At 39.5% G+C, this 72,089-nt stretch overlaps 3 protein-coding genes across 3 annotated transcripts in view; all 3 read left to right on the top strand.

Moving 5' to 3' along the window:
* LOC106084234 (acetylcholine receptor subunit alpha-like) overlaps positions 1-3,383 on the top strand; it is a 245,542-nt gene extending 242,159 nt beyond the window's left edge. The window contains exon 10 of the mRNA XM_059361670.1: positions 2,924-3,383. Coding sequence (XP_059217653.1) covers positions 2,924-3,121 — 198 coding nt within the window. The 3' untranslated portion in view covers positions 3,122-3,383. The remainder of the gene's footprint in view (positions 1-2,923) is intronic.
* A 17,279-nt stretch (positions 3,384-20,662) lies between these two features.
* LOC106084239 (catenin alpha) lies at positions 20,663-50,161 on the top strand. Its single transcript, XM_013247800.2, has 12 exons — positions 20,663-21,077; positions 29,283-29,659; positions 29,738-30,055; positions 30,115-30,318; positions 31,297-31,981; positions 32,043-32,194; positions 33,956-34,028; positions 37,118-37,185; positions 37,243-37,424; positions 37,501-37,741; positions 46,544-46,660; positions 49,877-50,161. Exons 1-12 carry the CDS (start codon positions 20,924-20,926, stop codon positions 50,039-50,041), a joined length of 2,736 nt encoding a protein of 911 aa, XP_013103254.1. The 5' UTR covers positions 20,663-20,923; the 3' UTR covers positions 50,042-50,161.
* A 17,508-nt stretch (positions 50,162-67,669) lies between these two features.
* Positions 67,670-69,616, top strand: LOC131995197 (uncharacterized). Its single transcript, XM_059363430.1, has 3 exons — positions 67,670-67,696; positions 67,755-67,865; positions 68,972-69,616. The coding sequence occupies exons 1-3, from the start codon at positions 67,673-67,675 to the stop codon at positions 69,164-69,166; spliced, it is 330 nt and encodes a 109-aa protein (XP_059219413.1). The 5' UTR covers positions 67,670-67,672; the 3' UTR covers positions 69,167-69,616.
* Positions 69,617-72,089: the final 2,473 nt, after the last annotated feature.

Here is a 72,089-nt window from a genome sequence, read left to right as displayed (position 1 = left end):
TTATGCGCCACCAAGCGTCTACAGACCTATAAGCCTTACGTCCTATCTACTCAAAACTGTAGAACGTATTGTAGATACCATGATAAAGAAGAGGACATCCAGCGAAATGCTCACGAGGATGTGCATAAAATAGAAGAATCTTTCGATGCCAAGACTAACACAATGGCTGTATGCATTGACATCGAGGGGGCTTTAAACAATGTGCGGGCCGACACACTGATCCAAACCTTAGGCCAGTACCAGGTGGACCGGGTGCTTAGAGACTGGATAAACCATAAGCTAAGGAGCGGGTGGATAAATTATGTGTCCCATGACATAAATATAATGGAGAAAGTGGCACAGGGCACGCCACAGGGGAGCGTTTTATCGCCACTACTATGGGTGACCATCATAAATATCCTGTTACGGATGTTGACTGAGAAGGGATATGAACCCGAAGTTAAAAAGGGTGATTTTTTTAGCTATTATCTTTTTGGCAACACTGGTTTAAACAGCTCACGCACGTTTCGCGTTTTCTTTCGCTGTCAAACATCTTCAGTTTGGTCTATAATTTAACCGTGAATCGTCTTACAAACGAACAACAAATTATTCAATTTTGCGCGCTCTGTTAAAAGAGCGCACTTCTCCCATTTTACGACGAAGAATTGTCAATTTTGGAATGAAGATCAGCCAGAAGCATTGCAAGAGCTACCAATGCATCCAGAAAAAGTCACTGTTTGGTACGGTTTATGGACTGGTGGAATCATTGGACCGTACTTCTTCAAAGATGATGCGAAGCGTTACGTAGCTGTGAATGATGAGCGCTATCGTGAGATAATATCTTCTTTTTTTTTTTGCCCAAAATGAAAGAGCTTGATTCGCATGACATGTGGCTTCAACAAATCGGTGCCACAAGCCACACAGCACGCGTAACAATGGACCTATTGAGAGGCGAGTTCGGTGGACATTTTATTTCACGTTCAGGACCGGTCAGGATTGGCCGTCTAGATAGTGCGATTTAACGCCTTTAGACAATTTCTTGTGGGGCTATGTTAAAGCGCATGTCTATACAGACTAACCCGCTTTAATTGACGCATTGGAAGATAACATTGAAACATTTATTCGTGAGATACCGGCCGAAATGTTGTAAAGAGTATGCCAAAATTGGACTTATCGGATAGACCATTTGTGGCGCAGTCACGGTTAACATTTGCATTAAATAATCTTAAAACATTAAATTATATGGACCATACTATCGATTCAAAGAAAAATTTTATGAATTTTTTGAATTTAATGCGATTTTTTTTAAAAACTTTCCTATAGCTCTTAAAAAATTACCCTTTAATACTTCTTAGGGGTAAGGTTCCGAGCCAACTATGCTCTCAGATGTTGAGCTCTATATGGTCCGTCTATATAGCAGGCTCGCTATGGGGCCTGAGTCCGAGGGTAGTCCACTGGCGTGATTTGACCAATACTTACTTACGCCTCAGTATTTTTGTGGACTGCCATGGAGATAAAGCGCAACGTAAGGACAATACAAAAGGTTCAGAGACCATGTTGTCTGGGTATAGTCGGAGGGGTGAGGACTACGCCCCCTAGGGCACTGTAGACTATTCTAGATATCCGACCCATTGGCATACAGATTAAGCATGAGGCAGCCACTGGATTGAGGAATGGATTGATGATGGGAGCAGCTCATACCATCGCGGTATAATCGAGGTGGCTATGAGACTTAAGGCGTTGGGAGAATGGATTGAGGATGGGAGCAGCTCATACCATCGCGGTATAATCGAGGTGGCTATGGGACTTAAGGCGTTGGGAGAATGGATTGGGTATGGGAGCAGCTCATACCATCGCGGTATAATCGAGGCAACGATTATAGAATGCGTGAGGTTGCTAACGCGAGGACGTCGAGTGTGAATATCTTCACGGGCGGTAAAATGGCCATAAGAGCAATAACAACCAGAACGGTATGTCACAAACAGTCTTGCAGTGTAAGGGATTAACACCTTCTCCAGAAGATGGCAAAATCCACATCGTTTGGGTGCCGGGCTATAACGGAGTAAGGGCGAATGAAAGGGCAGACGATTTGGCAGTGAAGGCCAGAGGACTGTCGTCAATAAACTTGGTTGACCCGAAGCTTTTCGGGTCGACGCAGTCCGAGTAAGGGGCGTGGACGCAAACGAAAAAGTCGGTAGGACGATGGTGGTGCGGATCATGAAAGGACGAGGCTATTACAGAAAAGAAGTAAGAAGGAGGTCAGTATAGCTTTCAATTTCATAACGGGACACATAGGACTACGAGCTCACTTATGCAAAACCGGTGCGGCATGTGTAGGGCATGATGAGACGTTGGAGCATTTCCTATATCATTTCCCGGCATTCGCGGCTTAAAGACACATGTACTTAGGCGGCAAAATACCAGACATGAACCAACTTATGGGAGTGGTCATGACATAACTACCAGGTAGTGTACCTGAAACAGCTGAGTATAATTTTTTTCGCGAAGTGCACTATCCGTCAAAGAGTCTTGGTTATGTGTGTAGTATAGGTAAGAACTATACACACGCAAACAACGAAGAATGGCGCGAACTAGTACCATACACAAAATCAGGGTTGCTCTAATCACAGATTTTGACAGATAGTGCACTCAATATTTTGTTGTTGGCCAACTGACACTACCTGTAAATGAATATATCTTGGAAGTGGTAAGGAAAACAATTGAGGATTTTGTTAGTAGCACGGAATTCCTAAAAAACTTAAACTTTAATTTTTTTCGAGGTTATTTTTTTGTTTTTAGAGCGCACAACTAGCCGATTACTAGCTTAGGTGTATGTCCATAATGGCATGGGGCGGATTAATATCCGCACCCGCTTTTCAACCTAACCTAACTTAATAATTTTGATCACATAAACTTAACACCATATTTTTGTGTGTCTTTGTAGGTCAAAGAGGATTGGAAATACGTCGCTATGGTCCTTGATCGACTATTTTTATGGATTTTCACACTGGCTGTATTAGCAGGAACAGCAGGAATTATACTTCAAGCTCCAACCCTTTATGATGATCGCATTCCCATAATTGAACAAAAGGATATTGACTTCTCCGGAAATTCTGCAGGTCGATGTCGGCCTCCACAATAGCATTTTATTAATTCAAATACGCCATCATTCAAAATTTAAATACACGAATTAGATTAAAATTGAACAACACAGTTATAGCGAAATGTTATTTTCTGTATTTGTCGCATTTATAAGTTGTTTTTATAAAATTTTATTAATCTTTCAGTTTTTTATAGGATATGTATAGAACTTGTTTACAGCAAATAAATGTATGGAGTGTTTCTTGATATATTTTATGTACTAAGCTATTGTTCATCAATACATGAATAGAATGATTTTTAAATGGATATTGTTTTCTTAAGGGGGTCTCCAAAAGTGAACAAATAAAAACGTTTTTATCAAGATTAATCGTTATTATGTACAAATTAATCCATTGCTTTACTGTAATTGGCTATGACACAACAGCCCCTAGATCATCTGTGCAGCTTCTTCTGTGACACAACATTGCCATATTACCCGAACTCAAAATATATTTCCAAGCACCTAGATCATCAGTGCTCCTTTTTCAATCTCTGACACCTAGTTTCAAGATGTCTTCCACCACATGATTTTTCCGTCGGAATTTGGTCATCCATGCCTCGGAACCAAATAACTACACGGATAGCATCAATGTCTTGTATAGTGTAATTTCCGTATGTCATAGGTGACCTTGTTTCTAAACTGCATGCTTAATGCAAAGTACCATATATTTCCAAGATTATTCTTTGCCTCATTTCAAAACTGGTGTCATTCGTTTCGGTTATGGCGGTGCTAAGGTAGATGAAAATATTGGACATCTCAAAGTTATAGTTTCCAACTTTCGTTGCTCTTATCTTCATTTAACGCCAGACAAACTTCTATTGCGTCTCTTTTGATCTTCTCAAAGGCTGCAGTTACTGCTTCTGGGGTTCGACCCATAATATCGACATCGTCGGCGTATGTGAGTAGCATGTTGTCTCTTGTGAGGAGTGCGCCATGATATTAAAAAGATAACACCATAAATTTTATCCCTGTCTGTAACCTCATTTGGTGTTGAACAGTTCGGAGAGGTTATTTCCTATTCCTACTGAGGAACGTGTATCAGCAAGGCTTGAAACACCTTTGAATGTATATAGCTGTCGAAAGCTTCTGTGTGGTCAACGAATAAATGATAAGTAATGACCCGTCCTTCTCGGGTCTTTTCCATTTGTGAATATCTGGTCTATGATGGACTTAACAGGGGCCGAATCACCGATTAAGTGAACGAGTAAAATTATTCGAAAATTTTTGTTTTAGCATTACTATGGGCCAAGAACAAGTGATGCCAAATCGCCTATTGTTTTTTTTTTAATAATAGATTTTAAAGCAAAACAACTTGCTGACTTCATTCAGTAGGACATTCCCCCATTACTTATGGTCAAATTTGAATAAAATTTTTATTATTTTATCATTGTTATATATGTAGTGTTTTAATTGTTTTTTTTTTAATAATAGATTTTAAAGCAAAACAACTTGCTGACTTCATTCAGTAGGACATTCCCCCATTACTTATGGTCAAATTTGAATAAAATTTTTATTATTTTATCATTGTTATATATGTAGTGTTTTAAAAAAGTTATCGCGAAAAAATGGGGTTTCGACGGTGAAAAACGAACATTTGCCATTTGGTGGTACAACAGAAGACATGAGCCCTTTAAGTTTAAAGTACGTTTACATTGGCCACTGAATCCGGATTTATTTCCTTTTCGGGATTTAAGTCCTATTTATTATTTTTTTTTTTTTTCAGTTTTTACCATACAAGAAAAAAACTAATTTTTGCAGGAAATAACCCCACATAATATGCAACTGTTGTCAAGAATTGTTTATGGATGTGTGTGATATGCACATTCATCTACAAGGATGTACGCTTGTGTTACTGAAAAAATAATTTAAATTTAACGTAAATGAAGCAAGGCTAATTTGTTATTCTTCTTTAATTGGCTATGACAGAATATTTGTTCCACTAACCGAACGTAGAATAGCGTTCCAAGCGCCTCGATCTTCTGCGCTCATTCTAAAATCTCTGACACCAAGTTTCGAGGTGTCTCCCACAACTTGATCTTGATCCACCCTGTAAATGTAAAATAGGCGTTATCAAAATATGGATGCTACATCTAGTCTTGATACCATTTTGATGATACAACTTTGGCATAGGTGTTAACATTGGTAATTAAACATTCTATACCAAATTTTGTAAAAAATCCGTGGAAGTTAATAATATATTCAGCTCTATAAATGCAAATCGATCAATGCGTACAGGCTTTACTTTAATTGGCTGTGACAGAACAATTGTCCCCTTAGCCGAACGTAGAATAGCGTTCCAAACGCCTCGATCTTCTACACCTATTTTACAATCTCTGACATCACGTTTCGAGCTGTCTCCCACCACCTGATTTTTTTTATCGGGCTTTTGGTCTTCCCGGTTTGCGTGTACCACCGTGTTTGCCATCAAAAGACTTCTTTGCTGGAGCTTCTTCATCCATTCTGATAACATGACCTAGCCAACGCAGCCGTTGTATTTTGATGCGTGTAACTATGCTATCGTCGTCATACAGCTCGTGGTTCATACGTCGCCTATCTCTCTCCAAATACTCTTTCTCTCAAATACTCCAAGCAATGCCTCATCTGCTTTCACAAGTACCCATGCTTCAGAATCATAAAACAGCACGGGTAGTATCAGTGTCTTGTATAGTGTAATCTTCGTTTGTCGAGAGGTGGCCTTGTTTCTAAACTACTTACTTAGTCCAAAGTAGCATCTGTTTGCCAGTATTATTCTTCGCTTAATCTCATAACTGGTGTCATTCGTTTCGGTTACGGCGGTGCCGAGGTAGATAAAGTTACTGACTGTCTCAAAGTTGTAGTTCCCAACTTTCTCCATTTTCATTATCTGCTCGGTTGTACAAGGCTTTTTGGGAGTTGAAACCATCCATTTCGTCTTATCTCCATTTACTGCCAGACCCATTTTCACTGACTCTCTTTCGATTCTTCCAAAGGCTGCAGTTACTACTTCCAGTGACCGACCTATGATATCGATGTCGTCAGCATAGGTGAGTAGCATGTGTTCTTCTCCAGTAGGATATTAAAGAGATCACACGATAGGCAGTCTCCTTGTCTAAAACCTCATTTGGTATTAAATGGTTCGGAGAGATTCTTTCCTATTCTTATTGAGGAACGCTGAGTCATCCTGCAGAGTCTTATTTATTTTGCAGGGATACCAAACTCAGACATGGCTTGGAATACCTTTGAACGTAAAGGAGTATCGAAGGCGGCTTTGTAGTCAACAAAGATGTGGTAGGTGTTGATTTGTCCTTCTCGGGTCTTTTCCAGGATTTGGCGCAGAGTGAATATCTGGTCTAGGGTGGATTTACCAGGGCCCATTATCTCATTGACTTTAGGTTTTAATCTTTCACACAGTTCGCTCGAGAGTATCTTGTATGCGATGGGGAGGAGACTTATTCCTCTGTAGTTGGCACATTCCGTCTTGTCTCCTTTCTTTTGTACGGGACATAGTATGCTGAGGTTCCAATCATCGGGTATGCGTTCTTCCAGCCAGATTGCAGATAAGCTGATGATGCTGCCTTGTTGTTCTTTAGTCGGGTCACTGCTACTTGGACCTCATTCTGACTAGGAGGTAAACATTCTATACCATCATCAGGGATTGGTTCTGCGGTATCCTCTTCGCCGCCAACATCGGACACTAGCAGTTGGGTAAAATGTTCTTTCCATATCCTCAGCATGTTATCTGTGTCAGTGACCAGATTTCCTTCTTTGTCTCTGCAGGAGGATGTGCCTGCACCAAAGCCATCGGTTTGATGTTTAATTCTTTGGTAGAATTTCCGGACTTCATTCTGACTCCTGTACATTTTTTTTCTTCCTGCGGAATAGACGTTTCTCCTCTCTCCTTTTCTCCCGCTACCTCTCCTTCATCTGGCGCGTTACTACTGATTGCAGGGTTGCTCTATATGCCGCATTCTTGGCTTCAGTAGCATCTCGACACTCTTGGTTGTACCATGGGTTTCTTGGAGGACGCTTCGAAAGCTAAGACAACGGACTGGCTTTCGCCGCTGCTCCGTGGTGGCAGGTTCGAATCCCGGCCGGGCTCTGCCGAATTTTAATTTTTCAAGTTTTTTTGCCTGTTAGGGCGAGATCATTAAATTTTACAATTTTTAAACCCTCCACCATAAGATGGGGGGTATACTAATTTCGTCATTTTGTTTGTAACTTCTCAAAATATTCGTCTAAGACCCCATAAAGTATGTATATTATTGATCGTCGCGACATTTTATGTCGATCTAGCCATGTCCGTCCGACCATCCGTCTGTCTGCCGAAAGCACGCTAACTTCTGAAGGAGTAAAGCTAGCCGCTTGAAATTTTGCACAAATACTTCTTATTAGTGTAGGTCGTAGCTGCTATATAAACCGTTGTTGTGTGTTGACTTCTTGAGCCTCTAGAGTGTGCATTTCTTATCCGATTGGAATGAAATTTTGCACGACGTGTTTTGTTATGATATCCAACAACTGTGCCAAGTATGGTTCAAATCGGTCCATAACCTGATATAGCTGTTATATAAACCGATCTTGGGTCTTGACTTCTTGAGCCTCTAGAGTGCGCAATTCTTATCCGATTTGAATGCATTTTCGCACGAAGTGTTTTGTTATGATATCCAACATCTGTGCCTAGTGTGGTTCAAATCGGTTCATAACCGGATATAGCTGTCATATAAACAGATCTGGGAACTTGACTTATTGAGCTTCTAGAGGGCGCAATTCCTATCCGATTAGGCTGAAAATTTTCATGAAATATTTTATTCTTACTTTCAACAACTGTGTCAAATAAGGTTCAAATCGGTTCATAACCTGATATAGCTTTTATTATCCGATTTGCCTGAAATTTTGTACTACGGATCCTCTCATGACCATCAACATACGTGTTTATTATGATCTGAATCGGTCTATAGCCCGATACAGAGCCCATATAAATCAATCTCTCTATTTTACTTCTTAAGCCCCCAAAGGGCGCAATTCTTATTCGAATTGGCTGACATTTTACACAGGTCTCCAACATGTAATTTAATTGTGGTCCAAACCGGACCATATCTTGATATCGCTCTAATAGCAGAGCAAATCTTTTGTTATATCTTTTTATGCCCTCCACCATAAGATGGGGGGTATACTAATTTCGTCATTCTGTTTGTAACTACTCGAAATATTCGTCTGAGACCGCATAAAGTATATATATTCTTGATCGTCGTGACATTTTATGTCGATCTAGCCATGTCCGTCCATCTGTCCGTCCGTCCGTCTGTCTGTCGAAAGCACGCTAACTTCCGAAGGAGTAAAGCTAGCCGCTTGAAATTTTGCACAAATACTTCTTATTAATGTAGGTCGGTTGGTATTGTAAATGGGCCATATCGGTCCATGTTTTGATATAGCTGCCATATAAACCGATCTTGGGTCTTGACTTCTTGAGCCTCTACAGTGCGCAATTCTTATCTGATTGGAATGAAACTTTGCACGACGTGTTTTGTTATGATATCCAACAACTGCGCCAAGTATGGTTCAAATCGGTTCATAACCTGATATAGCTGCCATATAAACCGATCTTGGGTCTTGACTTCTTGAGCCTCTAGAGTGCGCAATTCTTACCCGATTGAAATGAAATTTTGCACGACGTGTTTTGTTATGATACCCAACAACTGTGCCAAGTACGGTTTAAATCGGTCCATAACCTGATATAGCTGCCATATAAACCGATCTTGGGTCTTGACTTCTTGAGCCTCTAGATGGCGCAATTCTTATCCGAATGGAATGGAATTTCGCACAACGTGTTTTGTTATGATACCCAACAACTGTGCCAAGTATGGTTCAAATCGGCCCATAACCTGATATAGCTGCCATATAAACCGATCTTGGGTCTTGACTTCTTGAGCCTCTAGATGGCGCAATTCTTATCCGAATGGAATGGAATTTCGCACGACGTGTTTTGTTATGATATCCAACAACTGCGCCAAGTATGGTTCAAATCGGTTCATAACCTGATATAGCTGCCATATAAACCGATCTTGGGTCTTGACTTCTTGAGCCTCTAGCGTGCGCAATTCTTACCCGATTGAAATGAAATTTTGCACGACGTGTTTTGTTATGATACCCAACAACTGTGTCAAATAAGGTTCAAATCGGTTCATAACCTGATATAGCTGCCATATAAACCGATCTGGGATCTTGACTTCTTGACCCCTAAAGGTCGCAATTATTATCCGATTTGCCTGAAATTTTGTACGACGGATCCTCTCATGACCATCAACAAACGTGTTTATTATGGTCTGAATCGGTCTATAGCCCGATACAGATCCCATATAAATCGTTCTCTCTATTTTACTTCGTGAGCCCCAATGGGCCCAATTCTTATACGAATTGGCTGAAATTTTACACAGGTCTCCAACATATAATTTAATTGTGATCCGAACCGGACCATATCTTGATATCGTTTTAATAGTAGAGCAACTCTTTTCTTATATCCTTTTTTGCCTAGAAGAGATGCCGGGAAAAGAACTCGACAAATGCGATCCATGGTGGAGGGTATATAAGATTCGGCCCGGCCGAACTTAGCACGCTTTTGCTTGTTTTGCCTAAGAAGATATGCCGGGAAAAGAACTCGACAAATGCGATCCATGGTGGAGGGTATGTAAGATTCGTCCCGGCCGAACTTAGCACGGTTTTACTTGTTGTTTGTTTCTCTTTCGAGACGAGCTGAATGATCGAAGATGCAAAGGAAAAGGAAAGCCAAAGGTAGCAACACACACCAACCACTATGGGACGCGTTTCGTCTTTGGTTAGAAGACTTTTCAACCATATTAAACGCATCTATGATACAATTTTTTATCATGGGCCAGAACGATTTTAATATCATGGGCGGGGCAGCGGTCATATTCTCTCTCTAGGCGTTCTCTCCTTGGTCTGCTCGTCTTTGTCTTCCGTCGGGGCATGGGCACAAATAAGGCTGATGTTGAAGAATTTGGCTTTTATGCGAATTGTGGCCAGTCTCTCATCCACCGGAGTAAAGCTGGAGACAAGGTGTTTCAGTCTCCGACTAACCACAAATCCACAGCAAAATTTATGCCTCGTGTTATGGCAGCGATAGTATAGTTCGTCACCGTTTGGTGTTGTAGTGACGCCATTCCCAGTCCATCGCACTTCCTGTAAGGCGGTTATGTCTGCCTTGTACTTCTCTAATACATCCGCCAGCGCGTATACTGCACCTTCTCTATAAAGAGTGCGGACATCCCAGGTGCAGATCCGCAAATCATGGTCCTTTTTTCGTTTGCGTGGGTCGTCAACGTTAGGGGGTCCGTTTTTACTATTCCTTTGTTTCTCATAGTAGTTCTCAGTTTTCCAGGGGCGGGTTACTGGCCCAGCGCCCCAACCGCATGGGTTTTGTGGGATTGCACACGTATCCGACGCTCGCCGCCCCTAACCTGGCCATTGGTTATTTGAAGGCGCCAATAACTCGCCTTGTCATCTCGAGCATCATTGGCACTCAGTATTTAATTAGGAGCCAGTGCCACTTGACTCCTCACTGAGACTCTCCTCTCGAAAATCGCTGACTGCCCGCGGCCGCATTTGCAGCTACTACGCATAAAAACGGAGCTTTCCATCATCCACAACCTGTGGTCGCGCTTGGTAGCTTTCAGCACCACACAAGTCGGAGCTCAAAGTTCCAGCCTGTGTGGTGCTCATAGTCATCCCGTATCTGCCGGGCTAATTTGTTATTAACCTAATAATATTTACACCTCTGAAAATGTTCTCTTTCTACTAAAAGTAAAATCCAAACTTGCTAACCTATAGTTAAGTTACTCATCTTTTACCTTCCTAAGAGCGTGGCTGTGTCTTAAAATTAAATTAACTGAAATCACTTGAGAAAAACTAAGCTAAGCTAAACCATAAAAATACGGCACAATCCGCTGACGCAACCTCATCGTGCATTGCACGCACTGACCCGGAAAATCTAATATGATTATCTGTTCAACGGCATTGGCATTGATGAATCCGATGATATATTAACTTGTGTTTGCAATTGTTTTGTCTTGGAGTCGTTACCTAACCTCAATCCATCAGGTCATCACCATGCGAGTTTAGGTCAACAGGAATCAGCTTCGTAGCAGCCACTTCAGCCTTCTAACCCATCTATGTTTCCTCACGAATCAGCTTTTCATTTTGATTCTTGGAGCCGAATAACGATTCCGGAAATAACACCGCGCCAAGCAATAAGTCGAAAAAACAGCTTCAATTACAACAATTGGAAGAAGAGATGCTTCTTCATTAAGAATTTTTCGGCATAAATATGAGCTTTTGTATGCAAATGATGAATGTAACGAAAATCTGGAAAATGAAGGAGTGCAAATTGTACTCCGAGGTAGACAACAATTCTGGTCAAATTTCAAATCCATCGTGTGTGAAAAATTGCCAACAAAAACAATATCAAAATTATCAACTGCATACTGTAAATAACATTTCTCTTGACAGGGATTTAGCAGCAGTATGCAGGAATGAATAAACACCGCATCCACGACATCCCCCCATTCACCTCTCATCAGATGCTAGCAGAATGATGAGCACAGATGTGCTGCCGAATTTAGCAGATACACCAACCATTGTCAACATTCAAACACCTCAACGTCAAAGCACTCATATTCACCACACTAACAATGAGTTGAACATATCCAGTAGAATAAATCAAAACAAAGAACACAATGATATACTGGACAAAGAGCGTAAGAAAGAACAAGAGCTGGCGTACGCATATTCACCATACTAACAATGAGTTGAACATACCCAGTAGAATAAATCAAAACAAAGAACACAATGATATACTGGGCAAAGAGCGTAAGAAAAAACAAGAGTTGGCGTTAGAGCGTAATACGGGATGACGAGTGACAAATTTTAAATACACAACATATTTGAATTGCTTACGATATTTCGTTTTTCCTTTATTCCAACTTTCGGTTGCAAAGAAACAAAGCAAAATACGAAAAAATGTTCGAAGGAATGCCCGAATCAAAACAGAATAACCAGAATATGGAGCAACCCTCAATGCGAATCCAATTGGAATGCAATAAAAATGTTGTGTCTTTAACGCGAGTTAAAGACAAATTAAATGTTTATATGGATGAAATTAAATTGGATTGCAACAGGATTTAATAATTCTTCCAGGCCAGTACCATGCAACGGGGTTAATTGTGTATCATTACCATCGCGCCCTTGATCACTCTAGCCATGAGAGGGTTATAAATGAAATCCGTCAGAAATACTTTATACTAAGGTTGCGAGTGATTTACAAGATTATACGCAGAAACTGTCAGCAGTGTAAAATGATTCGACCATGAATTCACCCCAAATGGCAGCTCTCCCATCAGCTCGTCTGGGAGCCTTTCAACGGCCGTTTACCTTTGTTGGAGTGCATTATTTTGGGCCTATTCTTATTACATTTGGTAGAAAATCATTAAAAAGTTGAGGAGTCATATTTACTTGCTTGACGATTAGAGCAGTTCATATTGAAATTTCCTACACGCTAAATACAGACTCCTTCCTAATGGCCCTTCGGAATTTCATAGCTAGACGTGGATATCCCGCAGAAATTTACAGCGACAATGGGACAAATTTTCGTGGTGCAGATCGTTTTTTGAGGGAGGAGTTAAAAAATATTGAAGTATCTAATGTCAGTACAGAAATGGCAAGTAAGGGTATTACATGGAAGCTTAATCCGCCTGCTGCTCCCCACATGGGGGGAGCATGGGAGAGGTTAGTCAGATCAATCAAGTCGATTCTATATACAATTTGCCCCTCCCAGATATTTAATGATGAGAGTTTAAAAAGTGCATTAATGGAAGTGGAAATGATAATTAATTCACGACCTCTTACATCCGTTTCGCTTGATTCAGAAGATCAAGAAGCCATCACCCCAAACCATTTTATTCTGGGCAGCTCAGTGGTTTTTGTAATCCTGACAACCTTGACCATAGGATGTGCCTCAAACAAAGCGAGTTGTTAGCAAATTAACGGTTTGTGAAGGAGATGTTACCAAAATTACGCGTCGCAGTAAGTGGTTTCGAATCACTAAGCCCATTGATGTAGGTGATATTGTGGTGGTCGTGGATGAAAATTCTGAAAGAAACGTGTGGCTCAAAGGAAAAGTAATCGAAGTTGTGAAGGCTAAGGATGGACAAGTACGTCGTGCTAAAGTTAAAACTAAACATGGAATCTGCAGTAAAGTTAAAAATAATTTGAATTTAACGTAAATGAAGCAATGCTAATTTGTTTTTAACCTAATAATATTTTCAACTCTGAAAATGTTCTCTTTGTACTAAAAGTAAAATCCAAACTTGCTCACCTATAGTTAAGTTACTCATATTTTACCTTCCTAAGAGCGTGGCTGTGTCTTAAGATTAAATTGACTGAATTTACTTGAGAAACCCTAATGTACATTGATAAACCCTAAAAAATTATTGAATTATTAAATTGTTCGCTTTCAGAATTTTAAAGTTTGCTCTTAAAACTTCGTTTTACATTCAACAGCTTGTGTATGTCACTTAAATCCCCAAAAACGCAGTGTAAACGGACAGGATTCTATTTTGCGTTTAGTTAAACCCAGATCATAAAAATTTCTATGTAAACTTGCTATTAGCTCAAATTAACTCAAATCAGTCGAAGTAAATGCAATTTATTATTATTGGGAATGGGCCAACATACCGGCAGATTACATTCGTGCTGCTTGCAGTTCATTTCTTTAACGACTCAGAACAAAAGTTAAGGCAAAATGTGGTCATATTGCGCAAAAGTGAAAATGTGGTCGTTTGAATTGGAAACACTACCTGTCAGTTACGCGGTAAATCTAAATAACATGCATTTGTTCTTAATAATATAAATGTGTTTATTTAGATTATTTATGTACGCATTAATCGGCAATCGCTCCACGGATAGATGTACGATCGATCCGTAGAGCGAATACAGATTCGGATCATTACCTTGTTACAGCAAAGGTTCGCACCCGTTTGAACATGACGAGGAAAGTACGATCTGACACTGCACGAAAGCTGGACATTGAAAAGCTGCAAACACAACAAATGGCAGTGGCATACTCCACTCGACTGACCAACTGCTTCATGAAAGCACTCCTTGTTCGCAGTGTCAAACTATTACCCACTCCATGGAAAATGCCGCGAAATCCGTACTTGGGTACCGGTAGCCTCCTCCAAAAAACCCATGGTATGACCAAGAGTATCGAGATGCTACTGAAGCCAAGAATGCGGCATATAGAGCAACCCTGCAATCAGTAGCAACGCGCCAAATGAAGGAGAGGTATCTGGAGAAAAGAAGAGAGGAGAAACGTCTATTCCGCAGAAAGAAAAAGGAAATGGAAAGACGTGAGTGCGAGCGAATTGAGATGTGCAGAAGTCAGTATGAAGTCCGGAAATTCTACTAAAGAATTAAACACCAAACCGATGGCTTTGGTGCAGGCACATCCTCCTGCAGGGACAAAGAAGGAAATCTGGTAACTGACACAGACAACATGCTGAGGATATGGAAAGAACATTTTACCCAACTGCTAGTGTCCGATGTTGGCGGCGAAGAGGATACCGCAGAACCAATCCCTGATGATGGTATAGAATGTTTACCTCCTAGTCAGAATGAGGTCCAAGTAGCAGTAACCCGACTAAAGAACAACAAGGCAGCAGGAGCCGACGGGTTACCCGCTGAACTATTTAAGACCGGAGGCGACACGCTGATAAGGGTTATGCATCAGCTTATCTACGCAATCTGGCTAGAAGAACTCATACCCGATGATTGGAACCTCAGCATACTATGTCCCGTACACAAGGACAGGAATGTACACAAGACGGAATGTGCCAACTACAGAGGAATAAGTCTCCTCCCCATCGCATACAAGATACTCTCGAGCGTACTATGTGAATGATTAAAACCTAAAGTCAATGAGATAATTGGGCCCTATCAATGCGGCTTTAGACCAGGTAAATCCACCCTAGACCAGATGTTCACACTGCGCCAAATCCTGGAAAAGACCCGAGAAGGACAAATTAACACCTACCATCTCTTTGTCGACTACAAAGCCGCCTTCGATACTCCTTTACGTTCAAAGGTATTTCAAGCCATGTCTGACGTTGGTATCCCTGCAAAATTAATAAGACTGCAGGATGACACTTGCTGATACGCGTTCGTCAGTAAGAATATAAAAGAATCTCTCCGAACCATTTAATATCAATATTAAATACGAGATAATACGAGATGCAGATGTGAATAGATATGGCACACTAATCACAAGAGAGCACATGCTACTCGCCTATGCCGACAATATCGATATCATAGGTCGGTCACCGGAAGTAGTAACTGCAGCCTTTGAAAGAATCGAAAGAGAGTCAGTGAAACTGGGTCTGGCAGTAAATGGAGATAAGACGAAATGGATGGTTTCAACTCCCAAAAAGCCTTGCACAACCGAGCAGATAAAGAACATGGAGAAAGTTGGGAACCACAACTTTGAGATAGTCAGTAACTTTATCTACCTCAGCACCGCCGTAACCGAAACGAATGACACCAGTTTTGAGATAAAGCGAAGAATAATACTGGCAAACAGATGCTACTTTGGACTAAGTAAGCAGTTTAGAAACAAGGCCACCTCTCGACAGACGAAGACTACACTATATCTGAAGCATGGATACTTGTGAAAGCAGATGAGGCAGTACATGGAGTATTTGAGAGAAATATTCTTCGTAAAATATATGGACCAGTTTGCGTTAACGGAGAATATAGGCGACGTATGAACCACGAGCTGTATGACGACGATAGCATAGTTGCACGTATCAAAATACAACGGCTGCGTTGGGTAGGTCATGTTGTCAGAATGGATGAAGAAGCTTCAGCAAAGAAGCCTTTTTAAGGCAAACACGGTGGTACACGCAAACCGGGAAGACCAAAAGCCCGATGGAAAGATCAAGTTGTGGGAGACACCTCGAAACTTGGTGTCAGAGATCTTAGAATGAGCGCAGAAGATCAAGGCGCTTGGAACGCTATTCTACGTTCGGCTAGTGGAACAAATATTCTGTCATAGCCAATTAAAAAAAATCGGCAATTACTTTGGATGCCCTTTTCGGGATCTGAGGACGACAAGCACAACAAAAGGAATGTAGCCAAGCTTTTTTTGTACATAAATTAACGTTTATTTCCAAAAATTTCAATAAATTAAAATTTTTTCAAAAGCCAGGTAGATGCTACTTGTCATTTGTTTAGTTTTGCAACAAACATATGTTCAAATCAACTCTGATTTTCAAAAATTATCGGTAACCAATTTAAAAAATTCGATACGATATCTTTGTAGCACGGTAATATATCCATTTGATACGTGACGTAATCTCATTCGATACAAAAGCGTACTCGATCACGTATCACGGCAATTCGGCCCCAGATCTAAAGCCGCATTGATAGAGCCCAATTATCTCATTGATTTTAGATTTTAATCTTTCACGCAGTACGCTCCAGAGTATCTTGTATGCGATGGGGAAGACTTAATCCTCTGTAATTGCCACATTCTATCTTGTATCCTCCCTTGTGTACGGGACATGGTAGGGTGAACAATCGATTAATCGTAATTCGAATAATCATAGTCGTTGAAATAGTCGAACAATTAAAAATGAAATATTTTCAAATAAATTTAGAACGGCGAATAGATTAACCATTTTGATAATAAGAAGCTTGAATTGTGTCATATGTTTGAATTTTTTTATTTTTCATTTGGTAAGATTCCATGGGCAAAGAAACATTCGATTAGGATGAGAATTTGTTTGCTTCCTCAAGAGAAAGATCAAATAAACTGGATCCATTTGTTTTATTAACAATTCATACCGCCATATATGAAAACTATTTCAAGGATAAAATCTCAGAAATATCCCGTTTTGTTTCTTAGAAATAGCAATCCAATCGCCAACCTTTTTCGATCACGTTGTATATAACGTTGAACATAAATTTTTCAAACAAACGATTAACCGAATAATCCAAAAATACAAATAAATGTATACCAAGCTATATTTATTTACAGGTAGTGGCAGTTTCCCAACAACAAAATATTGAGAACACTATCTGTCAAAATCGGTAATTAGTGCAACTCTGATTTTGAGTATGTAACTAGTTTGCGCCATTTTTCATTGTTTGTGTATGATATGGTTCTTAACTATAAAACACAACCAATACTCGTTGACAGATAGTGTACTTCGCGAGAAAAAATTGTACTCAGCTGTTTACGGTACACTACCTGGTAATTACGTCATGATGTACACTCTAGTGATAGAATTCTGAGGTTCCAATCATAAAACAATTTTCTACATCGCCTATGCATGTGTCGATACCTTACTTTCTTTTTTTACCAAACTGTAATTACAGATCAGCAATCTATTGTAATGTAAAGAAATATGTTGGTGAATAAAGAAATTATTATTATTATATTATATATACATCGCCTATGCATGTGTCGATGGCGTCACACTCGAATGTGCGAAGAGGAATGGAAGCAAATCGGCCTGCGACACAGACAATTGGCCAAAGTGGCTATTGAGTGTCAAATTTTGGGTCTCATACAGTTCTCTGATGAATACTAGTCCAAACAAAGGTGAGACAATTGTTGAGTATTACGATAACATGTTTGCTATTGGTCGCCGTGGTGCTCCAGACGGTAAAGTGATAATTAAATATATTATTAACTGTTTACATGATGAGGGTTTATGGAGAACCCTATCCGCAATGTCATTCGTTACGTGTTTAGAATTATTGAAATCACTAAAAGAGATAATGTCAATGCAAGAGTTAATACATACGCTCAAAATACGCACAAGTGCGACAGAATATACCGGAAAAGAAAGACTTTGAACGTAAAACAAAAAAGCACACAAGTGACAATGAATCGAAAAACGACCATAGTTATTCGGTGTGTTATAATTTGCCCCGAGAAAAGACACACATCTCGAAATTGTTCTAAGCCACCGAAGAAGACAAAAGAATCGGATAATGAATACCAAAAACGTTAAATTAAATTATTTGAGTTTCATTGCAATGATCGATTTGGGAAGTGCGGTTTCATTGCCAAAAAAATTGAATTGTGAATTTATGCCATGTTGTAAATCACTCCAAGGTTTCGCGGGAGGCGAATATCGTTGTGCGCGTGAGACAGCAAGCATTAAATTAATAATAGACGGACAATGCTATGATTGTGAACTTTTTTGTTGTCGATGATAAAGAAATGAACCGTGAAGTTTTAATTGGATTGGACATTATGGTGAATGGTAATGGAAAATGGGAAGTGTCAGAAAAACATATCATGGCAATCCTGAAAACAGATGTTCAACATAAAGATTGATATTCTATTGTGCTTTCGGAATAGTCGCGGAAATCTTTAATTGATTCGCCAGCGGAATTTGACAGTTATGTTTTGATTTTCATACCAAAGGACGTTTCTGACGTGCACTTGTGGTTTTATTATTATTTTTCGCAAATAAATAAAATAATAAAAAGAAAAAACGAACCATTGAAACCAATAAAACAAAAATGATGCCGACAATGATGTCAAGCGTTGCCACTAAAATTTCTTTTTGCCATTTTCCTCACTATGAACAGAGGACTACTTTTTTATCCCATTTTTCTCCAGCGTTTCGCCGACGTTTTCTTTATATTGAGTTTGACAGCATTCCGCCCGAAAAGCTGAACGGAATACTCAGCTGAAGTCTGAACGGGTAATTTATCCAGAACGTCGTTATTCTAGATAGATGCCATTTTTATACAAATGCACTTTATAGTACTAAAATAAAATACAGCTATTCCAATTCCTACGATTCCAAAATCAAATAAGAACAAATATTGACAATAGGGTTGTTTTAATTACCCATAAGGCAGATTTTCTCGTTTAGTTTGTATCATGGCGAAACAATTAAAGGTGGTCTCACACAACAAACACAATATGGTGCAATCCGCCATCTTCTCAACAAGCTGATCGATGTTTTGCCAACACGCGCAAAGAATTTCGTGTTCGTGTGTGTATACATGTGCGTACATGAGCCGAGAAAGAAGATAACAACAAAGAGAGTGCTAAAAAATCTAACATCTTGATACTGTCAAACCTGACCGGCTGTTAACAGCTTCTCGCGTGAGACCACCTTATTAAATCCGCCTTGAGCTTGTATGGAGAAAAATTCTATCCCCGATTAGATAAGTGGCTAATCTTATCGCTATTAATTTAAACATATGCTGTTATCATTCAATTTGAATGACAAAAATAAAAATATTTTTTCTTCTGGAATGCCAAAATTGCTTAAGGCTCCATTACACGACATGTAGTTGTCTTATGACATGTCAAATTTAGCATATGTTGAGTTGTACATGTCGTGTGATACAAACGAAACTTACATACGAAAATCACTTTTCAGATCAGCACATGTAATTAGATTTCGATTAGAATGTGCACTATTCCTTCTGACAAAAACATACAGAAATCAGCTGTTTTTGTTGTCAGTCGAATGAAAGCAACCCCAAATTAAATTATTTTCACGAATTTATGATTTAACTAGCTTTCTCGCAACTTTTACAATTATTACGCATAAAAAAATAACATACAGGTGTGACAAACATTTTCAATTACATTTGAATACAAAAAGTGACATGTTATAACACCTTTACATGCCGTGTCATAGCGCCTAAAGGATTTTAATAAAATCACATCAGGATAAATTCATTTACAGGTAGTGTACCGCAAGCAACTGAGTACAATTTTTTCGATCTAGTAACATATTCAAATTCAGAGTTGCACCACACACTGATTTTGACAGATAGAGTCCTCGGTGTTTTGTCGTTGGCCAACTGCTCATACCTGTAATTGAATTTAACTTGAAATCACAATTATGAACTACGAGAAACATTTATTTAAAGATAAAATGATTTATTTTGTTTGTTTTATTGATATATGTTTATTTCGGATGTGTGTTAGTGCTGCCAACACTAAAGTACAAAGCATTAAGCGGGAAGAGCGTTTAATTCGCAGAAAACCCGGGGAACCAACCTATGCATCGCAAGAGTTGCTTACGATTTGTATTCGCAAGCTTCCGTGAAATGACTCGTACTATGTTCGTTTTTCACCGCTTAAGACCCATGTTTTCCTCGATTACTTTTATCAAAAACTACGCAAATAACAATGATAAAATTAAAATTTTACCATAAGTAATTAGGGAATATCTTACTGCATGAAATCAGAAAGTTTTTCTGCTTTAAAATCTGTTATCTAAAAAAAAATAATCAGCGGAAAATATTGCGAAAATCGAATATAGCACCAGCCTAATATCGGAACAGGGTTGAATGTGTTGTGACAATTGTTCGGGCGAAAAGACGAACTCAGTACTAGCCTTAAACCAATACTTTTTTTGACAACCGTTGATGCCTACCTGAACTTTTTAAGTATGTTCTTTGTCACCAGCACCAAGTACTATTCGTACCTTGTAATTATTGTTGGCACCTAGTTACTTAGGACTTTTACATCGCTATTGTGTATTCTTTGAATTAGCGATTGAAACAAATCTTTGTCAGAAAAGACATAATAAATTGCAGGAAACTTTGTTCGGAGAGATTATCTCGAATATCAATTCGACAGTGAAAACCAATTTTTGGCTGGTTTTACAAATTCCACTGGAAACAACCCTTCAATAAGTGTTTAAATTTATCACCATTATTTATCTGAATTAGGCGTCAGCCAACCTTTCATATCTTATAACAAAGATTCTTGTAATGGGCACTCTGTCAGACTTTGGCCAAATAGCAATGAAATGGGATCCAAAAAATCTCGAAATACGCACGATGTCGGTTGAGAAAACACTGGAGCCGCTTGTTTTACAAGTTACCACTCTGGTCAACACAAAAGGACCTAGTAAAAAAAAGAAAGGTATGTTATTACCCCCATGAGTATGTATGTACATATTTAAACAAAGAAAAAGTTAATTGTTTGGTGCAGTTGCCAGACCTTTTACCTCAAAAATAATTGAGTTTAAAATTCCCTGGCGATTATTTTGCTTTCGTAAGCATTGAATGAAAGTTATAAAAACATTTTTGCATCACAGTATCAAAGCACATCACATCACACAGGTACTATGTTCGTTTTCGCTGTTGAAATCCCGTGTTTTTCCCTATTACTTTTTTTAAACATTGCAAAAATCTCAATGATAAAAAAACCATTTTATTAAAATTATACCGCAAGCAATGAGAGAATGCCCTACTGAATAAAATCAGCAATATTTTGCTTTAAAATCTATTATCTATAAAAAGTAATCGCCGAAGAATACCGCAAAAAACGAATATAGTTCCAGCCTTAATGTCGTCCTCGAAATATGATAGCGTCGGACAAATAAAGGTTTCTAAAAATTTTGCATGTATATATGTATGTATATTACTGATGTAGGTCATTAGTGATTGCAAATGGGCCAAATCGTTTCCAATATAAAGTTATCCTACGATTTGACTTCATGAGTTTCCTAGAAGCATTGCATTATGACAGACTTCATTAACCCATAGGGGTCAATAAAAATATATTGTAGAATTGTGCTCTACTTTCCCTGCTTGATTCTGTTTAGTATCCAGATCCAAGCACTCTGCAACTAAGATTGGGTGCGTCCAGAGGGATCTGGGTCCGAGGTGAGTGGGTCTGGCTAGGCGGTTATTAGAGGACTTGTGTCTTGTGGTGGCAGGTCACAATCGGGACACACATCCTGCACGTTGGCATCAATCCTTGCTCTTTAGGAGGTGAGGAGGCATCCACCGGATCGTAATTGAGCCAGAACCACTATGTTTGCCGGGGGAGGACAATTTCTTTTAGGTGCAATGGGAGGCGGTCGTTCTCCAAGGACCACATTCACCCGGTAGATATTCACCGCATCTGCTGTCGTGTCTGCATGAATGTTGTCTAGACCCGATTGATATGCCGCTTGATCTAGAGGTTCTCTAGATAATGTAGATCCACCTTAAGGATACTGGGCGGTGGATACCTATCCACAAGATGAAGATTTGGAAGAAGGTATTGCTTAGACAGCACGTAGTTATGTCTTCGCACGTGAGAATTGATGAGACAGGCCGTCGCATTGTGACATATCTGAATATTATTCCACTGCATGTCACAGAGCTGACCAGACCACACTGGCGCTGCATAACTTACCACTGAACGGCCAATTGCTTTGTACGGGTTGGTTTGAACAAGGTTTCTTTGTTAGCACGCAAAGTGCTGCCGGCATGTGACTTGAGGACCTTGTTTATTCAGATTTATTGCAGCGAAATAAGAGGAAAGTTCGTTGAGTTAGACGTTCAATCCATCGCAGATGTCATCAATGGGGGGGCCTGATGACATGATCGTGCAATCGTCCTTATATGATACGATCTCTATGCCGTCTGTAGGGGGTGGAATGGAGGATATGTAGAGGTTAAACACCGCTGGAGATATCACCCCGCCTTGAGGAATTTCCTGTTTCACTCTACGGTGCTTCGACTTCTTATCCCTAAGTTCCACAAATGACTGACGACCACACAGATAAATCGCGACCCAGCGTTTCAGTCCTGGCTGGAGGGACTTATTGGCGATGTCCTCAAATAGTTTGGCGTGGCTTACCATGCTTTCCGTCACATCACACGGCCTGGGCGGGTTGAAGCCACGGCAAATGTGTGCGGTGATGGCATGCAAGCAGTTTATGTGCCATGAAGTCTTCGAAATCCATGCTGCAGCTCGGCGAATGGAAATTCTTCAAGGAGGCTCGGGAGGAGTAGTTCCTCAAGCGTTGCCGTTGTAGCCACATTTTCATGTTGGGGTGGTGATCCTCGTCAAGCTCTTGTAGGTGAGCACTCTCGTTCCGGTCCAAAGGACCGATCGCGGCAGGATCATTGTAGCCATTGGTTATTTAAAGGCGCCAATAACCCGCCTTGTCATATCGAGCATCATAGACACTCGGTATTTGTGCAAGAGTTGGTGCCGCCCGGTCTCTCACTGAGACTCTTCACTCGATACAGCTGATTGTCCGCGACTGCCGTTGCAGCAGCTCCATAAGGATCATTCCACTATCCGATTCTTTTTTGAACCGTTGAGTGAAGCGGACGTGTTGTTATTTCACTCCGCAAGAGTTTTCCTGTAACTCGTAATATGTCATTATGTTTGGAAGAAAAATTTAAGTCACTCAAGGATGGCTGCGATAGCTGTATCCATTAGGCGGTTGATTATCAGCCTCTGTTTCCAGTGGAGCGGCAGATCTAGAGCTTGCGAGTAGGCTTAGAATGGACTCAAAAGACCCAACAGCTGCGGTGAAGGTATCAGGCCGTAGCAAGTTGTCTGCTACTGAAACCTCCACAGCTTGCCTGATCATCGTTAGAATAGTTTCAGCCTTGGAGAAAATTCTGCAGAAGTGTCCTTCGGCTAAACAGAAGAAAGGCGGATTTGGCACAAAATCCGCACATCTATCCCATCAAGACCAGAAAAGGAAGTGGAAACTGCGGAGAATTTTGACAAAATAGTCGTGCGGATTACAAAGGTCCTGAATGCCTCGCTTGTGTCAGCATGTCCTAGTGCCAAGAAAAAGGGGAAACAGCGACTGCCATGGTAGTCTAAGAAAGGACTGAAGAAAACTCTTCAACAGAGCAAAAGCCACAAGAGCACCCCACGATTGGGACATCTATGAGGCTGAACTAAGAAAATAAAAGGGCGAACTGAGAAAGGCTCAAAACAAATCCTGGGTAGTTTCTGCATCTCCGTGGAGGATACATCTGAGGCCTCTAGACTAAGGAAGATTCTGTCTTGAGACCTATTACGGTGGGGTATATTCAGAAGTCAGAGAATGTATGGTGAGGAAACACTAGAACTAATCGTTGATACACATTTCCCGGCAAATTCTGCAACGGACAACGAGGCGCCAGAAGAGGTTGTCACTGGTATGTATTCGTCGGATGTTATTAGGGAAATTGTGTCTGAGCCGAAAATCCTTTGGCCGATATTCAGTTTAAACTCCTTTAAGTCCCGAGGCTCTGATGATGTATCACATGTTAAATTACAAGCTGTGTCTGATAGACTAGTTCCCTGGCTTAGGGAGATATACTCTACGTGTATCAGAATATCATAAAACCATGTGGGATAGAGGGACACGAAGGTCATTTGGTCATACCACACGAAGAAGAAAGATTTTCGTCCTATTAGTCTGCCATCGTTTATGCTGAAGACTCTTAATAGGTTGATTGAAACATATTTTAGGGCAAATATCCCTAGAGATCACCTGTCGCGGCAGCAGCATGCATATAGTAAAGGCAAATCCACTGAAACAGCCCTTCACGACCTAGTCGGCTACATAGAGGGTTTCTCGCTGTAAAGGAATATATAATGGTAGCATTTATTGACATTGAAGGTGCTTTCAATAATGTAAAACCGGCGTCAATCATGAAGGAGTTGGAGTTTTAGGCATCAACTCTACCGTAAGAAAGTTTATTATTAATTTACTTACTAAAAGATGCACTATGGCAGGGATCTGTGGATCTAAAAAGATGGGTCAGCAGACGAACACCTCAAGAAGATGCACTGTCTCCTCTACTTTGGAATATAGCCGTTAACAATATTTTATTGTCTCTGGAAGAAAAAGTTGTAAAAGTAGTCGCGTATGATGATGAAGTGGCAATTGCGGTTAGAGGAAGTTTCCCAGCACTCTAAGAGATATACTTCAGGAAGCTCTACGTGCTACAGCAAAGGGGGCTACCGAAAGTGGTCTAGTTATAAATCCGTGCAATACAGAAGTAGTTCTTTTCAGCAGGAGATACAAGTTGCCTACAGTGGAACCTGTCTCCTTGGGAGAAGGGAGTATTCCTTTTACAGAAAGCGCAAAATACCTGTGTGTTTGGCTGAAATTTAACTTCAAATCCAACATTTTGGAAAGGGAATGAAGGACAACTCTTGGCATATACACCTGCAAGAGACAATCCCATGGCACCCGGTTGTACGCACCGGATTGACCCGATGGAATCTTCATCGGCAAGGGCTGCCGCCTCAGTGTACGTGTTCGTCTTTTTTCGTCATGGGAGAGGCACATCCCGGAGTGCCTTCTCCGTATGCTTCTGGTCCGTGCCGGGATTGAAAAGAACCCCGGACCCTGGTTCTGTTCCGTTTGCCAGAACCGCCTTCATCATCGGTCAGTGTCGGTGAGGTGTAACCGGTGCTTGGAGTGGGTACATTTCCGTTCTTGCTCTGGCCTAACTTCGCTACGGGAGTATAGTCATACTGGCTATGTCGCTAGGTGCTGTGCGAACATAGCCAGCAGTGGGTCACAAGCGTCGCCGTCGACGCCTTCGGCGTCCTCGTCATCGGACTATGTGACCCCCCCGACCTCTCCCGTACGGCAATTTATGCAACGACAGCACCCTAGCCCTACTATTGACAGGCCAGTGCCGGGAAGTGTATCGTTCTTGCAGTTAAACTGCAATGGACTGCGAGGCAAGATTGATGAGATTGTAGATTTTAAGAGTCGGAAGAGCATATCGGTCGCAGCGATCCAGGAGACAAAGCTGACTAACACCTGCAGCTTGCACAGTTGTCACGGCCACAATGTGCTACGTAAGGATCGCTCAAGGAATGGAAGTGGGGGATTGGCCTTCGTTATACACCATTCCGTGCAGTATAGACCTATCTCGTCTGCGCTTGACGCTAGTGACCCATACATGGAAATTATGGGGGTAGCAGTCAGGTCTGGTACTGCCGAGATAGAGATATAAAACGTGTATATACCGCCGGTTGGTAGCTGTGTCCCGATTAATGGCCAGGCCTACAGCCCCGACATAAGTGGGTTGCTATCTGGCCATAGTCGTCTGGTTCTGGGGGATTTTAATGCACATCACTCGTCATGGCATTCTCCCCTAGGTAACGACCAGCGTGGCATAGCTTTGGCAGAGCAGATAGATAGCTCCACGTTTTGCACGGTGAATGAGGATGACCCCACTAGGATTACGAGGAGGTGCAGCAGCTCGCCAGACATCTCAATCGCATCCCCTGATCTCCTGAGTGACGTATCCTGGCAAGCCGTCATCTCTTTGGGGTCAGAACACCTCCCCATAATCCTCACCATCGACCGACCACCCGACTTCATAACCTCTGAGCGCCGGACGTTCATCAATTACAAAAAGGCCAATTGGACTGGCTTCAGAGAGTATACCAATCGCCGCTTCAATGAACTGCCACCCCCCTGTGATGTGCTTGTGGCCGAGAGGAAATTCCGAGACATCATCAACGCAGCAGCCGCTCGCTTTATACCAGCCGGTCGAATACCGCAAGTGCGACCCAATTTCCCGGCGCAAGCAGTGGTACTCGTATTCGTGCTTTGGACCCCGCTAACCCCAGAATCAGCGAGCTGAATCTGGAAATAAACAGGGTAGTCAACGAACATTAGCGGAATTTGTGGGTGGAACACTTGGAGCAATGTAACTTAGGCACCGGTGCAGGCAAACTGTGGGCCACTGTTAAGTCTCTCTCGAACCCCGGTAGACGGGACGAGATAACCGTGACTGATCCGAAGAGATACGCCAGGTTGTTCAACCGTCAATTTATTGTGCATCCCGAGAGAGACAGGGCAAGGAGGAGAGCCATTCGCCGTATTCGTGGTCTCCGAGCCGATGAACAGCCATCACAATTTACCGTGGGCGAAGTTACGAATGTCATCCGTAGCGCCAAATCTTCCAAGGCGTTGGGCCCCGACGGAATCTCTACATTGATGCTGAAGAATCTGGATTTATCTGGAGTTGAGTACCTTACCACTGTCCTTAACCTGTCATTGAACACTCTTATAGTTCCCGATGTCTGGAAAATGGGCAGAGTGATCCCGCTACTAAAGCCTGGTAAAGACCCGAGTTTGGGGGAGTCGTACAGACCGATCTCCCTTCTCTCACCAGTGGCTAAGACGCTTGAGGCATTACTCCTCCCGAGCCTCGTAGGAAAATTTCCATTCGCCGAGCATCAACACGGATTTCGGAGACTGCACAGCACAACAACAGCTTTGCATGCCGTCACCACACACATTTGCCGTGGCTTCAATCAACCCAGGCCATGTGATAGGACGGTCCTCGTGGCACTGGACCTATCAAAGGCATTCGACACCGTCAGCCATGCCAAATTATTTGAGGACATCGCCAACACGTCCCTCCAGCCAGGCCTGAAACGTTGGGTCGCGAATTATCTGTGTGGCCGCCAGTCATTTGTGGAATTTAGGGATAAGAAGTCAAAACACCGTAGAGTGAAACAGGGAGTTCCCCAAGGTGGGGCGATATTTCCGGCTCTGTTTAACCTCTACCTATCCTCCATCCCACCTCCTCCAGACGGCATAGAGATCGTATCATATGCGGACGATTGTACGATCATGGCATCAGGCCCCCACCCATTGATGACATCTGCGATAGGTTGAACGTCTACCTCAACGAGCTTGCCTCATATTTCGCTGCAAGAAATCTGAAGATATCCGCCACCAAATCTTCAGCCACACTGTTCACTACAAATACGCGTGAGGTGAATTCTGAGCTGACTGTGATGGTCGATGGAGAAATGATTCCGACCATCAAGTGTCCCAAAATACTTGGCGTCACATTTGACAGCTCCTACACTTTCTCCCCACATGCCACAGCAATCTGCAATAAAGTCAAAAGTAGAAACAAGGTCCTCAAGTCACTCGCTGGCAGCACTTGGGGTGCAGACAAAGAAACCTTGTTGACCACGTACAAAGCAATTGGCCGGTCTGTGGTAAGTTATGCAGCGCCAGTGTGGCCACGTCAACTTTGTGACACGCAGTGGAATAATATTCAGATCTGTCAGAATGCCGCCCTCCGAACTGCGACGGGCTGTCTCCTTAGTTCTCATGTGGACCACCTCCATCAGGAGACAAAGATCCTACCAGTGCGAAGACATAACTACATGCTGTCTAAGCAATACCTTTTGGGCTGTTATCGCAGAAATCATCCAAATCATCATCTTGTGGATAGATACCCACCGCCCAGAAGCCTTAAGGTAGATCTACACGATCTAGAGCGTGAGGTCCAGCGCTACAAGAGAGAACCTCTAGATCAAGCGGGTCTGAACAACATTCATGCAGACACGGTAGCAGACGCGTTAATTGGCTACCGGGTGAATGCAGTCCTTGGAGAACGACCGCCACCCATTGCACGCGAAGAAATCGACCTCCCCCGGCAAACCAGAGTGGTTCTGGCTCAATTACGTTCCGGCAGATGCAGCCGCCTCAATTCCCAAAGAGCTAGGATTGATGCCGACGTGCAAGATGTATGTCCCGATTGTTACCAGGGACCGCACGATACACGTCACCTGTTTAACGGCCCGGCCAGACCCACTCGACTCAGACCCAGATCCCTGTGGACACACCCCATCTTAGTCGCGGAGGTCCTAGGTCTTGACACTCAACAGATTCAAGCAGACGAAAGATAGTACACAATAAACTGCTACAACAACAACACCTGCAAGAGAGCCATTGGCAAAAGTTTGGGGTTTAGACCGCGTGTCATGCATTGGGTATATACTGCAGTTGTCAGACCTATAATGCTATATGGTGTTGTGGCCTAGTGGACGGCGCTTCAAAAGTCCACCTACTGTTTAATACTTAACCGGATCCAAAGGATGGCTTGTTCCTGCATCACAATCGCACTGTGGACGACACCATCTGATGCAATGAATTTAATGCTACATTTTATGCCTCTGGACATTGTGGTTAGACAAAATGCAGCGACTACTGCCGTGAGGTTAAGGGAGCTTTCTAATAGGTCATGTGGTCACAATATCCGATGTTCCATCAGTGTGGATTACACCCTAGCTGAGCCGCTTTTTGATAAAAAGTACTGTACCAATATTCGATACCCTGTTTCACTCTACGGTGCATCGACTTCTTATCCCAAAATTTAAATGTATAGCAAATTTTTTTTTAAATGTATAGCAAATTTGTACTTGAATTAATTAAAACTAGTCGTATGTTACCAAAAGCTGTACACACTACTATTATACCATTAGCATTCACATACTCCAATTAAAAAGATTGTAAATGATATGAAATACATACACCTCTTAAAAATTTTAACACTTTATTGTTTACAGGTAAATCCAAACGAGCAAGTGCACTTGTTGCTGCTGTTGAGAAAGCCACGGAAAATTTTATTCAGAAAGGCGAACAAATTGCTTACGAAAATCCCGATATAACTCAAGAAATGTTGGCCGCAGTTGACGAGGTGCGAAAATCTGGTGATGCAATGAGCATTGCTGCTCGAGAATTTTCCGAAGATCCATGTAGCTCTCTTAAGCGTGGAAATATGGTACGCGCAGCTCGAAATCTACTTTCAGCTGTTACGCGCCTACTTATTTTGGCTGATATGGTTGATGTTCACTTGCTGCTAAAATCATTGCATGTAGTGGAAGATGATTTGAATCGTTTAAAAAATGCTTCTAGCCAGGATGAGCTCATGAGCAACATGAGAGTAAGAAATCTCAAAATACTTTTTTTTTTTTTTTTTTTTTTTTTAATTATGTTTTAACCAAATGTAATACTTTCACAGCAATTCGGGAGAAATGCAAATGAATTGATTAAGCAGGCTGCGAAAAGGCAGCAGGAACTTAAAGATCCTCAACTGCGTGATGATCTCGCCGCAGCCCGTGCTATGCTAAAGAAACATTCGACAATGCTTTTGACAGCATCTAAAGTTTATGTACGCCATCCTGAGCTGGATTTAGCAAAAGTGAACCGGGATTTCATATTAAAGCAAGTGTGCGACGCAGTTAACACTATCAGTGATGTGGCCCAAGGCAAATCTTGCCAGCCAACGGACATATACAGCGGAGCAGGAGAACTAGCTGCAGCTCTTGACGATTTCGATGTAAATACATGCCAAATAGTGTCTTTAATAATCACTTCTGAATAATAAATGCTTTTCAGGAGGGCGTTATTATGGATCCATTGACGTATAGCGAAAAGCGTTCTCGACAGTTGTTGGAAGAACGTCTTGAGAGCATAATAAGCGCTGCAGCTCTCATGGCCGATGCGGATTGTACACGTGATGAACGACGTGAGCGCATTGTTGCGGAATGCAATGCTGTTAGACAAGCTTTGCAGGATTTATTATCCGAATATATGTCCAATGTGAGTTCTGTTTTTCATATTAAATTTGCAAAATTTTTAAATACAATGGTGTAAAAAATATCAGGGACAACAGTTGCTAAGAAAAAATATGGAACAAAAAGAGTAGGAAAACATGTTTATTTCTGTAAAAGGCTGAACCTGATTATTTGTAGACCTATTGAAATTTTAATGGTGAGCTTAAATTTCTTATAAAATCTCATTTAATTCACTCATACTGGTGATATCTTCGGCGAATTCACTTGGAAAAATTAACAGGGACATTTATCAAAACATTAAGAATTGTCTTTTATTTGTAACTCAAAATCTAAGAAAAACTTATGAATTGTCTTTTATTTGTAACTCAAAATCTAAGAAAAACAAATGGTTAATACTTATTAAAATCTTTTATTGCAATATTCGGTTCGTAAATTAAAGCATTACGACCTTAAAATTTTTCGCGGAGTTCAAACAACTAAGGAAGAGTGAAGTGATTAAAAAATTACAAAAGGAAAGCGTATTTTACATCTTTCACTTAACTTAGCCACAATAAAAAAAAACCAAAATATTGCCATTAGCTTTTTACAGACCCAAAAATCGAAGTTCAATTTCCTACGCAACAAAACAAGAAGAAAGGCTTAATTCGAATCACCTTATACTCCCATATGTACCGCTTTAAAACAATAGTGGGTTTCAAAGGGATATGAGCTCTTGAGACATTCGTTGCTTATATTGACTTCTGTAAACATTTTAGAATCCCGACATTATACGGAGCATAAAAACAAATAAATCCAACATTTTATACAAAAAATATTTACTGTGTAACTACGTCCTCGGTCATGCCATCGGACCAATCCGGTACGTACGACCGGCTGCCATGGGATTGACCTCGTCGGTCGTGTATTATATGAGTTATGGATTTGTGTAATGTACAATTTCATTTATATTAAATTTTTCTAAAGTTTTTGTAAAAATTCTAATGAAATATTTTGTTTCATGTAGATGGGACAAAAGGACAATAGCCCTGGTCTCGACAGGGCTATAGATCAAATGTGTAAAAAGACAAGAGATCTTCGTCGGCAATTGCGGAAGGCAGTAGTCGATCATGTTTCAGATTCCTTTTTGGAAACAACGACACCACTTATTGATTTGATCGAAGCCGCAAAAACGGGAAACGAGAAAAGCGTTCGAGAAAAATCCGAAATTTTCACAAAACACGCAGAGAAACTCGTAGAAGTTGCAAATCTAGTTTGCAGCATGTCTAATAATGAAGATGGAGTCAAAATGGTTCGATATGCGGCAGCGCAGATAGAGAGTTTATGCCCACAAGTCATAAATGCTGCATCAATATTAACTGTCCGACCAAATTCCAAAGTTGCACAAGAAAATATGACTGCTTATCGTCAAGCTTGGGAAGTTCAAGTTCGAATTCTTACAGAGGCAGTTGATGATATAACTACAATTGACGACTTCCTGGCTGTATCTGAGAATCATATTCTCGAAGATGTCAATAAATGTGTTATGGCTTTGCAAGTTGGGGATGCGGAAGACTTGCGCATCACGTCTAGTGCTATTCAGGGAAGATCTGCACGAGTATGTAATGTTGTAGAAGCTGAAATGGATAATTATGAACCATGCATTTACACAAAACGCGTTCTTGAAGCTGTAAAGGTATTACGAGATCAAGGTAATATTAAAAAAAAACTCTTAGGATACACAAAAATGTACCGATTTGTTGTATATTCCAGTTATGTCGAAATTTGATCAACGCGTTGATGCAGCCGTTGAAGCTTTGTTGACCAAATCGAATAAAGACGTCGATGAAAATGATTTTATTGATGCATCCCGTTTAGTATATGATGGCGTGAGAGAAATTCGACGTGCAGTATTAATGAACAGAGTAAGTCTATATATGTGTGAGTATGAATTTACAGTAGCGTGTTGTTAACATTTTATTAATTTATTGTGCCGATACTTGTAAATATATAACGCGTGAGACTTCGTTGCAATGTAAGTGAGCCCTTACTGTTAGGAAATAGGACTCGACGAAAAGTTACTCTTTTCCCAATGCTGGGTTAGGTAAACCCATAGGGAACCACTTTTGTGCATTAACAAAGAAAAAGTCACAAACCTAACATTTCGATGTATAAAAAGGTTTTTTTTTTGAACGGTAAACGAATCTCCTACTATTTATCTGGTATGTTTCAATCATTCCAATTAATTTGATGTTATGGAAGCACGATAAAAGTGACAAAAAGTAATCGGAAAAAATGTCATCAGAGGTAAAGGGCTAAAGCGCGAGCGCTGGCAACATCAATCACCAGCCGCTTCACTTGTAGATCTAGGTTTCATTGGGTTTGCCACATTGCGCTACAAGGCGGTAGATCGGTAGCCACAGCTCTCTGACACCTTAGGTCCATCGTGTACTCCCTAAACAACAAGAAGAATATGAGGAATACAGAAAGGATTATACAATAGTGCAATGCAAGATTTTAAAATGAAAGGGGAAGGATAATCACATGACAAAAACGGGAGAAACCAGTCGGAACGAAGAGGAAACCTCATCGGTGAGAGTGTTCTCCAGTCAGCCATTTCAGAACCACGTGTTTGAAGAGTTTCTACGCATGAAAAGAGGTGTTCATACATTATCCTGTGCCTTTTCCCCTAGTTACAAACCCTGCAGAAATCGGCCTCTGCCTGTGCGAATTAAAATGACATTCCAATGGTCAGTCAGGACTTTTTTCACTAGACCTAGATCGTGCTCAGGTCGTCTAGATCTTCTGTCCCGGTTCCGTCTTCTCCAATCTGGACTCATCGGTGCATGCAGAATATCTATGACAAGGCGGTATATCTCGAGCCTATAGCTTCCTCTTAAGGAAATCGACGTTAAATTGAGGAACTCCAGATTGCCAATTCCCTTAGCTAAAGGGAAATCTTCGATGCCGCACACTAATATGCATGTGCAAAGGCGTTCAGCATGGCGTTCAGCTCATGTCTGAAGGCGCTATTCCTTACGGTCGAGATTAGCCCCAGATGAAGCCTGCAATAATAGGAAGAAAGCGGCCAACCACCATGTGGACGACTTCATTCACGTAGACAACAACATCCATCCTTACTCCTCAAAATAGCTTAGAATGTCATTGCCCCTGTTCCTTAGCGGAATGTTCATGGGCAAAATTTGCAATTTGCATTTTTGCCATTGATAGCTATAAGCCTAAAGGAGGTGATAACCCCTCTTCTTTTAGTGATCTTCCGATCACAATCTTGGATATCGAGCCGTCCATAATCCTGTTCTTCGGCATCGTATCAATTCAATTAACCAGAAGAGGACGAAATCAAGTATGGACTTAATAAAAGCCCGCATGTTCAAGAAGTCCATTTCATCTACCTCAGCGTTGTCTTGGGCTGAATAATCGCATAAAATCGCTCGAAATCTTTCATTTTTGGGTTATTTCTGACAAAACGATCGGTATTCATACAAAATAAACGAAAAGTTTACACATTAAAGTGCAACATTTATTCTTTCAACAAATATGCATATTAAGTCAAAGAATTTGTAAAAGGCTAGGTCCGGATGTTATCATTAATGTTTGATGTTACAACTTAAATTTGTAAAAATATATTCATATACAATTTTCAATATTTTCTATTTTGTCATTAGAGCTCCGAAGATTTGGACACTGATACTGAATTTGAACCAGTTGAAGATATGACTTTGGAGACTAGAAGTCGATGTAAGTAGTTTTTTTCCAATATAAACATATATTAGTTGACTAAGAATTTTTTGTTCAGTTTTAATAACGAAATTATATAAATATTTAATTAGGACATTCTAATTATTATGACAAAAACCAAACACTTTCACATAATTAGTGTAAAAATAATCACTCTATTCCGGTTGTCGAAGGCTTTATTGAATTCAAATTTTTACAAAATGATATTATGGTTGTTGAAAACGATTTTTGGTCATCACTTTAATCGAATTGTATTGTACCAGAGAACTGCATAAAACTCAAAATTTGACACTCAATAGCCACTTTAAAAACACACCCTTATATGACAACAGAGTGAAAGTTGCCCGAAAGTTTAAGTAGTGGTACAGTGTATGTGTTTTTCTATTGGTCGTTGGACATCGTGTGTTGTTTGCGAATCGTTAATATCCGATACGCAAACAACACCATGTCATAAGGTGATATCGTGTTAACTTTGAAAATATTTGAGAAAAACAAAACCCAAAGATGGCGCCAAAAGAATATTAGAAAAAACTGGTGAAGGCATCATAAAAACCTTTATCCCTATTTTGTAATTAAGGATTTTATGGTGCTGCAAATCGCTCTTGCAGGCCATCGTAGCGCAGATGGCGACATATGTAAGGTACTTTGCCATGTAAAATATTTTCTCCAAAGAGGTATCGCACTGCGTCATGCCGTTCGGAATCGGCTATAAAGAAGAGGCCCCTTAGCATTGAGCTTAAACTTCGGAATCGGACAGCACTCATTGATATGTGATAAGTTTGCCCCTGTTCCTTATAGGAAAGTTCTTGGGCAAATTTGCGTTTTTTTTTTTTTGCAAATAGCTGTTAAAAACAATTTTATACAGATTGTTGTTGTACTTACGATACTATATTATGTGTACTGTACTTACGATATGGAATGTGTGCGTGTCTTTGTTGTTGTTGTTATAGCAGTTTTTGTGTTCTATCTTTCGTCTGCTGGATGCTGTTGAGTGTCCAGATCTAGTAACTCTGCGGTCTGAGTCTGAGTTGTGTGGGTCTGGCTGGGCAGTGAAACAGGTGACGTGTATCGTGTGGTCGCTGGTTACAATCGAAACATACATCTTGCACATCAATCCTTGCTCTGTAGCAGTTGAAGCGGCTGCTGCATACGCCGGAACGTAATTGAGCCAGAACTACGCTGGTTTGCCGGGGAAGGTCAATTTCTTCAGGTGCAATGGGAGGCGGTCGTTTTTCAAGGACTACATTCTCCCGGTAGCTTTTTATCGCATCTTCTGCCGTGTCTGTATGAATGTTGTCTAGACCCGCTTGATATGTCGCTTGATCTAGAGGTTCTCTCTTGTAGCGCTAAACCTCACGCTCTAGATCATTTAGATCTACCTTAAAGGTTTTTGGGCGGTGGATACCTATCTACAAGAAGATGATTTGGATGGTCCCTGCGATAATAGCCCAAAGGGTATTGCTTAGACAGCATATCTTCGCACTGGTAGGATCTTTGTCTCCTAATGGAGGTGGTCCACATGAGAACTGAGGAGACAGCCCGTCGCAGTTCTAAGGGCGGCATTCTGACAGATCTGAAAATTATTCCACTGCGTGTCACAGAGCTGACGAGACCACACTGGCGCTGCATAACTTACCACAGACCGGCCAATTGCTTTGTACGTGGTCAACAAGGTTTCTTTGTCTGCACCCCAAGTGCTGCCGGCAAGTGATAAATTGCTGTGGCATGTGGGGAGAATATGCAAGAGAAGTCAAATGTGACGCAAAGTTTTTTGGGACACTTAATGGTCGCAATCATTTCTCCGTCTACTATCACATTCAGCTCATAAAAAGTAAGCCAGCTAAAACACATGCTTCTAAGATAATATAATGAGCTTTGTCCGTTCGCTTTGTTAATCGTTCCACCCTTGTGTTTTACGATTTAGTTGTCGGACATCGTGAGTTGTTTGCGAGCAAGCACTACTCAGCCGATGGTCTTATGCTGGCAAACCAACTATGGTAGCTTAAGGATCTATAACACGTGTGTCTTATGACATGTCAAATTTAGAACATGTGGAGTTGTACATGTCGTGTGATACAAATTAAACTAACATGAAAATCACTTTTCAAAATAGCACGTGTAATTTAATTTTTTTTAATTTTTGTTTAGAGCGTGCTCTATTCGTTTTGATGAAAACATAAAGAAAACAGTTTTTTTTTGTCAGTCGAAGGAGAGCAAATCAACATTAAATTGTTTTCACAAATTTATGATTTGACTACAATTCTCATAATTTTAACAATTTGTACGCATACAAAATCAGATTTGCTCATAGTTCACTGTCAGTCCAAGCGGCTATTGTTGTACACACTGAAGCCGACCCAATCGGCCTTCTTCTGATTGATAAACGTCCGGCCCTCAGATGTTATGAATTCGGGTGGTCGGTCGATGGTGAGAATTATAGGGAGGTGATTTGATCCCAAAGAAATGACGGCTTGCCAGGATAAGTCACTCAGGAGATCAGGGGATGCAATGAAAATATCTGGCGGGCTGCTGCACCTCCTCGTAATCCTAGCGGGGCATCCTCATTCACCGTGCAAAACATGAAGCCTTCAATCTGCTCTGCCAAAGCTAAGCGCCGCTGGTCGTTTCTTAGGGGAGAATGCCATGAAGCGCATTAAAGTTTCTAGATCCATTTATGGCCAGACCTATGTCGGGCTTGCAAGCTTGGCCATTGACTGTTTCACAACACCAACCGGCAGTTGTTGTTGTATAGCTCCATCTCGTCAGTACTGTCTGCGTTCGCACAGCACCTTGCAACATATTCATGCCCTTGTCGATGAAGGAGGCCGTCGTAGCTGAGGTGTAAGCATGTCCGCCTTTAACGCCAGACGCTTGGGTTTTTATTTCCTTGGTGGTTATATCATAAATAAAATTGGCGACATTTGTGAGGTAAACAAAAAATCAATGTCAGTATATCGATTAATATAAAAATAGGAAAATTGCACTTTTTTTAATCATTGTGTTTTCAAATATGCATAATAGAACGACTTCATTCAGAAATATTTGATATAAATTTAATGTACAATGCTTTTATTTTCTATTTTCAACAGCTAGCGTACATACAGGCGATCAAACCGTTGACGAGTATCCAGATATAAGTGGAATTTGTACAGCCAGAGTAAATTGATTAGTTTTGTATAGCTTCGTTTGGTAATACATTTTTATTTTGTCGTAGGAGGCAATGAGAAAAATGACGGAGGAGGACAAACAGAAAATAGCCCAACAAGTTGAGCTTTTCCGAAGGGAAAAGTTAACTTTCGATTCTGAAGTGGCTAAGTGGGATGACACCGGAAATGATATTATATTTTTGGCAAAACACATGTGCATGATTATGATGGAGATGACTGATTTTACACGGTATATACTTTTTCAAGATTCCATAATATTTACAACCATAATATTGTATACTCTTAACTTTCTTTCTTTTTGGCAGTGGTCGTGGCCCACTTAAAACTACTATGGACGTTATAAATGCGGCAAAAAAAATTTCGGAAGCTGGCACGAAACTCGATAAATTGACTCGAGAAATAGCTGAACAATGCCCTGAAAGCTCAACAAAAAAAGATTTATTGGCTTATTTGCAACGTATAGCTCTTTATTGTCATCAGATTCAGATAACATCTAAAGTTAAAGCAGATGTGCAGAATATAAGTGGAGAATTGATCGTGTCTGGAGTAAGTATTACATTTGAACCCATTAGTGCGTCGTTTTTATCGAACGTTTTTTTATTGCTTATGCTACATGTCCATTTATCGTGTGTGCTCTGGGCTCCACTTTCCCCCAAAAACAAACTGATTTTTATCACGTTAATAAAGTTAAAATTTCCCAAATTTTCATCATAAGTCTTCTTTGATAAAACCAAAAAATTATGTTACACAAATAATTAATTTTAACTTTTTGTTTGCAAATTGATTTGAGGGGAAAAGTAAAACTAAATCGCAGAACACACCAATAAATGAACATTTTGGAAAGCCGTATAGAAAAGAAGTTGGAACATACCAAAATTACTTGTTATTCAATTATTCTGATCAAGTTCCAACATCTTGTACTACTAACAAAAATAAAAGCAAGTAAATAAAAAAAATAAAATTATTGGTACGCTAACGGGACCAATATTTTTATTTTTCCTTCATGTGGAAACATTAAGCGCACTCTATGCATATCGGCCTTTATAAAAAAACACTTTCTGGAAACTAAGTTTCCGCTTTTCTATAAAAACAAGTAAGAGCGTGCTAAGTTCGGCCGGGCCGAATCTTATATACCCTCCACCATGGATCGCATTTGTCGAGTTCTATGCGCGGTATCTCTTTAAGGCACACAAAGAATATTGAATAAGAACTGTTATGCTATTGGAGCTATATCAAGTTATAGTCCAATTCGGACCACAAATGAATGCTGAAAATTGTAGAAGTCATTGTCTAATATTTCAGTTCATTCGGATAAGAATTGCGCCTTGTAGAGGCTCAAGAAGCAAAATCGAGAGATAGGTTTATATGGGAGCTGTATCAAGCTATTGATCGATTCAGACCATATTAGACACGTATGTTGAAGGCCATGAGAGAAGCCGTTGTACAAATTTTCTGCCAAGTCGGATGAGAATTGCGCCCTCTAGAGGCTCAAGAAGTCCACATTCTAGATCGGTTTAAATGTCAGGCATATTATTATGTACCGATTTGCGCCATACTAAGAACAGTTATTGGAAGTCATAACAAAACACCTTATGCAAAATTTCAGCCAAATCGGTTGAGAATCGCGCGCTCTATTGGCTCAAGAAGTCAAGATCCAAGATCGGTTTATATGACAGCTATACCAGATTATGATCCGATTTGAATCAAACCTAACACAGTTGTTGGAAGTGATACCAAAACACTACGTGCAAAATTTCAGTCAATATTGGATGAGAATTGCGCCCTATAGAGGCTCAAGAAGTAAAGACCCAAGATCCGTTTATATGGCAGCTGTATCAAAAGATGGACCGATTTGGTCAATTTACAATCCCAACCGACCTACACTAATAAAAAGTATTTGTGCAAAATTTCAAGCTGCTAGCTTTACTCCTTCGAAAGTAAGCGTGCTTTCGACAGACGGACGGACATGGCTAGATCGACTTAAAATGACATGACAATCAAGAATATATATACTTTATGGGGTCTCAGAAGCCTATTTCGAGATGTTACAAACAGAATGACGAAATTAGTATACCCCCACCCTTTGGCGAAAGGGTATAAAAATATTTTTTAAAATCGATTATTTATCGCCATTTAAATCCGAAAAAAAATTAGAATAAACTGTGTAAGGAGCTTTATGTTTCAATGGGTTAATGAGTAACGTCGATGTTTTATTACATTTTAGCACTTCATCAGAGAATGGGTTATTCTTATTTCGTTATTCCGTTCGTAACATCATAAAGTATATACATTTTCGGTCGATCTAGCTATGTCCGTCTGTCTGTCGAAAACATGCTCCCTTTGAAACCATTAAAGCTAGCTGCTTTGCAAAAATACTGCTTACTGATTCATGTCGGTTAGCATTGAAAATGGTGCGAATTGGTTTATGTAAAGATATAACTATCATTTCGATTTCATTAAAATGTTGTACCAACATCTAAGTATGGTTAAAATCGCCCCATTATCTGATATACATAGCTCCCAACTAAACCAATGTACCCATTTGAAAAAAAAAAATTAAAAAACTTCACAAATGCGAATAATAAACAGGATTTGGTCCCGCCCAACTTAATCTGTTTTTACTTGTTTTTCAATTTTTATTGAGGTTTTTTAAAACTCCGATATTTTAATTTTTTACCGAACTTGTTCATTTAGGTCACCATATTGGAAACTTATGTGATAATGAAGTCATAATATATCACAAATCACAGCCAAGTTTTCAAGTTCAAGTTTTAACTTTAAAGTTCTTTTTTACTGAGTACATGTGTGGAAATGCAAAAGTAGGACGGTGTCTATTATATAATACCCTACACCTTCCCTATAATAATATTTTGAGCAATATCATTAAATTGACGCTATATCTGAATTTAAACTCATTTCCGACAAAATCTGCGCCGATTTTTGTAAAATTACGCGGATGATTAAAAAATGAATTTGTGCAAATTTTCGCGATGATCAACTTTTTTTTGACTCAAAGTCCTTCTTCATATGTGTAAATCGGGCTATGAATTGCCCGATATGAAAGCAATATCTAAATCTGAACCAAATTCTATGATATTCACCAGTAGTCTCAAGAATAATAGCCTCAACCTACGTGTGGAATTTCTAAGCTAGTTTCTTCCGATTTCAATAGGCTTCGACTCTAGCACAAAAAAAGTCTGCTAATTCAAGGTGATCGGATGATAATTGCGATCTGTACTTGATGATAACAATTTAACATGTACAGACAGACGGACATAGCTATATCGAATTAGAAAGTGATTCCGATCGGTATACTTAGCAATGGGTCTATTTCTCTTCCTGCTAGATGTTAAAAATAAATGCACTAAGTTTTAATACCCTATTGTTGTTTTTGTTGCCAAATTTGCATTTGGAAATAGCGATAATCTTCAAGCTCCTATAGGTAAGCAAGCTCATTCTGGTCTATAGGACCAATTCCCGCGGGAACATGATGCTCATTGGTTACTTAAAGGCGTCATTAACTTTCCTTGTAATATCCGAGCATTATAGGCATTCAGTATATAAGAAAGATCGGGTGCCGCCCGCCCTGTCGCTGAGACTCTCCACTTGATATTTATGCCAACTGTCGGTAAAACATTATATCTTAGCCATTCCACCACTGCCTTAATTGCAAGGATCTCCGCTTGATACACATTGCAGTGGTCGGGTAATATTTTCGATATGATCAGTTCTATATATTTAAAGTAGCACGTCTATCCCTTCTAGACCAGAAAAGTAGGTGGAAATTGAGGAGGATACAGACATAGTGGTCAAGCGGATCACGAAGGCCCTAAATGACTCGCTTTTATCAGCATGTGACCGCCATGGTGGACCCCAGAGCTGGTTGGTCTATGAAAGGAATACAGAAAACTCTTCAACAGAGCAAAAGCCACAAGAGTACCACACGATTGGGATATCTATAAGGCTGAGCTAAGAAAACATAAGGACGAGCTGAGAAAAGGTCAGAAAAAATCCAGGGTAGAATTCTGCAGTAGGATACATCTGAGGCCTCTATGCTAAGGAAGACTGTGTCCTCGAGACCTATTATGGTGGGATATATTTAGAAGCAGAGGATGTATGGACAATGTCTAGTGAGGAAACACTAGAACTACTCGTTGATACACATTTCCCGGGAAATTCTCCAAAGGACATCATGGCGCCAGAAGAAGTTGTCACTGATATGCATTCGTCGGAGGTTATTAGGGAAATTGTGTCTGAGCCGAAATCCTTCGGGCAATAAGAAGTTCCAACTCTTAAGTCGTCAGGCCCGGTTGAATTGCAAGTTTTGTCTTATAGACTCGTTGTATCAGCTTGTCTTATATACCTGTGGGATGGAGGGACAAGATGCTAATTTTCATTCCGAAAGCAGGAAAACCCTACCAAATGAAGGCGATAGATTTTCGTCCTATTAGTCTGTCATCCTTTATGCTGAAGACTCTTGAGAGGTTGACAGAACTTATCTTAGGGCAAAGACTCTGGAGATCGCCACAGAAACAACCCTTCACGACCTAGTCGGCTACATAGAGGGTTATCTTGATGTCAAGGAATATACAATGGTAGCATTTTTTGACATTGAAGGTGTTTTCAATAATGTAAAACCGACATTAATCATGACAAAGCTGGTGTTTCTAGCCATCAACACAGCCGTAAGATAGTTTTTTAATAAGATACATATTAAAAGATGCATTACGTCAAATTTGGAATCTGTAGATCTAAAAAAAATGGGTCAGCAGAGGAATACCTCAAGGTGGTGTACTTTGGAATATAGCCAAAGTCGTAAAAGTGGTCGCGTATGCTGATGACGTGGCAATTGCGGTTAGGGGAAAGTTTCCCAGCACTCTTAAGAGATATATTTCAGGAAGATCTACGTGTAACAGCGAAGTACGATACCGAAAGTAGCCTGGGTATAAATCTGTCCAAGACAGAAGTAGGCCTTTTCAGCAGGAGATACAACACAGGTGCCTATAGTGGAACCTGTCCCTTTGGGATGAGAGAATGTTCCATTCACAGAAAGCGCAAATTACCTGGGGGTTTTGCTGGACAGGAAATTGAACTTCAAATCCAACACTTTGGAAAGGCCTATAAAGGCGACTCTTGCCCTATGCGCCTGCAAAACAGCCATTGGCAAAAGTTGGGGGTTTAGACCGCGTGCATTGGGTTTATACTGCAGTTGTCAGACCATTAATGCCATATGGTGTTGTGGTCTGGTGAAGGGCGCTTCAAAAGTCCACCTACTGCTCAATACTTAACCGGTTCCAAAGGATGGCTTGTTTGCGCAGCCGCACTGAGGACGACACCATCTGATGCACTGAATTTAATGCTACATTTTATGCCTCTGGACATTGTGGCTCCACAAATCGCAGCGACCACTGCTGTGAGGTTAAGTGAGCTTTCTCATTGGTCATGTGGCGGGTATGAGCACGGTGTTATCCTTGATACAATATCCAATGTTCCAGGCAGTGTGAATTACACCCCCCCCCCCCCCCTGAGCCGCTTTTTGATAAAAGTACTGTACCACTATTCCTGATCGAACCGATTGGAACTACAATATCCCTGGTAACAGAAGTTACATGGACTTCTATACGGATGGTTCCATACTAAACGAACAGGTGTGTTCTGTGTATCTTGTACTTGTATCTCCAGCTGAACAGAATTACTTCTGTCTTGCACGGGTTTATACCTAGACCACTTTTATCGATTACTCATCCATGAAATCGGGTTTATTTTTGTGTGGTAAAACCTACAAAAAGTACAAGATATAGCACTTAAATCTCGAAAAGGCCATAAATTTGTTGCACGTTTACATTGGAATTTGTATCATCTGGATTTAACTAAATCCAAAAACAAACGCTGTCCGTTTACACTGCCCATTTTGGGGATTTAAGTGACACATAAGCGTACATGCGTATGCATGAATGAGCATATCACAGACAACCATACACAATTCTTGAAAACAGTTGCATATTTAGGTACTTTCATCGATTATTCAGACATGAAATCGGATTTATTTGGGATTTAACAATAGTTCTTCTGCAAATGGCATTTATTTTTGTATGGTTAAACCTGACAAAGGCCAAGGAATTAACACTTAAATCTCGAAAAGGCCATAAATCCGGATTTAGTGGGCAATGTAAACGCACTTTTGCATTTATTGGCCAATGTATCGTAATTTTAACCCGAAGCGTTTCGGGTCGACGCAGTCCGAGTTAAGGACGTGGGCTACGAACGCGCATTTAACACAGTGGATCAGTGAAACGGTAGGTAGGACAACGAAATTTGCTATGGGAAAATCCAGATAATGATAAGACAAGGCTATAATTGGTAGGGCATGTGGAGGTGTAGGGCATGTGGAGGAAGATGTTGGGACGCTGGAGCATTTTCTATGCCATAGCACGACTTTAACGGCTAACAGACATCGGCACTTAGGTGGGTTCACAATACCAGATATGAACCAATTAAGGAGGTGATATGGAAAACACTTAGGGGTTTTGTTAGTAGCACGGTTTACTTTTTATTATTTAGAGCGCACAACAAGCTGATTACTGGCTTAGGTGTATGTCCATAGTGGCATGGGACGGATTAATATCCGCACCCTCTTTTAACCTAACCACCTTTTAGTAGACTGACTCATGGCTGCAGCTAATGCTTCGAGTAATGTAACTTAATGGAAGTGAATTGTTGGCATTCGTTAGATAGATGCATACACATGTATGCAACGATGAACATTTTAGTGAAATGGGAGTTGTCGAGTAAACGAATTAGAGAACGGTTGTACGAAAACCACATATTAAAAAATATTTTTTTTATGTTCTGCTGGGGAACCAGATATCGCGATGCAGAAGGCCGGTCAAATGCTTTTGACAACATCACACATTTTGCCTTACTTTTGAAAGTTTTTTGTTGTGCTATTCTTTGAATAGAAAGCACTAAACGAAATGGTCTATAGCCGAACAATATCTTGCAATGGAATCTAAATAAGTTAACGAAAAAATATAATTTTATTGCTAAATTACTTAATTCAACGCTTTTAAATTCTTGTTTAGCAGCAGTTTAAATAGTCCAAATCACTTGCCATTTGTACTGCAAGAATATGAAAAATTTATAAAAAAAATCCTAGGAATTTTCATGTATCTGCATCCGTATTTTTAAAGATCTTACGGTTAAGCCTCTGTTTAAGAATTGACGATATAATAAAGGTGTGGTGATTGAGGTGGCTATTGTATTACATTTATGCTTTTTCCGTAAACTACGCTTTTGTGGCCGTTGATCAGTGCTTGAGGTCATTCTACTGCTGAAAGCTCCAACGAACAGTAAATTCCTTTCCACCGTACCAGAGCATAATGTGGCTGCCTTCATGTTTGACCGTCTAATCACATTAATCCTTTTGCAGATGTTTTTCTCTGGGTCTTATTTTATTTCGGCCAGTGAAAAGCACGTTTCTCCAACTTACATGTTCTAAAGCAAATTGCAGTAGTTTCAATTGGATTCGTTTTGATATTAGTGGCTTTTTAACTGACTGATAAGTATCAGGTCCAGCTTCAGTGAGACGTTTAAAGATAGTTCTTTCACCTAGTGGAAATTATATAATCCCATTACTAGCATTATAGGTGTACTTCGCGTATCAAATCTGATATGCAAGCTATATCCAAATTTAAACCGATTTGGCCCACTTGCTATCCATATTTTTTTTTCACGTAACCAACACGCATGTGATGTCCCCTATATATGCAGTGCATTGCGTTGGCAATTAGGAAAGTTAGGGGTTGGAGAGGGGAAAGAGGGAATAGTGTTTATTGATATTGAAAATGAATTTTTCTCGGTAATGCATGGTCCGTTCGACTGGACAATCGATTACAAACGGGTGTGAGTTCCTGGCTAGTCTTGTATTCCCGGGGAACATCCTAACGTCAGGGATAAGAAGACGAATATCCCTGGAATACACGCCATGAAAATAACGATAGAGCAATACAATGCTACCCACATTCCGACGATGTTCAAGGGAAGCGATAGAGTTGGATACCCTACTGTCCCCAATCAACACCATCGCTCTCCGTTGATCAAGTAGCTCCAAGGATGATTTTGGAGCTCCAAGTCGACTCTGTTCATTCTACCCCACTCGGAAATGGCCAACAAATCCTGGGAGAGCGACTCATCCATAATGCGCCTCCTGTCCACAATTTCTTGAGGACAGGGCCTATGGTCGAATGAATATGAATGACACAGACTACTGTCATCGGCAAATGAGTAGACTGGATTCGAAGTCTGACCCAATAGATCGTTAATGAAAATAAGAAAAAGGAAGGGGAAAGGACAGAGCCTTCTGGCACACCTGCGGTCAATGTATACTCATCTGATGCGAATTCATCTACAACAACTCGTATAGTGCGATCTCTGAGAAAGCTCGATATAAATCGAACGAAGTTATTACTGACACCAAAAGCGACAAGCTTTGATAAAAGTGCACCGTGCCAGACCCTATCAAATGCCTTGGAGATATCCAGACCCACGACCTTACTCTCACCAAACTGGTGCATAGAGCGACTCCATCGTTCCGACAAAAATGCCATTAGGTCTCCCGTAGATCGATTTCTGCGGAACACATACTGTCTGTCGCTAAGAAGGCCATTGGATTCTAAGTATCTGACAAGATGATGTTTAACCATACTCTCCATAACCTTGGAGAGCGCGGAGCTTATCGCAATTGGCTGGTAATTCGCTGGATTGTTCCCCCCACCTTTTTTGGAGATGGGCTGAACGTTCGCAACCTTCCAACGCGCCAGGAAAACTTCGTGTTTATATACCGTCCAGGACCGGAGATTTATTAACGTCGAGATCCGCAAGGACCCTTTTAACTCCACGTATAAAAGAATATCTGAGGCATCGAACTAGGTACACTATTAATGACGGGGAGTGGTTGATTACTAAACGGCAAGGAAGAATTTCCTGCAAACATTTCAGCCAGTAAATTAGCCTTATCAACCGGGTCAGTGAATACCTGATCATCCTTAACAAGAGTTGGGATTGCCTATGGGTTGCCCTTTACTCTTTTTACGAATGACCAAACGCTCTTGCTTCCTCTCGGAGAGTCAATAACTTTGGCACGAAAACGCTGTTCGCAAGGAAACTTTTCTTGTTTATGTACTCTGGCACACCAAGTTCTTGCGGGCATGGTTAGATCGACTAAATTGACGTGTAAATTTTGCGTGGATATAAAATAGGTCGACTATGGTATATAAATAAATATGAATTTTGTACACGCTTTTTATATTATTAAATATTTAATTAAATGGTTTTGTTTTGTAATTACAGTTGGACAGCGCAACATCATTAATTCAAGCAGCCAAAAACCTTATGAATGCCGTGGTATTAACTGTCAAATATTCTTATGTTGCATCAACCAAATATACTAGGCAAGGCACTGTTACGGTAAGTTATGTGATGAATGGAATACTATTTTTATGGAAAACAAGTTGTTTGTGCATAAATTCTTGATTTCGTCCTTTTTTACTATCGGGTAGACATGTGTAAGATAGACGGATATAAGATAAATTGGCTTTTATGTGGATTGCAGCTATCCTCGTGTCTATCCAGCCAAACTCATGTACTGTATCATGGCAGCTGTAGCACAGCTCGTCGCCCTGTTGTTGTTGTTATGCCTCTGCCAATCCATCAAACTTCCTGAAAGGCGGTCGTGTCGTATACTCTGTACCGACTATAAAGAGTTTGGACATTCCATGTGCATGTCCTTGATTCACCCGTGGCCCCCAATTTAGCTTCTCTCCAGCTTCTGTGGTGCTCATAGTTATCCAGTGCCGGGTCTATGCTTTTCTTGGCAATATGTCTTCAATATTGGGTGATGCTGTTGCTGCATATAGCGTCGCGTGGGCGATGTCGGAGGGATCAGATAATGCGACTACGACGTTTGTGGTCCACTGATGACTATGATTGCACTGGTGTCGTGCAATGTATCAGAATGACCATACTTCTGTGTTTATTTCAAACCAAACCACGTGGAATAATATAAAGCTTGAGAGGGCGATGTTTGGGACGTGCCTCTCTGAGAAAAGAAAGGTGGAAAGCCGACGAAGACTTATGCTTTAATCTGATGCATGAAACCAGCGGTCATAGGATTGGTCGAGAGTACACAAATGCGGGAAAACTCTTGACATATTTTATTTACATTTCGGTTGAAAAGTCTGTAAATTCATTATCTATGGGCTTATCTTAAATTTAAAAGGGTTAACAATGTAATTAAAAAGTGTACACATACACATAGCCCATAAAGTCTGCGTTCACCTGACAAACTTTTATGATTGGTTAAAGAACATAAAATAAAATTAGAAATCAAATCAACTCTTTTTGCATATATTTTTTCTTCATATTCCTAACATTAAAAAAAACAAAATTCTAAGTTTGGTTAAGCACTATCACTCTAGAGCGATTTAAATAAATAAGCACCACAAAGTCTGCGTTCAGTAATTAAAAATAAACAAAAGAGTTATTTAAACACAAAATAAAAACATATTAACACATTCCTAATATTTGGTAGGATAGCCACGTTGTTTTAAGACTGCACATAGTCTATTTGGCATAGAGTTTACCAACTTCTCTGTTTCCTCAGATGTTATTTTCGCCCATTCTGCTTGCATGACACTTCGTAAATCTCCTTGCTGGTTATAACGTGCTGACGAATTTTTTTCTCCAATAGATCCCAAAGATGCTGGTGTTTTAAGCTACTTTGGAGTGTTATATAGAAGTCAAAGCCTAACAACCTCCGATGTATGATTTGGATCGTTATCTTGTTGGAACCAAAATGTCGTTGCTAACCCTAGTTTAGCAGCACTTGGTTTCAAATTTTTTTTCAAAATATTGAGATAACCCCATTTATCCATTTTGGACTCAATAAATTGTAATTGACTCACTCCACAGAATTTGCTCTCGTCGTAGAAAATAATTCGTTTCCAGAATTCAGGAGACTTATTGATGAAAGTATTAGCGAATGCAATCCGCTTTTGTCTGTTTATGACTAAAATATACGGCTTTCTTCGAGCAACTCTTCCATGAAATCCAGCTCTATGTAATATTTTTCTGGCAGTTTCAGCACAGATGCTTTTTTAAACATTGTTTCAATATTTTCAACAATTTTGGTTGATGTTATACGAGGGTTGTTGCTTGCCATATTAATCACTTTGCACTCTTCTCTAACGGATAATTTTTTTGACGCCCAGGCCGAGGGTTTGAAGTTATAATGCTGGTTTCTTTGTAATTATTAATTACGCGCTGGACAGAAGAATACGTTCTTCCAACTGTTCCACCAATATTTCTAAAGCTTTGTCCTTCTTTCCACAATTTAATAATTATTTTTCTTTCAGATATGCCTATTTCCTTTCCTTTAGTTTCTATGTTTCCAAATTTATAAATTAAAAAAAAAAAGTGTAATTTTCACTTGTTATGATAATGAACTGAAACTGATCAAAAATAAGAACAAGCATCATAAAAAGTGACGGTACTTTCGAAGTAAACAAAGTTAACGCAGACTTTTTGGCTGTCATAATTTTTTCTTATGAGACAAAAGTACCGTTAGAACAAAAAAGCAAAAGCAAAATTGTATTTTTGTTTTTGTTTTCTAATTTAAGAAATATAAAGAAACAACATATACAACAAAACTTAACTTTATTTATTTTTTTATGTTGTTTTTTAATCATTAAAAAAAAAATTGTCACATGAACGCAGACTTTATGGACTATGTGTATAACATTTTTCCTGTGTAAAATATTTTATTTCTTGTGTTCATTTCTCTTTCGAGATGAGCTTAATGATCGACATTTTGTATGCAATGGAAAAATAAAAATGAGATACGTCACATCAACTATGGTTTGATGCGTTTCTACCCTTTGGTAGAGATTGTCATCATCAGAAATCTTTAGGTGTGGAGGCTTTAGGATTCATAAGTCGTACATTGGTAGGATGTATTTATCTCGAAGAAATTGCGAAAGTACCTCTATTTGTACGCTATCTCTCCCAAGAATGAATATGACCAGAAATTGAAGGATTTTATTGATTACTGATAAAAAAAAAACAGAGCCGGACAACAGATGGATTTGATCGCAGACATGGATTTGATCACAGACAGCACGCCTTCGTCCTTGGCTAATGCTATCATCATCCCGTCTGTCGGGCCTACAGTTAATAACCTGAAAATCTGTAGCGTCAAACTTCAATCGAAATGGAAATGGCATATTGGAATTTAAAGTTTGACTACCACAAGCTGATTCCTGTAGTCGTTGGATCAATATCTCTTCATGTGTCAACATCGCTTCTATTTTCCTCTGAGTGATGTCATTGTTTCAAATGGCTGGCTTTTTTCCAGCTTTAGATGGATTTGACAACACGCCTTCGGCATACGTTTCTAGCGTGGGTAATACTATCATCAGTACCGTAGTACTGTTCCCAAACTCCCGTATGCCTGTATTTATTGTTGTTTTAAATAAAATTTCTTGGATTTTAATATAAATTTGAATATAAATTTTACTCCATCCTTGTTAATTTATATGTACAAACTTATTTTCATAAAGCTTACAATTTAAGCTAGTTTATTGAAGCATATGCATTTCTTACCCATTATGTATTTTTCTCTTTCAGTCTCCTATTGTGGTCTGGAAAATGAAAGCACCGGAAAAGAAACCGTTGGTAAGGCCTGAAAAACCCGAAGAAGTTCGCGCAAAGGTTCGCAAGGGTTCGCAAAAGAAAATACAAAATCCGATTCATGCACTTTCTGAATTCCAGAGTCCAGCAGATGCTGTCTAAGCTGGCAATTAAATTTTGCATTGAGTAGTAACTAATAAGTAGCACTTTATTTATAAACTATAATCATTGTTATATTACAATGGCATCTAACGAAATTGAACGCATACTTATAAAACTAAAGTTGAGGTTTTGCATTATTCTTTTAAAGTTTTTGATGTGCCGTAAGCTATTAACACCGCCTAAAAATTATAGTTTTGAATTTATCTCAAGAAATAGATAAAGAGAATCTCGACAAATATTGACTTGAATAATGTTATCAAACTTAGGAATAGAGGAAATAAATCATGGTAAGAAACCTGTCGGCTCGACTTAAAGCACTTGCAAAAATGCAAATTTTACCCATGAACATTCCATTAAGGAACAGGAGCAAACTTCTCACCTATTAATGAGTGCAGTCCGATTCAAGTTTAAGCTCAATGATAAGGGGCCTTCTTTTTATAGCCGAGTCCGAACTTCGGCTATAAAAAAGAGACCCTTATCATTTAGCTTAAACATGAATCGGACAGCACTCATTGATATGTGAGAAGTTTGCCCCTGATCCTTAGTGAAATGTTCATGGACAAAATTTGCAATTTAAAATATGGAGTGATACAAATGCACCATGGGCATGGTATTTTGTTTAGACTTCCAATTCGGGTCAAATCTAGTATTCAAATATATTACAATCTCATTCATAATAACACACATAACGATATCATGAAGTTTCAGCACTTGAGATTTATAAATAATATACAAAATTGGGTTGAAAGTCAAAATTGGTACAAATGCTGATGAACGTCTTGACGTACTAGAAATCGCGATCTGAGTAGCCAATGAAATGCTTTAACAACGTCACACATTTGCTTGGCTCTTTAAAAGTTATTTGCTATGCTATTCTTTGAATAAAACATTACACTTAATGGACTTTAACCGGGCGAATATGAAATGAAATGCAAAAAAGGGTTTAAAGGCCTGGTTATGTTCTCGATATCCTCGTCAAGCTCATGTAGGTGAGCAAGCTCGTTCCGGTGCAAAGGAAAGATCGCCGCGGGAATAGGGTAACCATTGGTTATTTAAAGGCGCCAATAACTCGCCTTGTTGCATCGTAAGCACTCAGTATTTATGCAAGAGCCGTCTCACTGAGACTCCGCTCGATACCGCTGATTGTCCGTGACTGCCGTGACTGCCGTTACAGCTACTCCGGATGGGCATTTCACTATCCGCAACCTGTGGACGCGCCCGGTAGCTCGCGGCACATCTTATCGTGACAGCAATGAACACCACACAGATCGGACCTCAATGTTCCAGCTTTTGCGGTGGTCAAGCTTTTCTCGCCGATTCTCTGGAAACTAGTGATAAGCGAAATCCTGCTGGATCTCAACGGGTATGGGAAGATCGAATATTCGGACGACGTCCTACTACTGATACGACCCAAATTTTTGTCAAAGATCAGCGGCAACATGGCAAGGTCACTGTCCAGATGGCTATAACATAATTGAGGATGATAGAGCTGGTCCTCTTCGCTCGGAGTTAGTGATGAAAAACACTTCGATGTTTTATATAAATGTGAATACAAAATATGTAGCTTTATTTAAATGCTTCTGTACTTCAGTAAGACTTACAACGGAAGGGGAGACTTTAAAGAGGATTACACAAAAGTACTTGCAAATGTCAAAAACATGTAATGTCAACATGTATGTCGGTGGGACTGTCGAACGAGTATACGCTCTTTCAGACAGAGTTCTGTGCCATAACGATAGCCAAAAAAGATATTCTAGGTAGGGTTTTTCAGTCTATTAAACTCGGGATTCGGGTTCGTTGGGTTCGAGGACAGTGAGATCGAAGTGCGTGGTGGAGTGTTTGGAATCCCTGAATAGACTCCGGGCTCACGACATAGAGCTAATTTCGCCTGCCGTATACGATAATCTTGTAATTTCGTATTAAAACAACAATAAATTGGTAAAAATTACTCATAGAAATCATAGAATGGAACTATCAGTTTTCTAAATACACATTTTTGGTTTTGAAATTTGTTCTAACTTAAAATTTTAATCAGCTGACACGAAAACGGAACGTTTGTTTTTACTTTCCGGTTACGGTCTACAGACGATAGGTAATTGTTCGCATGTGTTTTCATAAGACTAAAAGAAAACAAATGGCACGTTCTTATATATTTAAGGAACGTTAACGAGAGCCATAACCTCAAGGTCCTTCTCGGGTCAAAATTTCGGACTATTCCTTGCATATTTGTAATCTGGTAATCAATAGTGTTAATTTTATACCATATTGCCTAGGATAGAACACAACTCCCCGAGGGGGTGGTTTTGGCCCCTAGGGGGGTCCACGGGCCCGAGCCCGAAAACGGACTTCATATTCGTGTTCCTGGGGTCATGTTAGTGGGGTATGCAAAAAATTACGACCTACCCTGTAAAATACAGTTTTACCAAGTTTTGTGAATATGGGGATAAATTTAATGCATAATTATATATATTACCTTGGCTGTTGCTCTCTTTGTGCCTGCCCCATAAAACAAACATCGAAGAAGCACCGTTGGCTGTGTTAGAGCCGACATAAGCCACACATTTCCTTTTTTCATATGAAACAACAATTTATTGTTTAAAACCAGTAACTTACAAAACCCTTAAATGTTTTCTATACCACCCCCCTATGTTGGTTCTTGTCTGGGATTATGTTCCCACCTAAGTACCGGCAGCGAAAGCCGCGCAATGACATAGAAAATGCTCCAACGTATAATCTTCCCCACATGCTATCACTTGCCGCACCGATTTCGCATGATACCCAAAACTATACTGACCTCCTTCTTACTTCCTTTCATCAATAGCCTCGTTCTCTCACAATCCGTAGCTCCACATAGTATTTTCGCCGACCTACCCACACTCTTAACTCGGGCTGCGTTGACCCGAAAGGCTTCGGGATAACCAAGTTTATTGACGGCAGTCCTCTGGCCTTCACTGCCAAATCCTCTGCTTTTTCATTCCTCCTTACCCAATCGATGGGGATCGTGCCATTCTTAGAGAAGGCATTAAACTCCTTACACTCCAACACTGTTCGTGACCTTACCGTCTTCGTTGTTATCGCCCCTATGGCTATTTTACTGTCCGTAAAGATGTTTACACTCGACGTCCTCGTGAGAAAACCACACCACCTCAGCAGAGGAACTCTCAAGGAGGTGTACTGTCTCCTCTATTTTGAAATATAGCCATTAACAATATATTATTGTCTCTGGTAGAAAAAGGTTAGGTTTAGGGGAAAGTTTCCCAGCACTCTAAGAGATATACATCAGGAAGCTCTACGTGCAACAGAAAAGTGGACTACCGAAAGTGGTCTAAGTTTAAATCCGCGCATGACAGAAGTAGTTCTTTTCAGTAGGAGATACAAGTTGCCTAGAGTGGAACCTGTCTCCTTGGGTGGAGAGAGTGTTCCATTTACAGAAAGCCCAAAATACATGGGTGTTTTGCTGGACAGGAAATTGAACTTCAAATCCAACATTTTGGAAAAGGGAAGAAAGGCCACTCTTGCCCTATACACCTGCAAGAGAGCCATTGGCAAAAGTTGGGGGTTTAGACTGGGTGTTATGCATTGGGTCTATACTGCAGTTGTCATACCTATAATGTTATATGGTGTTGTGGTCTGGTGGACGGCGCTTCAAAAGTCCACTTACTGATCAATACTTAACCACATCCAAAGGATGGCCTCTTTGTGCATCACAGCCTCTGCACACAGCAGCATCTGATGCACTGAATTTAATGCTACATCTTATGCCATTGTGACATTGTGGCTACCCAAATTGCAGCGACCACTGCCGCAAGACTAAGAGAGCTTTATCATTGGTCATGTGACAGCTATGGACACTGTGTTATCCTTGATACAATATCCGATATTCCAGGCAGTGTGTATTACACCCAACTTGAACGGCTTTGTGATAAAATTTACTGTACCACTGTTGCTGACAGAACCGATTGGAACTACAATATCCCTGGTAACAGAAGTTATATAGACTTCTATACGGATGGTTTCAAACTAAACGACCAGGTGGGCTTTGGGGTGTACTCTAAAGATTTCGAACTGGTCATATCGAAGAGGTTACCCGACCTCTGCAGTGTGTATCAAGCGGAGATCCTTACAATTAAGGAAGTGGTGGATTGGCTAAGATATAATGTCCTTACGACGATTGGCGTAAATATCTTCTCCGACAGCCAGGTAGCCATTAAATCCCTGGAGAACCTATTTCTGAACACAAAGCTCTCAGCTGTCGCAAATCTCTCAACGAGATGGCTGAACAGTTCAAAATTCACCTGTTCTGGGTGCCGGGCCACAAGATATTCCAGGTAATTGTAAATCGGATGAGCTTGTGAGACTAGGAACTACCCTACACATTCCAGGGATACTGGAATCTGTGGGTATGCCTTTAGCGACATGTAAGCTAAGTTTTCAGGACCAGGCCCGAAGGACAACGAATGATAGATTGCAACAAAGAGGGGGCTGTGAGCATTCCAAAACTATAAGGCCTAATCTAGACTTGAGGTCTACTGCTTTGCTGTCATCGACTAGGACAGACGCCTCAGTCATTGTGTCCGTCATGACAGGTCACTGTCTAATCGGAAAACATACTGAGAGACTGAAGGTTGTCAGATAAGATAAATAGATAAAATGATGCCAGTCATACTCTACCGACTAACTGTGTCGCCACTGTTGCATCCGACGTTGACAACTCTGGGGAAAATATAAAATTAAAATTTTTATGACAAATAAGTCAGGTCCACGGCCGAGTACCAGTGTTTGTATGGAATAATTGGTAGTTAATATGGTATGGTAAGACATGAATCTTTCCCATGCTGATTTTCTCCAATAGAGAGTGTGTAGCTGTCTCGCTCCGGTAGAGGTTTATCTGGATTACCCCAATCATTGGTCCTCCAATAGATGGACATCTTGGGAGTAGGTGATGATCTCATCGCCTGTCACTGCACTGCCTGATGTCATCGAATCTTTATAAATCTTTATAGTCTTCCGAATCTTTATAAAGTCGGTAATGGTTCCAACGTCAGGTCCCTGTTTGTTAAGCTGTATAGAGTTTCCAATCCCTGTACTGCCTGATGTTGCAATACTAGGATCTTTGCCTTTTTTAGTCTTCCAAATCATAAGTAAATGGGCTTCTTAGGAGTATGTGATGGTACCATCCTCGGTTCACTGTTCGTAAGGATGCATTCCTGTCGCTGCTCTGCCTAGTGTTTTAATATTAGGATGGTTACTTATCCTAGTCTTTCCAATATTGAGAGAGGCGGTGATTGTCATGTCGTCAGCCCCCTATTCGTTGGGCTACCAGGTAGCTGTCTACAATTTTATTATTCATTCTTCATATCAAAAGTTTTTACCGCACAGAAATGTTTCTGTGCTAAATATACATATCTTAGCTGTTTCGACTACTTTTTGTCCGGCATATATCGTAGATTAATAAAGTCAAATTGTAGATTTGAAAACCCTCCATTTTCTCTTAGTTCCGCCTAGAGCCTTAGCAGCATAAGCTTTCTAGGAATTTCCCGCAAATGTCCAGTATACAAATTGGTCTATAGGACAATGGATTGTCCAAAGGGTTTTTATCCTTTCGAAGCAAAACAAGTCTCTGTTTCTTCTTTACCCTGGGAAAGAGACCCCGATTTCCAAATTTTTTCATAATGATTTTGTTGAGAATTCTCCACGGATCATTCTGAACTTCGTCGCATAATTTCTCCCAGCACCATTTCGTCGCATTTTTCTATTGTTGTTCGTTGATTTTTTTTCTGCGCTATACTCTTCCAGCGCTTCAGCGTGCACTTTACGTCGGTTAGCAACTCGCTTGGCTTTGTGACATTTATGCCTAAGATTTGCAATATTTTGGTTCCACCAATAAACTGGTTTTTTTAAATTACACACGGCATAAGTTTTCGGAATGCCAATTTTAAGGAATATTCCGGTTAAAAAATCTACGTATTGTACCGTAAAGATCTGTGTTGCTATTAATAGGTTTGGTTGATAAGAGGGTGCGGATATTAATCCGCCCAATGCCACTATGAACATACACATAAGCCAAGTTATTGGCTTGTGCGCTCTAAAAACTAAAAAGTAACCTCGAAAAAGGAAATTTTAAGTTAGGAATTCCGAGATTTTTACAAAATCCTTAATTGTTTTCCATACCACTCCCTTAAGTTGGTTCATGTCTGCTATTGTCTCCCCACCTAAGTACCGGTGGCTTTTAGCCGCGAAAGTTGGGCAATGACATAGGAAAGGCTCCAATGTCTTATCATCTTCCCCACAGTCACTACACATGGTATCACTTGAAGCACCGATTTTGCATAACTGAGCTCGTATTCCTATGTGTCCCGTTATGATACCAAAAGCTATACCCACCTCATTCTTACTTCCTCTCAGTAATAGCCTCATCCTCTCACGATCCGGATCAACCCATAGGATTTTCGCCGTCATTACCGACTGTTTCGCTTTTCCACAGTGTTCGCCTTCGTCGCCCTCGCCCTTAACCCGGAGTGAGTCAACCCGAAAGGCTTCGGGATAAGCAAGTTTATTGACGGCAGTCCTCTGGCCTTCACTGCCAAATCGTCTGCCCTTTAATTCCCCCTTACTCCGTTAAGGCCCGGCCACCAAACGATGCACTCTCTTTCTTGCACCCCAAGACTGTTCGCGACCTTACCTTCCTTCGACATCCTCGCATAAGCACAACACCAACTCACGCATTCCGTGATTGCCCTGATCTCTGCCTGCAGGGACAGAGGGCCAAGGTCAGGGAGCCTAAAACAGATTTCAGTCCCTGGGTTCTCAATGTTGACCCCCAGGCCCACTCTGTCCTCTAGCTTTGATCCATCCGTGTAACATGATCTTCCAGGTGGCAATGTTAGAGTTCCAAGACTGTGCCGCTGGCAGCAGTGCCTTGAACTCGACCTCAAGTGTCGTCTCAGGTATCCGATCGGATATTTTCCAGGTTTCCTATCGTCTCACAGTGGGATGGAAAAAAAAATAGTGTAAATAAGTCTGCCATTTTGGAACGGATAGAGATATCTTCATGAAAATTTAAATGGTTATAGCTGAGGTGTTATCCAATGCAAAATTTCAGAGCCCTAGAAGTCCCATGAGCCCAGTGCTAGGCCTTCAAAGTTGGTCACCTCGACCCTATAAAATTTTGTTCGGGCTATCAAAAGCGCACTTATGGTCAGATTTTCAAATTTTTGACTCGAAAGTGCTTAAAAAGCCTTACAAAAAACAGGCCAAATGTGCGGGATATCTCTTATTGTGTCGAAGAAATTTGACTAACAATTTTTTTTTTCAAATTTTCTTAGAGACCAGCTCTTATTTTGTTGCTTGTGGAAGCATTTCTAAACCGTTTTCAAATTTTTTAACTGATTAAAATTTAAAATTTTCTGGTAGTGATTTTGCTGACTGTACTGTAAAAAAAACTTAGGTTAGGCTAGGTTGAAAAGAGGGTACATATATTAATCCGCCCCATGCCACTATGGACATACACCTAAGCCAGTAATCGGCTTGTTGTGCGCTCTAAAGTAACCTCTAAAGAAACTTTTAAGTTAGGAATTCCGTGCTACTTACAAAATCCTTAATTGTTTTCAATACCACTCCCCTAAGATGGTTTATGTCTGATATTGTGTCTCCACCTAAGTATCGGTATCGGCTTAGGCTAAGTATCGGCTTAGGCGTCCGGGCAATGATAAGGGAAATGCTCCAACGTCTCATTATCTTCTTATTGGACCCACAATTTATCCACCTGCTTCTTAGCATATGGTTTATCGGGCCTCTAAGGACCCGGACCACATGGTATTGATCTAAGGATTGGATCAATGTGTCGGTACGCACATTATTAAAAGCTCCCTCGATGTCAATGCAAACAGCTAATGTGTACGTCTTGGCATCGAATGGCCTTTGGTGTCACATAACTGACCTCTTTCCCAATGTTGCGAATCTTCCCTATCATCCAGGTTTTTTCCTGGGCTGATTACCTCTCTCGATGAGGACAACAACCTTCGAAAGACTCCACTATTGCAGTCGTAATCCTGTTGATATTGTCGTCAATGACTTCTATGCTTGGACAATCTAAATTATCATGCCCAAGTCCTTCGAAAGACTCCACTATTGCTGTCGTAATCCTGTTGATATTGTCGTCAATGACTTCTATGCTTGGACAATCTAAATTATCATGCCCAAGTCCTGAGTAGTCTTTCGAATTTTGGCCAATTGGTTGTCAACTTATTATGGAAGCTTATCGGATTCGGCTTATCGTGCTATTCTAAACCTAATGGAGACCATCCAATACTGAACCTTATCGATTAGATTTTCGGAACATATTGTTTTATTTTATTTATTCATATTTATTATTGGAATGTTTTGTTCGCATCTTACGAGAATCGTCTTTATAGTGATTTATCTTGATTCCGCTGAATTTGTGAATCTTCAGTGAGGTTTAAATCGAAGTCAATGTATTGGCGATCACTTTGTTTTTCTACGTCAAGGACCAAACATTTACTTGATTTGGTTGCTGTATCCCCACGTAAACGGAAAAAAATATTAAGAATTTTTTTAATTTAATTGATTTAATTGATAATTGATTGATCAATAATTACTTTAATTTAAACAGAAATTCTTCCGATTACGATCATGATTGAAATTTTTGACATTTTCAATTAAAACATTAATTGATTCAATCATTTTGTTACTTGAATCTGAACTTATATATCAATTATGATCGTGATTGCAACTTTTGAAATTTTCAATTAAAAAATAAATTGATTTAATCATTTTTTAATTAAATCTTAAAAATTTTGAATAAACCATTAACTCTTTTTGTTTTAATACCCTTCACCATAGGATCTGGGGTATACTAATTTCGTCATTCCGTTTGTAAAACCTCGAAATAAGGGTCTAAGACCCCATAAAGTATATATATTCTTGATCGTCATGAAATTTTAAGTCCATCTAGCCATGTCCATCAGTCTGTCGAAAGGACGCTAACTATCGAAGGAGTAAAGTTAGGTGCTTGAAATTTTGAACAAATACTTAATATTTGTATAGGTCCGTTGCGATTGGAAGTGGGCTAAATCTGTCCATGTTTTGATATAGCTGCCGTATAAACCGATCATGGTTCTTGACTTCTAGAGCGCGCAATTCCTATCCGATTTAGTTGAAGTTTTGCGCGTAGTGTTCTCGTATCACTTCCAACAATTATGCCAAGTATGGTCTAAATCGGTTAATAACCAGATATAGCTGTCACATAAACCGACCTTGGGTCTTGACTTCTAGAGCTTCTAAACGGTGCAATTCCTATCCGATTTTGGTCGAAATTTAGCATGAAGTGATTCGGGTTAACTTCCAACAACTCCCGACTAGATTTGTTGGGCTTCTAGAGGGCGCAATATGGTTGAAATTTCGTATATGGCCTTTTGGGTATGACTTCCAACAACTTCCACAACTGTTTCATGTATGGTCTAAATCGGTTTATAAGCTGATATAGCTGCCATATAAACCGATCTCGGTTCCAGATTTCTTGAGCTTCTAGAGGGATCAATTCTTATCCGATATGGCCAAAATTTTGCACGAAATGTATATATTTTGACTTCCAACAACTGTTTCAAGTATGGTGTAAATCAGTCCATATCCCGATATAGCCGCCAATTAAACCGATCTCCCGATTAGACTTCTAGGTCTTCAAGAGGGCACAATTTTTATTAAATGTGGTTGAAATTTTGCGTATTTGTTTTTGGTATGACTGCCAACAATTGTGCCCAGTATGCTCTTAACCGGTATATAACCTAATAAAGCTGCCATATAAACCGATCTCCCAGTTTGACTTTTTGAGCCTCTGGAGGGCGAAATTATTACTCGATTTGAATGACATTTTAGTGTGTTTTTCTATGACTCCTAACAGCCAAGGCAAGTACGGTCCATATCGGTCAAAAACTTGATATAGTTCATATGTATTTGAAAAAGTCATTCAAAGAACTTGACAAATGCGATCTACGGTGGAGGGTATATAAGATTCGGACCGGCCACCACGCTACCACGCTTTTACTTGTTGTCACTCAATTCGTTCGCCAGTTAATTCCAAAACAGCTGATTTTATAGAGGACAAACAGCTGTTTTCATTGAATTGACGAATGAATCGAGTGACAAAAAGAAAAAAATGTTAATGGTCTAGGCAGTAAGTTCTTTCAAAAGATGTTTAATGGAATATAATGTTATGACTGCCCGTTTTTGGGGTTTCTTCCCGAAAGCATGTAATTGGTAAAGTTACTGCTTCTCTACTCTTTCTCTCATAATTCGTAAAACAATGTTTTCCGTTTCAGTTTTAGGAAACCCTTGGAGGTGTTTGTTCTTAAGGAGTGTACATGGACCCAAGCAAAACTCTCAAATTCGTGTTCCAGGAGTTTAACTTATATGAACCATGTTTCATCGAAATCGAAGGTGCGCCATTAACAGCGCTAGTTTCGCAAAAATTTTAATATATCTTTTGATTTTTTTCAATATTTTCAATCAAATTCTTGATTAATCCAATTAAAAAAAATAATTGGATATTTCGAAAATTTCTATAATTTTTGAAAATTAATTGAATTAATTCACTGAAAATTAATTGAATTAATTAACTGAAAATTAATTAATTAATTGAAAACTTGAAAGTTTTAATAATTTTTTTAATTGGATATTTGGAAAATTCAAAAATTTTCAATAATTTTTCTAATTGAATATACAATATTTTTAATTGAAAGTTTTTTCAATCACCTTTTTCAAAAACTGTGTTTGATATTATCATTTTCGTGATTGAAGCCGTTGAATCCGTTCTATATTCTTTTCTGTGTACGAACATTGGTTTGTTTCCAACATTAAGCACAAGTAGACCCAAATACGCTATCATGTCGATGACTGCCAGTCCTTTCCTGTCTGTTGTCCTTGAGGGCGCAATTATTTTTCGATTTGCCTAAAATTTTGGAGGTGGTGTTTTTCCATGACTTCGGTCAATAATTGCATATAGCTCATATATATTTGGGAAATTCATTCGAAGAACTTGACAAATGCGATCCATGGTGGCGGGTATATAAGGTTCCGCTCGTCCGAACTTACCACGCTTTTACGTGTTTTATTTTAACTTTTTTTTTATATTATATTACATATATAAGTTCCTGCATAACAAGGCCAAAATCTTATAAGTTATAGTACAGGATGTTGTATACAAAAATCATTTCCAATTTAAGTGTAGAGTGAACAATATGAACAATTCAACAAAAATATGAGGAAAAATGTTTGTAACCTGTTAAAACGTTGCTTATGTTTTGTAAATCATAAGGAAAAGTATTCCACAGAATTATATTCCCTATGAAAAACTGCCATTCAGACACTAGACTTCGCCATCTTATGGGTATAAGGTTTTATTTCTATAAGATCTAACAAACGTGAGACTATTGAATAAATAACTGAGTTTCTGTTTATAAATTATTTTATGCAGAAATAATAAGGCTTTCATATTGAATAGGGTGTCAAAATTGCATCCGTATAAAGAATTCGTGTAGGATGATACACAATATGTTCTCCTTAAGCCATATTCATAGCAACTATGCCATTGAAGGCTACATTGAATCAACGTCGACTCAGCGAATCACAATAAGAGAATAGTTCGCATCCAAATAATAGATGGATTTGGATTTAAATAAAAAACATTCGCTTTGGTCCTTTCATAGAAGATCATCAACCAGTCTTCCAACACATTGGCCAATATTTTGCAACGAGCTATCTAGGTAGATCTGAACGTCGTCCGAGTACATGCGCACTCTGCTATGTAACAACTGTGAGGGAAGGCCGTTTACATAAATAGAATAAAGAAGTGACCCTGGTATTAACCCCTGTGGCACACCTATATCCAAACTCAATAGCCTTGAAGTTGTAGCCCGGTAAACACAGATTGTGTCCGATTTTCAAGGTACGACTTAATGAGATTGCTCGACGTGAAAGAGAAGTTAAAAAAAGTCGGAGTTTGAAGGACAAATTGTTGTGGTCGACAGTGTCGAATGATCAAGCAGAACCAGGAAACCAGTCTAAATACCATCAACATCACTCTTTATCTTTTCAGAAACTTCAATTAATGCCGTAGTGGAACTATCGTCAGCACAGAACCCTGACTACATATCGGTCAACAATGATTCCCTTTGGAAGTACTCTGACATCTTACCATGTAAAATTTTCCCAAACATCTTTGAGAAATAACTGAGAGTTGCAAAAGCACGAAATTCGTTGCTGGATTTGGGGCCTGGAATGACCTTTGCATATTTCCAAGAATTTGGACAAGTGGTAGAGCTAAGAATAGTAATAAAAAAGTAGGGATATATGGCAATGGGTGAGAAAAAATTATCCGAATATACTTTGGATCAATTTTTGTCTAGACCAATCGTGTTAGACTTAATTCTACTAAAATAATGTTATACTTTAGTAGGTGTAACACACCTGAATTCGAAGTTGCAATCACCTAGTATACTATCTGCCACACCGTTAGATCCGTAGAAGGAAGAGTCAGCCGATACCATGGCCATGTTAAAAAATTTCCTGTTAAGTTCGTTCGCTTCTCGTGGCAAAGATCAAAAGCCTTGGGGTTTCTATTCCCAATATCTCTGATTGCCTTCCATCTCTTGCAACCCAATTTAATACCCTCCACCATAGGATGGGGGTATACTAATTTCGTCATTCCGTTTGTAACACCTCGAAATATGGGTCTAAGTCCCAATAAAGTGTATATATTCTTGATCTTCATCACATTTTAAGTCGATCTAGCCATGCCCGTCCGTCTGTCGAAAGCACCCTAGCTTTCGAAGGAGTAAAGCTAGGCGCTTGAAATTTTGCACAAATACTACTTATTAGTTAGGTCGGTTGGGATAGCAAATGGACCAAATCGGTCCATGTTTTGATATAGCTGCCATATAAACCGATCTTGGGACTTAACTTCTTGAGCTTCTAGAGGACGCATTTCATACTTGATTTGGGTTTTTCATGAGGTGTTTTGTTTTGACTTCCAACAACTGTGCCAAGTATAGTCTAAATCAGTTCAGGTTCGTATATAGCCGCTATATAAACCGATCTCCCTATTAGTTATTACTCGATATGCCTGAAATTTTGGAAGTTATGTTTTTCTAAGACTCCTAACAGCCGTGGCAAGTACGGTCATATTGGCAAATAACTTGACTTGTAAAATGCGATCCATGGCGGAGAGTATATAAGGTTCGTCCCGGCAAAACATAGCACGTTTTTACTTGTTTTTTTATAATTTTTAATTTAATTGGCTATGATAGAACATTTGTTCCACTAGCCGAGAATAGAATAGCGTTCCAAGCTCTTTGATCTTCTGCGCTAATTTTATAATCTCTGACCCCAAGTTTCGAGGTGTCTTCCTCAGCTTGATCTTTCCATCATGCTTTGGTCGTGCCGTCTTGCATGTACCACCATATTCGCATTTCAAAAGAGATCTTTGCTGGAGCTTCTTCGTCCATTCTGACAACATGACCTAGCCAATTCAGCCGTTTTATTTTGATACGTGTAACTATGCTATCGTCGTCATACAGCTCGTGGTTCATACGTCGCCTCTATTCTCCATTAACGCAAACTGGTCCATATATTTTACGAAGAATCTTTCTCTAAAACCCTCCAAGCACAGCCTCTTCTGCTTTCGCCAGTACTCATGCCTCAGAATCATATAACATCACTGGTAGTATCAGTGTCTTGTATAGTCTAATGTTTGTCTGTCGTGAGGTGGCCTTGCTTCTAAACTGCTTACTTAATCCAAAGTAGCATCTGTTTGCCAATAAGACTATCTCAAAGTTGTGTCCCAACTTTCTCAATTTTCCTTATCTGATCGGTTGTACAATGAGTTTTGAGAGTTGAAACCATCCATTTCGCCTTATATCCATTTACTGCCAGACATATTTTCACTGACTCTCTTCCGATTCTTTCAAAGACTGCAGTTACTACTTCCGGTGACCGACCTATGTTATCGATGTCGTCGGCATAGGCGAGAAGCATGTGTTCTCTTGTGAGTATTGTGCCATATCAATTCACATCTGTATCTCGTATAATCTTCTCCAGCAGGATATTAAATAGATCACACGATAAGCTGTCTCCTTGTAGGATACCTCGTTTGGTATTAAATGGTTCGGAGAGATTCTGTCCTATTCTTACTAAGGAACCTGTATCCGCAACTGATACCAAACTCAGACATGGCCTGAAATACCTTTGAACATAAAGGGGTATCGAAAGCGGCTTTGTAGTCAACAAAAATATGGTAGGTGTTGACTTGTCCTTCTCGGTTCTTTTCCAGGATTTAGCGCAGTGTGAATACCTGGTCAAGGGTGGATAAGCCAGGTGTAAAGCCGCATTGATAAGGCCCAATTATCTCAATGACTTTAGGTTTTAATCTTTCACACAGTACGCTCGAGAGTATCTTGTATGCGATGGGGAGGAGACTTATTCCTCTGTTGGCACATTTCATCTTGTCTCCTTTCTTGTGTACGAGACATAGTATGCTGAGGTTCCAATCATCGGGTATGCGTTTTTCTAGCCAGATCGCGCAGACAAGCTGATGCAAATGCCTTATAAGCTTATCGTCTCCGGTTTTAAATAGTTCAGCAGATAACCCGTCGGCTCCTGCTGTCTTGTTGTTCTTCGGTCAGGTCACTGCTACTTGTACCTCATCCTCAGCATGCTATCTGTGTCAGTTACCAAATTTCCTTCTTTGTCTTTGCAGGAGGATGCGCCTGAACCAAAGTCATCGTTTTGATGTTTGATTCTTGGATAGAATTTCCGGACTTCATTCTAACTCACGTTTTTCGATTTTTCTTTTTGCGGAATAGACGTTTCTCCTCTTTCCTTTTCCCCCGATACCTCTCCTTTATCTGCCGTTGCTTATGATTGCAGGGTTGCTCTTTATGTCGCATTCTTGGCTTCAGTAGCATCTCGACACTCTTGGTCGTACCACGGGCTTCTTGGGGAGGGTTCCGGTACCCAAGTACGGATTTGGGGTAATGGTTTGCCACTGTGCAATTATGTCATCGAAACAAGGAGTGCTTTCATGAAGCAGTTGGGTTAGTCGAGTATGCCGTTGTCATCTGTTGTGTTTGCAGCTTTTTAATGACCCGCTTCCGTGCAGTGATATGATTTGATTGTAGAATTGAACCATGGTTTCGCATTGAAAGTGAGTCATTTAATTTGATTGGTACCGTCATATAACTAAAGAATTTGATCTTTATGAAATTGAAGTTGTTGCTCAACAGAAATTATTGAAAGTATCTCATCTTGACTTATTTGACAAAATCTTTCTACCAACTATTGGGTTGCCCAAAAAGTAATTGCGAATTTTTTGAAAGAAAGTAAATGCAATTTTAATAAAACTTAGAATGAACTTTAATCAAATATACTTTTTTTACACTTTTTTTCTAAAGCAAGCTAAAAGTAACAGTGGATAACTGACAGAAGAAAGAATGCAATTGCAGAGTCACAAGCTGTGAAAAAATTTGTCAACGCCGACTATATGAAAAATCCGCAATTACATTTTGGGCAACCCAATACCTATAGTCTATGTTTCTATAGTCACGATATGAAAAATTTTCTACAACTAAAGGCGTATTAAAATTATAGATTTAATCATGTAATCAAAAACAAGATGTTGAAATTTGCTCGTATAGTAGAACATTAACAAAGAATTATTCAAGCGATGCACTGATAGAAGAGGAGCAATGCGTTTAATTAATAACATATAATCCGAATTCTGGCATAATATTTAGCAGCGAAGAATCAATATTAACATCTTCACTGACGATCACATCGTTGTAACCCATCGTCACAGTGTGGAGGATATTGTGTAGGAGACCAAGGTCAATGGTATTATTTGGTCGATAAACACAACCAATTAATATTTTTTTGTTATTTGATTTGAGTTCAACGAACACAAAACGGTCTCATCTCCAGGTTTGGACCTACAACACAACTTTGCGATCAAAGCATTTCTGGCATAAATGGCACCACAACCTCCTATACGCCCCCTATCTGACCTAAACACAGAGTATGCCTGCAAACTGGTTATACTGTCAGGAATACAGGAAATTCTAATACCATTTACACGTATAACTACGAAATGTTCTTCTTTCTGTTCCATCTAAAACACATTTAGAAAAGTTTTTCTTGTATAAACCTTGCTTCCCACGACTTGGTACCAGTTTTCTCGCATTTTCTATACTGTTCGCTAATAAGCACAATATAACCATTCATTTGTTTAGCCTTCTTAAGTATTAACTCTTGGGCCTGTCGCCCTCTACCTAGATTTATTTGGAGTATTTTCATTTCCATTGCGGCATTGTGTACTTGACGTTATAAAGTGTATTCGATTTATGTCCATCGATTCTGCATTTTATTACATTTTTTTATTTCATTGTTAATGTAATTCAAATAATTTATAATTAAATATTACTAATTATTCTTTAGAAAAGCAAAGAAGAAAAATATGTCATTTAAAGATATATTTTAAATAATTTTTTTCTACAGATAAAATTTCAATTAAAAAAGAACATTTTTGTAAATGTATGCCTTAGGAGCAATTTTTATAAAAAAAAAATTGTCAAGAAAATTCCATGAAGATGTTGGCTTAAAGACGATTTTAACAACTTTTCGTTTAAAGCAACCACAAAAATGTTTTCTCTTGTAAAAATTGCATTAACTTAATAACGACAAAAAACACCCAAGAATGGAGCTGCCTTAGGTACTTCTAATTTGAGTTAGGATAGAGGTGTTGTAATAAAATTTGAATTGGCGTCAAGTGGACGAATGAAACCAGTTACAACTATTATGGGGGAAAATTGGGTTGTCGAATGACGGCAATTTTTTATATCTCAAAAATGTAACAAAAAATTTCTCAACATTCTTAGGAGTGAATCCGTTTTAATTTCTTGTTGCATTTGGTGGCTTCTATATTAAAAAAATAAATTTATGGAAAAAATCCTACTTCTTTTGACGACAGATGCGATTTTATACCAAAATCATTAAATCCAGCTTTCTTCGCTTAATGGTCATAAAATATTAAGAAAATAATTTTTTAATTGTAGGGGCCTAGGAAATAGTTGGATGTTATTTTTTATGTTCAAAATATTTAAAAAAAATGCTACGTCGATATAAATTTTCTAAATTATGAATATTTAAAATTCTATCAAAATCGGACAGTGGAATCGAAGGACAGGCATAATGGGTTAAAATGTTGTGTTCAAATGTGTCTAAAGAAAAATTTTCGAAAAATGTTGTTTGGGACGGCTAAGCAAAAAAAGTCTTTAAAAAATGATTATGCAAAATGTAGCGGCGCCAAATACAAAATGCAAAAATTGAAATTTGACTTTAATTGAAATTGAAATTTTGGCTTTAAAAAATAATATCGAGGTTAGGTTGCCTTTAAAGAGTTTTCCGCTGAAATTTAGTCCTTAAAATAAAATTCATTAAAATTTAGTCTTCAGAAAAAAATTAATTGAATTTTTTTTTATGAAAATTTAATTAGAAATCTTGTCTTTAGAAAAAACTTTAAGGAAATTTTGTCTTTAAAAAATAATTTTGAGGTGGGTTTGGCCCATGCTGAAGGTTTGTCATTGGAAGGTGTCATGCTGAAATTTTGTATTTAGAAAAATGTAATTAAAATTTTGCTAACTTTTAGAAGAGGAAGGAAGAGGACGAAGAAAAAGGGAGAGGAGGAACCAAAGGGTTTTGCTATAGATGTTTGTGTTTGTTGCTATTAGCATCGTTAGATAAGTTGGATTTGAATAAGGTAAGTATGATTGGATTGGTTTTCTATTGCGCTTATGACTCAAGTCGTCTTAAAAAGCCCTGTTCAGATTCAAATCTGTGCTTTACAACTTACTCTAGTTGGAATGGTTGTAAAGCACCATGATCCACTTGACGTCTCCTGCTGATGATTTTCCATGGTCGAAAATGAAATCGCGATACGGGAAACCAGTCAAAAGCTTCTAGCAAAATACACTTTTTGCTGACTTTTAAATGTTTTTGGCTATACTATTCTTTGAATAGAAAGCATTAAACAATAGTCTAAATCCGGACAATATCCTATAATGGAATCTCAACAAGATTTTAAAACCGAAAAAAGAAAGCGCAAACAGACAAAATAAAATTTGATTAGAAAAAATATAACAAATATAAAATTTTGACATTTCAAAAATTTTATTCAAATTTTTTGTTTAGAATAAATTTAATTTAAATTTTTGTTTTCAGCCGAAATCGTTTTATGGGGTAGAGGAGGCCCTCGAGGTCGAGCTCACTCCAGTAGCATAACATTTCTAATCCATTATTTTTTGTTTGCCTAAAAAGATATACCGCGCTAAGAACTCGACTATGCGATCCATGGTGGAAGGTACATAAGATTCGGCTCGGCTCTTACTTGTTCTGTATGCATTGGTAGCTCTTGCAATGCTTCTGGATGACCTTCACTTAAAAATCGACAATTCTGCTTATTTACGTACCCATTGAGCCAAAAATTAGTTTTGTTGCTCAATCGAAGAAGCGCTCAATGAACTTTCTTAACAGGGCACGTACTTTAATAATAAAATTCAATAATTTGCAAGCGTTGTTCGATTGTAAGACTTAATGGTCATGGTTAAATTATAGACTAAACTGAATATATTTGACAGTGAAACTAAATACGAAACATGCGTGAACTATTTAAACAAGTGTTGACAAAAAGATAATAGCTAAAAAATCACCCTTTATTTGGGGAGGAAAAGGTTTGTTTCGAATATTGCTTAGAATTCAAAATAAATCAGATCGTTTGCTCTGTATAGGCTGCCAAAATTGAAAACACCATGAGAAGCGAGCTTGTACACCTTGTTTTCACGATTTCTATACATTTTATCTTTATAGTGGCAAAGTAAAATTCGCTTAGGTTCACTGGGACGAACTTTTCAGTACCCACCATTTTGGATTGGTGTTGAAAACATCCGTAAAACCGTATGGAATTGGCGTTGCGATAAACAACGATCCACAAAACTAAAGATGGATATGTGCGCAAAGAGCTTGGAGCGGGAGACGGAAACGCAAAGGAACTCGAAAGCATAACAAAGTCATCATTTACTGAAGATATCATAGTCGTTGTATTCGCGGACATCAGAGATATTGAGGATACAACAGATAAAAATGAGATCGTAACAGCCATTCTGGAGGCATCGGTCGAAACTAGTAGTGAAGGAATCAATATGCCCAATATCCATGATTTGTTTGGCGGTACAAAACAAGCTTTGATGGAAATTACTGGTGACATAGCGAGCAAAATACTTAGGAGAAATAAAATCGTAATAGACCTAGTCATATGCTGGATTAGCAGAAAAGACTTTGCCAAGCGCTGTTTAAGGTGTATGAAAAAAGGTCACCTGGCTCGTTATTACTAAAGGAAAGATTGCAACAATGCGAATTAAATTAATTAATTACATGTTTACAAAAAGGTGGGTATTAAGTTCGTGTTTCACAGTGAAATACAAATGTTTTTCACAATTATTGTACTTTTTTGAAAACTACAAAAATATCTGTGATAACATAAGAATTTCATTAAAATTGTATCCTAGTAACCTAATGAATAAAATCTCAAAGCCTTTTTGCTTCAAAATCTATTATCTATCTGCCCCGTCCGCCCTTTCATTTCCCCTTACTCCGTTATGGCCGTGCTGTTATATGCTTCGGAGGCATCGGTACTTGTGAAAGCAGATGAGGCAGTGCTTGGAAAAGATTGGACCAGATGGACCAGTTTGTCTTAATGGAGAATATAGGCGACGTATGAACCACGAGCTATATAGCGACAATAGCATAGTTACACGCATCAAAATACAACAGCTGCGTTGGCTAGGTCATGTTGCCAGAAAGGATGAAGAAGCTCCAGCAAAGAAGTCTTTTGAAGGCAAACACGGTGGTACACGCAAACCGGGAAGACCAAAAGCATGATGAAAAGATCAAGTGGTGGGAGACACCTCGAAACTTGGTGTCATAGATTTTAGAATGAGCGCAGAAGATCGAGGCGCTTGGGATGCTATTCTACGTTCGGTTAGTGGAACAAATATTCTGTTATAGCCAATTAAAGAAAGTGAGTAAGATGTTTACACTCGACGTCCTTGCGTTAACACCACATCACTTCACGCATTCCGTGATCGCCCCGATATCCGCCTGCAGGACCGTGTTATGGTCAGGCAGTCTAAAACAGATCTCAGTCCCTGGGTTCTCAATGTAGACCCCCTGGCCCACTCTGTCCTCTGGCTTTGATCCATCCGTGTAACATGATCTTCCAGATGACAATACTAGGGTTCCGTGAATCCACTTACGTACTTAAAAAAAAATTTGCAACAATAGCGTGGAAATCTCTTGGTGTTTCTGATTTTTAGTTCTACCAACTTTTATTATTATTCTATCTCCAATAAATTAGGAAAACTTGATAACATGATGGTAATTATAAGCATATGCGACAATAGTTGGATGCAATTTTTAAGAGACATATTTTCCATCAAAAACACATTTCCGATCGATTTAAATTAAGTTCGACGAAAAAATTTCATCAAAAAACTAAGGCTGATTCGCTGAAACTAAGACATTTGCAAGGCAACCACATTTTGAAGGGTTTGACAGATTAGGATCGGCCTTTGAATAGTATGTTGACATGCTGTACAAAATTCAGCTCTGACTTAAACAAAATGTAAACGCCGAAAGTCCAGTTCCTGCAACGAATAGCGACCATAATTTTCCAAAAAAAATCTGTTTAGTTATATTTACCAATTTCGCAGTAACAGACTAATTTTGGGAATTTTCGATTTTGAGAAAATGAAGTCCTGGCTACGTCCCTGATGGCAACTCTACCCAAACATGGACCGATTTAGCCCATTTGCAATGCCAACCGACCTGCACAAATAAGAAGTATTTGTTCAAAATTTCAAGCACCTAGCTCTATCCCTTCGAAAGTTTGCGTGCTTTCGGCAGACAGACAGATGGACGGACGAACATGGCTAGATCGACTCATGTCGAGACGATCAAGAATATATATACTTTATTGGGTCTCAGATCAATATTTCGATGTGTTACAAATGGAATGACGAAATTAGTATGCCCCCATTCTTTTAGAAGTATTCGTGACTTACCGGCCGAAATGTTGGAAAGAGTATGCCAAAATTGGACTAAGCGGATGGACCATTAGAGGCACAGTCACGGTCAATATTTGCATAAAATAATCATCAAACATTAAATTATATGCACCGTACTTACCATTCAAATAAAGATTTCATGCATTTATTCATTTGCTAGATTAATGTTTTATAGCAATTTCTTAATGCATGTAGATTGCAAAAATAGTTTCCGTAACGACAATGTCAAATATGTGCTATTTTTTTATTTGTTGCCATTTTAAACATAATATTAAAATTTAACCTATGAAAAATAATAGGTCCAATTTTGGTTTTTAAATGTTACTTAACGATCTCTTGTGTTTAAAAAAGGCTTGGATCAACCTGAGCGTACAGTCGGTTCAGTTCTGCCGCACCAAAGCAGGTATAACCTTATAAAGGATGATTTTTTTGAGGTTAGGATTTTCATGCATTAGTATTTGACAGATCACGTGGGATTTCAGACATGGTGTCAAAGAGAAAGATGCTCAGTATGCTTTGACATTTCATCATGAATAGACTTACTAACGAGCAACGCTTGCAAATCATTGAATTTTATTACCAAAATCAGTGTTCGGTTCGAAATGTGTTCATTCACCGTAACGTTGCGTCCAACAGCATCTTTGAAAAAATACGGTCCAATGATTCCACCAGCGTACAAACCACACCAAACAGTGCATTTTTCGGGATGCATGGGCAGTTCTTGAACGGCTTCTGGTTGCTCTTCACTCCAAATGCGGCAATTTTGCTTATTTACGTAGCCATTCAACCAGAAATGAGCCTCATCGCTGAACGGTGAATGAACACATTTCGAACCGAACACTGATTTTCGTAATAAAATTCAA

This window comes from Stomoxys calcitrans, chromosome 2, assembly GCF_963082655.1.
Source record: "Stomoxys calcitrans chromosome 2, idStoCalc2.1, whole genome shotgun sequence".
Classification (NCBI taxonomy): domain Eukaryota; kingdom Metazoa; phylum Arthropoda; class Insecta; order Diptera; family Muscidae; genus Stomoxys; species Stomoxys calcitrans.
Note: the sequence above shows the minus strand (reverse complement) of the source record. Positions and strands in the feature narration are given on the sequence as shown.

Bases quoted from the DNA above. Each gene is read 5' to 3' on its own strand.
- LOC106084239 (XM_013247800.2), top strand. From the start codon at position 20,924: ATGGGCACTCTGTCAGACTTTGGCCAAATAGCAATGAAATGGGATCCA. The intron at 37,186-37,242 runs GTAAATTGATTA...ATTTTGTCGTAG, and splicing joins GTGGAATTTGTACAGCCAGA to GAGGCAATGAGAAAAATGAC. The intron at 37,742-46,543 runs GTAAGTATTACA...TTGTAATTACAG, and splicing joins GAGAATTGATCGTGTCTGGA to TTGGACAGCGCAACATCATT.
- LOC131995197 (XM_059363430.1), top strand. From the start codon at position 67,673: ATGCTGAAGGTTTGTCATTGGAAG. The intron at 67,697-67,754 runs GTGTCATGCTGA...GCTAACTTTTAG, and splicing joins TGAAGGTTTGTCATTGGAAG to AAGAGGAAGGAAGAGGACGA. The intron at 67,866-68,971 runs GTAAGTATGATT...TTATCTTTATAG, and splicing joins ATAAGTTGGATTTGAATAAG to TGGCAAAGTAAAATTCGCTT.